The sequence below is a fragment of the Emydura macquarii genome, unplaced genomic scaffold (assembly GCF_026122565.2).
Source record: "Emydura macquarii macquarii isolate MOO-44397 ecotype Brisbane River unplaced genomic scaffold, CSIRO-AGI_Emac_v2 contig_3372, whole genome shotgun sequence".
In the NCBI taxonomy this organism is placed as follows: Eukaryota; Metazoa; Chordata; order Testudines; family Chelidae; genus Emydura; species Emydura macquarii.
In genome coordinates this window covers 625,150-696,946 of record NW_027133509.1, presented here as the reverse complement: position 1 = coordinate 696,946, position 71,797 = coordinate 625,150, and the positions used below count along the sequence as shown (strand labels likewise).

The 71,797-nt window shown below is 47.7% G+C and overlaps 1 protein-coding gene across 1 annotated transcript; it reads left to right on the top strand.

The window, feature by feature from the left end:
• The first annotated feature begins 19,011 nt into the window (after positions 1 to 19,011).
• LOC137143945 (nuclear GTPase SLIP-GC-like) lies at positions 19,012 to 70,813 on the top strand. The gene is made up of 20 exons (XM_067534019.1): positions 19,012 to 19,023; positions 20,754 to 20,878; positions 21,823 to 21,918; positions 28,273 to 28,377; positions 29,995 to 30,100; positions 34,253 to 34,475; positions 35,185 to 35,421; positions 36,330 to 36,557; positions 37,423 to 37,598; positions 38,955 to 38,973; positions 42,112 to 42,201; positions 43,092 to 43,197; positions 45,481 to 45,614; positions 46,645 to 46,806; positions 47,735 to 47,892; positions 63,486 to 63,624; positions 64,898 to 65,006; positions 66,064 to 66,200; positions 69,055 to 69,145; positions 70,552 to 70,813. The coding sequence occupies exons 2-20, from the start codon at positions 20,851 to 20,853 to the stop codon at positions 70,608 to 70,610; spliced, it is 2,403 nt and encodes an 800-aa protein (XP_067390120.1). The 5' UTR covers positions 19,012 to 19,023; positions 20,754 to 20,850; the 3' UTR covers positions 70,611 to 70,813.
• Positions 70,814 to 71,797: the final 984 nt, after the last annotated feature.

Genomic DNA, 71,797 nt, shown 5'->3' with positions numbered 1-71,797 from the left:
TTCCAGGGAGGATGGAGCTAGGCTGTTCTCAGTGGTGGCAGATGACAGAACAAGGAGCAACGGTCTCAAGTTGCAGTGGGGGGAAGTCTATGTTGGACATTAGGAAAAAGTTTTTCACTAGGAGGGTGGTGAAGCACTGGAATGGGTTACCTAGGGAGGTGGTGAAATCTCCATCTTTAGAGGTTTTTAAGCTGCAGCTTCACAAAACCCTCGCTGGGATTATTTATCTGAGGTTAGTCCTGCTCTGAGCAGGGGATTGGACTAGATACCTCCTGAGGTCCCTGCCAACTCTATGATTCTATGATCTGTGAATCACGGTTGCATTTTATGGGGAATGCAAGTGATCATCCTGAAATCATTTCAATCTCAGGTTTGGAAGCTCTTCAGGAAGGTCATTTTGGCATTGTATGGATGAATGCTATAGCTCAGAGTCAAATCTGGTGGCTGGGGATCAACAAAGTCATTGAGAGGAAGGCAAAGTCCTATACTACGTGTTAGCAAATTGAGCAACTCCTGGTCCAGCTTGTCTACACAATTGGTTGTAGCCTTAGATTCCTTGGACACATATTCATGTGGATTTTGCTGGATCCTTAGAAAATTATACGGTTTTGGTCATAGTTTCAAACCACTCAAAATGGCCAGAAATTTTCAGAATGACTTCTACTAAAAATACCACGACCATTGGATATCTTTATACCTTGTTTAGCCAGTTTGGTTTACTTTTACAGTTGGTGAGTGACAATGGACTTCAATTCTGTTCTGAAGAATTTCAGAGGTTCCTAGCTTGAAATGGAATTCAGCACATGCACTCAGCTCCTTACCACCCTGCTACAAATGGACTAGCAACATACTTCATGCAAACACTTAAGCATGCCTTAGAAGCTAGTAAGTCTATTCTGAATCACCAGCAAAAACTGGACAATTTCTTGCTTGTCTACAAGAACACACCACGTGCTTCTACCCAGGAATAACCCGCAACTCTTTTCTAGAAATTATCTTTGTGTATCTGTTGGGACCTGCTATGTCCTGATATTGCCTCATGTTCAGCCAAGTCCCAACTATGCAAATTGATTGATGACATGACACTTGGCATCATTCTTTTTGTGTCAGAAACTTAGTGTGGCCTCATAACTATGGTTGTGGAGTGAAAATGGGAAATAAGAACCTGGAGAACTTGTTTGATTTGTGGCAAAGCTTTCTGGTGGTGTTTTATGGAAACTACATATGGACCAATTGCAGCCTTGACTAATTCCTGGGTCTGGGGATGTTCCCGCAGAACTTTCTATTCCTCCAATTGAACCTCCTTTCATCACAACTCCTAATTGTGATGACTTGGTGGAAGAGACTTTGGTACCAGATCCAGCTAGATCCATTCCAGATCCAGATGATTCCTGACCACTGACTCCTATCCCTGTTGTTCAGGACACTGCCGCACCACCATCAGCACATTATCCCAAGAGAGTGGGAAACCAATTGTGCACCTGAACGTATAACGTGTTTAGTTAGTGAGTTGCTATTCCAGGGCAGGTTAATCCCTTGCAATTGATGAGCCTGTGGTGGTCTGCCCCAACTCTTAGACCATGTCTCCACTATAAGTTTTGCCGATGCAAGTTACAGCAGCATACAGCCACCACAGTTAATACGTTGCTTGTGCACGTTCATATTTGGCTTCTTGTCTCAGGGCTGTGCATACTCATCAGGAGTGCTTGTGTCAATGCACAGGGCAGTGCACCGCGGGTAGATATCTCAAAGAGCAGCCCGCCACCCTTCAGCACGCTGTCTTTTGGGTACTTTTGGCAGTGCATGTGTTATACTGATGTTACTTTAAACAGATATCTTAAAACACACGTACTTTAACAACAGCAGCAGTTTCCCAGGATGATCTTTGGTAACTTTACAGACAGGATAATCAATGGCCAGATGTTAGTTTCAAATAAACAGATGGTGGTTTTATACAAACTTATCAATAGTGAACAGATCACGTTACATGGCCAAAATTTAAAGCCCCACAGAGACAGCTGTGGTGGTTTGTCATGTACTAAAAGAATAAGAGTATTTCTCAGAATCAATATAATAGAATCAAGCTTTGGGCCTACACATGGATGACTGGGAGCAAGGTGACTTTCCCAATGCAATGTTCTCCACGCCATAATATCGACTCCACCCCATAATTTTTGTGCCTAGTTTCAGATTTCCACAGTCCCGCACTAGATGTGTTTCTGTTCGCCATCTCTGACTGAAGCCCGGAGCCAAGTGTGAACGCGCACAAGCAATGTATCAAGTGTGGCAGGTGTTTGCCACCATAAGAGAACGCCCAGGGAACATGATGATTTTTTGAAGGACAGGTTGCTGTGGGACACAGCGCAAACCAATTCACCGCTGCTGGCAGCATTCACAGAGCAACTGCCAATGGTGGCGTGCCACTTCCGGGCCCAAGAAAAAAGCACTGACTGGTGGGATCACATCATCAGGCAAGTTTGGGATGATGAGCTGCGGCTGCAGAACTTTTGGGTGCAGAAGGCCACATTCCTGGATCTGTGTGCCATGTTGATTCCAGCAATCCTGCACAGGGACACCGAACTGAGAGCTGCACTGTCGGTCGAGAAGCGTGTGGTGAGTGCCTGGGGGAAACTGGCAACATCAGATTGCTACTAGTCAGTGGAAAGTCATTCCGAAGTTGGAAAATCCACTGTGGAGGGCTGTAGTGTAGAGATGGTCCCTTGGTGCAGTTCGAAAGAGGACAGGCTGCAGCTCGTGGGGCATGTGGGGAGGGAGACCGGGGGGACTTGCAGGGCTGGGGCCCGATAGAGAGCACTGGAGGGCTGGGACTGAGGTGGGGGGAGCACCCTCTTGCAAGACCCACTCGAGGAAAACCTGAGCAGCGGGGGACAAGACTGTCCTCACCTCCTGGATTATGCGCCAGGGGGTTTGAAGGGTGGAGAGCCCCATGCGCCAAGCCAGTGCCTGGGAGTCCACCCAGTCCCGCTGGTCGTAGTCCAGGAGATCTCCGATCCTGGTGACTCCTGCCAGGACCAACCTCCATCGCACCGAGGGGGTCTCCGCCACCTGCACACTGAGCTGGGGGTTGTGTAGCAGGGGCTCCGCAATGAGATCCTCCCCTGGGTGACCGCAAGGGGCCTGAAGGCCGAGACTAGCCTCCAGGCCTGGAGGAGTTCCTGGTAGAAGACCAGCAGCTTGGAGAGGTCTCGTGGAAGACCTCTCGGATGGAGATAAAAGAGCTGCCGGTCATATTGGAGCCCTCGGAGGAAGGCGTGCGCCAAGTGGCTCCATGCCGGACTACCTGCACCATAAAGGAGTCTCTGCAGGGCCTGGAGACAGAAGGTGTGGACCTGGCTGTGGAGACAGCCAAGGCCATGCCCTCCCTCCTCCAGGGGAAGACTCAGGATCCCTGCAGAAACCCAGTGCAGTCCTAGCTAAAAGAACTCCAGAATTGTCTTCTGGAGTTGGGACAGGAAACTTGGGGTCAGGACCAGGGTGTTGAGCCAGTGCCAGAGCATGGACAGGACCAGCTGGTTAAGAACCAGTGCCCTCCCCCGAAGGGAGAGGCACCAGAGCAGTCCTGTCCATCTCCACAGCCGCCCAGACACCCTGCCCTCCAAATCCTGCCAGTTCTCAGCCGGGAAGGGATGGGTGGCAGAAAGGTAAACGCCCAGATAGAGCAGCAGACCCGCACTGCACCGGATGGCTTGAAGCGCAGGTGGGAGGGAGCTTCCCGCCACCCAGACCCTACCATCAAACCAGAGTTCTTGACCCAGTTGACCTGGGCGGAGGAGGCTGCCGAGTAGACGGCCAGACAGGCCTCCAGCTGCACCAGTCGCCTGGGTCCTGGACCGGGAGGAGGATGTCATCGGCGTATGATGACAGGACCAGCCTCAGCTCTGGCTCACGGAGCACCAATCCCGTCAACCTCCAGAGGAGGAGACAGAGGAAGGGCTCGATGATCAGAGCGTACAGCTGGCCCGACAGCGGACAGCCTTGGCGCACTCCTCGCCCGAAGACGACTGGTTCGGTCAGGGTCCAGTTGAGCTTGACCAGGCACTCCGCGGAGGCGTACAGCACCTGTAGAAAACCACGAAACGGGGCCCGAAGCCGAACGCCCAGAGGGTGCCCAGGAAATACCCCTGGTCCATCCTGTTGAACTACTTCTCCTGGCACAGGGATAGGAGGGCGAATGACAGACCAGCCCTACACCCGATCTCCAAGAGATCCCGGACCAAGTAGAGATTATCGAAGATGGTAAGGCCCAGGACGGTGTAGGTCTGGTCGGGATGGACCATGTCCTGCAGCACAGACCCCAGCCTCAGCAAAATGGCCTTGGCCACGATTTTATAGTCCATGCCGAGGAACGAGACGGGACGCCAGTTCCGAAGGTCACAGAGGTCCCCCTTCTTGGGCAGCAGGGCGATCACAGCCTGCCTGCACGAGAGCGGGAGCTCTCCGCTGGCCTCAGACTCAGCCCAGATGGCAGTTAGGTCCGGGCTGAGCACGTCCCAGCACGCACGGTAGAACTCCACGGTCAGCCCATCCATGCCTGGGGATTTGTGGGCATGAGGCGGAGGGCTTCCGAGAACTCAACTAGAGTGAAAGGCAGCTCCAGCTGGTACCAGTCACCGGGGCTGACCATGGGAGTTCGTTCCAGAGCACCCTGCAGGTGGCGACTTCGGTTGGATCTGGGGAGAAGAGGCTAACGTAGAAGGCCCTGGCCCTTCCGCGCATCTCCACCGGATCCGCGAGGGGGGCACTGTCCTCTGCCAGAAGGCAGGTGACGTGCTTCCGGGCCCCTCTCTGTTTCTCCAGGGCGTAGAAGAAGCGGGAGCCGCGATCCATCTCCTGAAGGAGACGGATGCGGGATCGAACAAAGGCGCCCTGAGCCCGATGGTCTTCGAGGGCCCGGAGCTCTTCCTGCTTCTCCCAGCATGCTCTGAAGAGGGATGGATCCTTGGGGCTGGCGGCCAGATGCCTCTCCAGCTCTAAGACCTCCCGCTTCAACTGCCCTATCCCCGCATCCCTGTGCCGGCTGGCCCCCCGAGCGTAGTCACGGCAGAAGAGCCAGGCTCGCACTTTCCCCACGTTCTACCAGCACCGTGCTGAGGGAAAGGAGCGCCTCTGTTCCTGCCAGGCCAGCCAGAACGACGCCACAAAGCCCACGTTCTGCAGCGCGCTGTTGTTAAAGTGCCAGTAGGCCAGCCCCGGCCTATCCACAGTGAGAGAGGCCGTCACAGTCACCAGGTGGTGATCCAAGAACGGGGCCGGCCGGACGCTGGAGGAGTGGGCCTGTGAAAGATGGGTAACAGGAGAAATAGATGGGGTCCAACCGGGAGTGGCATGACCAGTTTTTCCCCACCCAGACAAAGGTGACGGTGACCATGTCGTCCAGGTGGTGGTCGTGCCAGACGTCCACTAGGGAATGATGGTCTATAATCTCCCGGAGGACGTCCGCGGCAGCCTGGCACTGCTCGGTCCCCATGCGGTCTCGTTCCTCGAGGGTGGTGTTAAAGTCCCTGCCCAGGACCAGGCACTCACGAGGATCCAGGATACTGAAGAAGGCAGACGCCTGCTGGAAGAAGCGCACACGCTCCGGGCCTGATGTCAGGGCAGAGATGTTGACAAGGTTCAATGCCAGTCCCTCCATGCAGACCCGGAGGTGCAGCAGGTGGCCTGGCATGACCTCGGTGACCCGGAAGGCCGGTCAGTGGGGGCAGAGCCGGGGGGGCAAAAGCACAGGGGTTGGGGCTCGGGAAAGCGGGGGCAAGGCAGCGGGGGGAGGGGAGGCCTCCTCCCGGGACAAGCCCCCTCCCGTGCCCAACAGTGGTGGCCCTGGCTCCCTCTTCTCCGCCAGACTGCACCGGCCATTGGCGGGGCCTGTTCGCTCACCCTGGCTTCCCGGGGGAGTCACCCCTGGGGCCCAAGTGGAGGTGACGTCCCACAACAGAGGAGGAGGGGTGGCCACAGGGACCGGAAGGCTAGAGTTGCTGCCGCTGGACTGGCTGGTACCTCCTGGGTCTCAGGGGTCCCCGGCCTCCCTCCGTGACGGGCCAGGGGGCAATCCCTCCATATGTGCCCCGTCGCCTGGCAGAGGTAGCAGCGGGCCTCCACTGCAGAGTAATGGACCCGGAACCAGGCCCCTTGATGGGGCACCAGGAACAACCCCTCGAGCACCTCCCTGCCACGTGCTGCTGGCGGCAGCTGAAGCTGCACCTGTCGGCAGGAGAGGATGTGGCGGAGGGCGGGGTCCTTGCAGCCGAGGGGAAGCGGGCTGATGGTGGAGAGGGGCTTCCCCAGGGTGGAGAGGAGAGGCAGAAGGGCAGCGTTGTGGAGGAAGGGCGGGACGGAGGTGAGGACCACCCATATACCCAGGGGCTCCACAGGGACGTGGACGCCCCCCACCGCCAGGCCCGTCGCCACCGCCTCCAGGGCGGAGGCCTTGGCTGCCAGGAAGAAGACCGCCTTCCCGTACATCTTGGAGGCCGCCTCCATGGCCGTGGGCACCACCACCTGCATGTAGGTTTCCATGTGGGGCGAGGTGGGCCAGAAGGCACCGGACCCCGTGCTTCCTGGTAAGAGTGGGAAAGGGGCCCCGGCCCCCAGGGATGGTGCTGGAGGCGGCGGTCGCGGCAGATGATGAGGCAGCGAGTGGGGGTCCTGCGGCCACCAGGGCGTACGCCCTGGGAGCGGCGCCGCCCCCAGAGCTGGTGGAGGGGACAGAGGAGAAGAGGGGAGGAGGAAGGGAAGGGGACCCCGCCACGGGAGACATCGCTATCCAGGCAGAGCCCTTTCTCTTCTTTCGCTCTCCCCCCCAGGCTCTGCTTGCCGGCCAAGGGTGCATCCCCTGAGGCGGGGGGGCAGAAGCCATGGCAGCAGCAGAGTCCCCAGAGTCCCTGCTCGAGTTTGCCTCCGCTGGCACCCCAGGACTGGTGTCTGGTATCCCAGCAACGGCAGCAAGGCCAGGCACCACGGGTGGGGAAGGATCGTCGGGGCGCGAGGGAGGGACAGGAGCATCCAGGGACGGGGTCCCGGCCCCTGGCACGCCCCCATCCTGGGAGTGGGTAGGAGCAGGTTCGTGGGAGGGTGGGGACGGGATGGAAGGAGGAGGGGGGCAACCGCTCTTCCCCGCTAGGCCGAGAGCAGAGGAGGAGGGCACCAACACAAGGTGATCAGGAACAGTCAACATGGATTTACCAAGGGAAAGTCATGCCTGACCAACCTGATTGCTTTCTATGAAGAGGTGACTAGCTCTGTATATGTGGGGAAAGCGGTGGACGTGATATACCTTGACTTTAGCAAAGCTTTTGATACTGTCTCTCACAGTATTCTTATCAGCAAGTTAAAGAAGTATGGGTTGGATGAATGGACTATAAAATGGATAGAGAGCTGGCTAGGTCATTGGGCTCAACGAGTAGTGATCAATGGCTCCATGTCTAGCTGACAGCCGGTCACAAGCGGAGTGCCCCAGGGGTCAGTCCTGGGGCCGCTTTTGTTCAACATCTTCATTAATGATCTGGAGGATGGGGTAGATTGCACCCTCAGCAAGTTGGCAGATGACACTAAGCTGAGGGGAGTGGTAGATACCCTGGAAGGTAGGGATAGGATACAGAAGGACCTAAACAAACTGGAGGATTGGGCCAAAAAATCTGATGAGGTTCAACAAGGACAAGTGCAGACTCCTGCACCTAGGACGGAAGAATCCCATGCACAGCTACAGACTGGGGACCGATGGGCTAGGCAGCAGTTCTGCAGAAAAGGACCTGGGGGTAACAGTGGATAAGAAGCTGGATATGAGTCAGCAGTGTGCCCTGGGTGCCAAGAAGGCTAATAGCACATTGGTCTGCATTAGTAGGAGCATTGCCAGCAGATCACGGGAAGTGATCATTTCCCTCTATTCGGCATTGGTGAGGCCGCATTTGGAGTATTGTGTCCAGTTTTGGGCCCCCCACTACAAAAAGGAGGTGGACAAGTTGGAGAGAGTCCAGCAGAGGGCAACAAAAATGATGAGGGGGCTGGAGCACAAGACTTATGAGGAGAGGCTAAGGTAACTGGGCTTGTTTAGTCTATAGAAGAGAAGAATGAGGGGGGATTTGATAGCAGCCTTTAACTACCTGAAAGGGGGTTCCAGGGAGGATGGGGCTAGGCTGTTCTCGGTGGTGGCAGATGACAGAACAAGGAGCAACGGTCTCAAGTTGCAGTTGGGGAGGTCTAGGTTGGACATTAAGAAAAAGTTTTTCCCTAGGAGGGTGGTGAAGCACTGGAATGGGTTACCTAAGTAGGTGGTGGAATCTCCATCTTTAGAGGTTTTTAAGCTGCGGTTTGACAAAGCCCTGGCTGGGATGATTTAGCTGAGGTTAGTCCTGTTTTGAGCAGGGGGTTGGACTAGATACCTCCTGAGGTCCCTTCCAACACTATGGTTCTATGATTCTATGAATATGGGGAGGCCAGTCGAGTTGGGGAGACAGGGGCGAGGCACTCCCTGGCCCTCAGTGGGACACCGGCTCCTCCGGCTGCACGGGGGGGCAAGGGCTAAACCTGTGTTGGGGGGTGTGGTGTGCAGGGGGGCCAACTAAAGGGGGGCCAAGAGCGCCGGGGAGGGGGCAGTAGCACAGGCGCCAGGGAGGCCGGGGCAGCTAGGAAAAAACCCAACTAACCAACAAACAAACCATGGGGGGCAGGTAGCAAGTGAAAGGAGGGGGCTGGGTAGCTGGGACAGCTACAGGGAAGGGGGGCAGAGAAGGGGAAGGGCAGGGGTACCCACAGGCGGTTAGGATGAAGGGGGAGAGGCAGCAGCAGGGAAGGGGCACTCACAGCCGCAGCAGCAGTGGTAGCAAGGAGCAGGCCAGACGGGCCCTGCCACAGCTGGAGGCAGTTGGGGGCTGCTCACCCCCTGCCTCCTGGCCCATTGGGGGGGGTCCCCAGGCAAGAGGGGCCCACATGCAGCAGCAGCAAGGGGAGGGTGTGTGGGGGGGTCTGGGCCCTGCAGGAGAGTGGGAGCCCCGCTGACTCACTGGCAAACGGCTTTGTCACTGCTGGGCCTGGGCTGGGACGCAGGGAGTCGGGTGGGCCTGCGGCCCCCTGCCCCCTGCCCTAGCCACCCCGGCAGGGAGCGCTACCCTCTGCGTTTGGCAGACAGAGGATCCCCAGCTCTACTGGCCCTGCCTGCCTGCCAGGCCGGGGGCACCAGACTATTTTACTAGCCCCGCCTGTGGGTGGATTTTGGTGGCTGTTGAAAGTACCTGGCTGGGTAGCGCCAGCTACAGCTGTGCACGGCGTGGACGTGCGTCGTGTGCGTTACCCTCACACACAACTCTGCTGATTTACCACATGGCATCCTCCTGCTATCCCTGTCCTGGGCTCCCTACACGGCTTGTCCAGGCCTCTCAGTCCTGACCTGCCTCCAACCCCCCGTTATTCCAGTCTGGGGCTCCCCACACGGCCCTGTCCAGGCCCCTCAATCCTGACCTGCAGCCCCCCCCGATATCCCTGTCCTGGGCTGTCACCGCGCTGTACAGACTGTCAGAGCCCCTCCCGACTGGTAACTGTGGTGGCCCCTCGTGGCGTCAGCCCCACCTGGGATCATCCTGCGCCCCGCTGCTGCGGTGGGGGAAATTCCCCATTGGCTCAGACAGCAGCAGCCTGGCTCAGGGGAGCAGTGGGTCTGCTAACTGTGATCTGCGCTGCCACAGCACCTGGCTTATCCTGGCACCGGGAGCGAGGGGGACTGAGGGGTTGATGACTCCTGCCCTGTTCAGCTAGTCTAGGTTTTCTAGCCTGCCTGTCCCAATCACAGCCAGGTTCAGTCCTGTGCTGACACACGTTTGGTGCTCAGACCCCAGTGTGAGCCTCTCCCCACCGTTAGCCCCTTGGCCACGTGGCCCAGCCTATCGTGGTTAGCGTGACCTCCCTGGGGACATCCCTGCTCTTTGAGGAGCCCTGACTGCGTGGCTGGGGCTGGCCAGGAGATGGCTGAGTTTTAAAGAGGGGTTTCCGTGGAGAGAGGCCAGGTTCCTGCAGAGGGCAGGGAGCTTCCCTCCAGCGGAACACAGAGGAGTCAGGCATTGCCCCGCGGCCTCACCGGCCATTGTAGCCTAGGACAAGCCATTGGGCTTTGAAGCACTTGTGGTTTCCAAAGGGGAGCTAGAGGGGAGACAGGCCGGTGGCCCCAGGGCCCTCTGTGATCTCCAAACCTGGAGGAGCAAAGAGCAGTTTAGCGAACTCTCCTCCTGCTGGGCTGTGAATAGGTCGCCGTGGCTCTGGGCCCCTGGGCTTCCCCTGAGACTGACACAAGGGGATGGGGTCTGAGCGACATTGTAGGAAGGCGCTGTGGCCTCCCCCGGAGTCTGGACCCGAGGAAGGGCCGCAGCGGCGCAGGTGGACCGAAACAGACTCAGCAGGCATGTCCGCACGGCAACGGAAAGGCCGGGCCGTGATAGGACCACCCGGCCAGCCCACTCAGCACCCGCGGGGCAGAGTCTCTACAGAAAGGGGCAGTATAAAAGACAGGCCCAAAGCTCAGTAGGGAGAAGACCGCCGTTGGAGGCAGACGTGCTGCCCCACCAGCTGAGGCCTAGGCCAGATTGGAACCGAGCTAATGCCAGGGCCTCTCACCTCCCAGAGCGGAGGCCCCAACCGTTCCCCGATCCTGCCTCAGGGCCCAGAGACTGGGTAGGGCCTCTGGGCCCCGGCTGGTCCGGGCTCCCAGACCCCAATGACTGGACCGGGGTCCCAGATCCCAGTGACTGGGCCGAGCCCCCCGAGCAACCCGGATGGAAGTTACCTCCTGAGGCCGGACGGGACCTGGAGGAGCTGCCCGAAGCCGAGCCCCCAGGAGCCGGACAGGACCTGGAAGAAGCATCCCAGGAGCCCTGTGACCTAGAGGAGCTGCCCTCCGCCAAGGAGCTCCCTGCCTTGCCACCTGTGGACGAGGAGGGACTGACGGGTCTGCCATGAGCTGAGGACCCCTGCGACCCCGAGGACATGGAGGCTGCAGGTACCTGGGGATACGGGGAGGAAGTGGCCCGGGGACAGCCAGGGACAGCCAGACCCCGTCGACTTGTTGCGGCGGGAGCCCTGCCAACTCAGTGGCAACGCCTTTGTCACTGCTAGGGCCCTGGCCTGGGACACAGTGGAGACGGGAAGGCGTGCGTCCCTCTTCTCCCTTCCCTAGCCACCCTGGGAGAGCCTCTTCCTCCCGACCACTACAGAAAGCAGATCCACTGCCCGCCCGCCCTGCCTCAGGCCCGGGGCCACTGAACTGCTGGCTTGCCTCACATCTCGGGGGGTTGGAAGGCAAAAGACCATCGGCCTGCCTGAGGGCCAGGGCTAAGACCCGGGCACAAGAGCTAAGTGTTCCCCATTTAGGAAGGCGCTGTGGCCTCCCCCCAGAGTCTGGACCCGAGGAAGGGCCGCAGAGACCCAGCCGGATAAGAAGGCTGTTCTACAGACATGGAGGGTTGATGGGCTCATCTGTGGATCAGGATTGAGGCACCTCTGAGGGGACTGGGGTAGCAGGGGGTGCTGCGGGCTAGGATTGAGGAGCTTCAGCCGGGGGTGCATCCCAGGACTGGGCTAGTGGGGGTTTGCGGGAGGTTGTGGGTCAGAGCTGTGTGAGAGAAGCCCAGGACTGGGATAGTGGGGGGCGGTGATACCCGAGAAACTCCATTTTGAAGTCCCCAGACTCCATTTTGTGTTCCCGGCTTCCATTTTAAACACGCAAGAGTCACTCCACCGTTGCCTGGCAGCTGCAGGCCAGGCAGCACTCGAAATTGGCGGGAAAGAGGAGGTGGCAGAGAACACTGCAGCAGACCTGCCACGGTGAGGTACATCACGGTCACAAGGCTAAACATGGAATTGGCCATTCAGAATAACGCTGCTGGTGGGGAGCGGGCTGGAGCCAGGCCCCACCGATCACTGCAGCTCGAAGGGGAGGGCAGAGCCGGGCTGAGCGGGCTATCCAGGGTCTGTGATAGGTGCAAAGCCCGGCCCCAGGCCCCAGCTGGTGGGGAACCCCTAGAGCTGGGACCCCAACTCTGCCATGGCTACATGGGAGACAGTCCAGGGCTGGTTTTTCTTTTCTCCTGAGGATGATTTTAGTAGTTTCCCCTCTATCAATGTATACAGTTCTGGGGAGCAACACCCCCCCCCCCCCATGCTGCCCTAATCTCTGCCCATGCATCACCCCTCTCCTAAGTGACCACGACAAGACGGGGGTTCAGCCTTTCAGGAATCCTGGCTCAGCCTCGTCGGGGTTACAAGGATTCTGCCCCACGAGTCAGGCAGGGCTCCGGGGGAAGGGTGCTGGAGCAAAGACTCAGATCCTGTCGCTGTCTGATTCCACAGGGTGACGCGAAAGCCAGGAAAGGTCCCCACCACCACGGGACTGTTGCACCACTTACACCTGCCCTTCTCCCAAAAGCTCCTAGTGTTTGTCAGTGCGGAGGCCTGAGCCCAGCACATCCAGAGCTAAAAGCATAAGTCTCTGCAGCTCGAGCAAAAGGATGGCATCTTCCTGGTTGGGAGCTGTATCAGATGGTGTCCTCTGCATCAGACACGCAGGGCCTGTGTAGCACGAACACGTTACACTGGAATCAGGGCTTTGGTTGGGCCTGACTATTTTATTTAGCAGAAAATATTTTTACATTGTTGCCTGCTCTTGTGGTTTTATCATGAGTAGCCTGATAGATGGTATTTTTCTTACAGCCCCAGTGCCTGCAGTCCTGTGATATCATGGACTCTCGGGCTTGGTCTACATGTGAAAGTTACGTATGTATAGCAACAGTCGTCAGCGATGTGAAAAAGCAGCACTCTGCTGACTGGCATAGTATGCGGCCCTAACCCCCAGTGTGGACACAGCTAGAGGGATGGAAAACCTACCTTATAAGCAGAAAAACAAGTTTGGCTTTTTTAGCTGAACCAACCAAAGGCTGAGAGGAGATATGATCGCTCTCTGTAAATACATCTGAGGGATAAATACCAGGGAGGGGAGAGGTGGTGTTTAAGTTAAGCACCAATATTGACACAAGAACAAATGACCATCAGCAAGTTTAGGCTGGAAATTAGACAAAGATTGGTAGAAGTAACTAAACAGGTTGTCTCTGGGGCGGATTGGGGAGATGGAACCCTTTATTGCCTGCTCGTTCCACCTCGACGCTGTGAGTGAGCAACAAAGGGTTATTTTACAATTCTTTTATTTATAACGGTATGTAAATGTATACAGTTCCAGCAACTCCCCATAAACCTTATTTGGTTACATTGACACCTATAAAATGAATATTAATAATTACATAATGAATACAATTATACCCGCCCTGTTTGTTGTTTACAGGATCACTATACAGAGGGCAGGCACATCACCTCAAAACCTATACATTTTACACTAACATTCTTTGAAGTAAAGGCATGCCAGGGGGAGAAGGAAGATAATGCTTTTTCCTACCAAGGCCTTACTTAGAAGTGGTGATAATGATTTAATTATCTTATTTCCAGCATAGATGGCCAGGAAGGGAGGAAAAGAAGAAAAAAATTACAACTCTAACTAAAATTCATACCAATTAACAGAAACAATGTTTGCCTGTGCCATGACCCCGTTTCCTGGAATTAGGCCTGACTACTTGTCCAGCTTTTAACTCTTTACTCTCCTACAACAATATTTGGGGGCTGGAATGAATTTTCCCTCGGATCAGATTGGCAGAGAGACCATGGGGGAGGTTAACCTTCCTCTGCAGCATGTCTCATGAGTCACTTGCAGGTTTAACCTAGTTTAAATGGTGGAGTCTCTGTAACTTGAAGTCCTTCATTCATGAATTGAGGACTTCAGTAACTCAGCCAGAGCTTAGAGGTCTATTACATGAGTGGGTGGGTGAGGTCCTGTGGCCTGCAATGTGCAGGTCAGACAAGATGATCATGATGATCCCTTCTGGCCTCAATGTCTATGAGTCTAAGAGGACTTTGTTATTATGCCAACAGAAAAACTCCTTCTGTGCCTGTAGGCTGCATCTAAGCTAGGAGGCTGTGCTGGCACAGCTGTGTCAACATGGACTCTGTAGTGCAGACGTTCCCTCAGCTCTCCCTTAAAAAGTAAGTTTCAAGCCTTCAGATTAGCAAAGAAAAGGCTGAAAACATGACCTGGGTGTGTCCTAAAGGCTCAGAAAGCAAAAGCTGAATAAAAAGACCCAAATGTTGTCATCTCGTGATCTTATTTGACTCATGACGTTGGGATGCCTGCAGTTGGCAATGAGCCCAGGAAGAAGAAATTGGCACAGATGTGACGTCTGATCTTAGTTAAGTTTCATTTCTGCTGTTCCAGGAAATTAAGGCGTAGGCAGCAGCCAGCCGGAGGGTACGGAGTTAGAAGGAGGTTGTATAAATTCATGTTTTAACTATATTTGTATTTCTTTTGGGAAGCGGTGGTAACTTTTAGGCTGCTTCTGGGTGATACAAGTGGGATGCAGATACCCACGAGCAAAAATATTGTAAGTGACAGGTTTTTTTACTAGTAAAGGTGTCTAGATTCGGTCGGGCTTTGAGGCAGATGTTGGTAAGACAAGCTGCTCATTATCTACCCTAGAGGGAGTTGCTGTGTGAGTTGCTTTACTGTGTGTGGTGCATTGTCTCTGGTGTGTTCAGGTGGTTTGGTCTGGTGCTCTCAGTGGGCTATTTTCGGTTTTATGTACGCAGACGTTTGATGGCATTGTTTGAAATTCTGTTTGGGCAAGTTTGGTCACTTCAATAGTTGTGAAAAATTCCTGGTTCCTTGCAATCTGTGGGAGCGCCACACCTCTTCTGGCCCCTTTAATTTAGGCGCCTTAATATGGATTTAGGTACCTAATTTAGGGACACTGGAATTGACAGCCTGGATCAGATCAGGGTCCACATAGCCATTCTCTCATCTCGGACAATGGCCAGCACTAGCTGCTGCAGACAGGGCCGGCCCTAGACCAAACGGTGCCCCACGCGAGGAGTACCTTCGGTGCCCCCGCTTCATTTATTAAACTTTTGAATACCTAATTTTTATTGCATTTGTAGCCCGTTTCTAGACTTTGAGGCACAATTTGCATGCATGATTTACCCTTATCATATAAGATCAATTTACATGTTAGAATCTGTAAATCTGTATTTATTCATGCCATAGATAAGCCAATAGACACGCGAGGGCTTGGCTGACAACATTGTAGGAGGTTCGAGGAAAATGTAATTCTCAGAAAGTCTGGAAGGTTCCCCAAGATTCTACAAAGGTCCAGAACATTCTAGGTGATCAGGGAAAAATGAATCCACATACAGAATACCTGACACATTTGACTTCAGACATTCTATTTTCCCTTTTGTCGCTAACCATAAAATCAGCACCCAGGTCCCAACACCTCCCAAGCCCGGCATCCCAGGCGGTCCCTTGGGTTGCCTGACCTTAAATCTGGACCTGGATGCAGAAGAAGGTGTCTGTCACGCTGTCTGAATGAGGGGGGCCCTTGGGGTGTATTCAGGAGCTCTGATTACTCCTTTCTACACCAGTCTCGCGTTGGGGGTGTCATGCTGGGTAGATGTGGGGGAGAGCATTTGTTATATTGTTTGACATTAATATGTCAAAATCATAATAATCCATGTGGGATAGGCCATGTTAGGTACTGTTAGAATGGCAATAAAGTGCTACGTAAGATGATGATGTTTATATCCATGTGTTAGGTGTGTAGTAGAAGTTTATGAATATATTTGATATATCTGTGTTTCAAATTGTGCTGGCTGGGACACACCCCAGGCAGAGAGGCGGCAGGACAATAACCTGGTTAATGGCCCATCAGAACCTTTACAGAAGCAAAGGGCCCAGGAAGAAACTAAAGGCATACCTGAAGAGTTACCAGGATTGGCCCATGTGATTCTGGACTCCATTTTAGTTCTTGTAACATTCCACAAGACAGCATGGCCAGGGACAGAGGGAATATAAGATCAAACCCCAGAAACCATTTTGTCTTTGTTCCTGTCCAGTTATTGACATATACCTGCCTCTGGATCAATTCACTTGCAACTGAACCAAAGGACTAAGGCCCATCCAGGTGTTGGATGTACACCAGAGGAACTGTACAAGCCTGCAACGCCACAATTCTTCTAGAAACCTGATGTATCTGGACTTTCAATCATTTGTATGTATCTGATTTGCTCTGACCCTTTAACATTTCTCTTATGGTTTCTTTCTTTTACAATAAACCTTTAGTTTTAGTTACTAAAGGATTGGCTGACAGCATGGTATTTTAGGTAAGATCCAAATTTATATTGAACAGGTGCTGTGGCTGACCCCTTTGGGCCAGAGGGAACCTTTTTAGTAAAGAGCATAGAGTTTAAATAACTTGTCTCTTTACTGGACCTAGTGGCTGACTGGGAGCCGGAGGAACTGGAATGCAGAAAAAGGGACTGTGTGTATTTGTGTACTGGCTTCTGTGGGGATTCAGAAGCGCAGTTTGTAGCTAGTTGGGAAGTCTGGCTTCAGTGTCACCCACCAGCGCTGGGGGAATCTGCTCTTCGTTTGCAGCCTGCCCTGACCTTGGCATTATCAGTTGGCTACCCTGGGCACGGATGGATCAGTGTCCACTTCAGAATTTGTTGCAATTGTAGAATAACCTGTCCACAGGGAACATTATTCCTGATCCCGGTCAATCAGAGGCCAGACTATGCCCTGAAACATGAGGGTTTATATCCCTTCCAAAATTTCTGGTTGATCTTTTTTAATCCTTACTTGTGTCACCCTGGAGGTTACCCTTCTGTATATAAAGGTCCAATCCTTTTTTGTATGTTGCTAAGGTCTGGCTCCCAGTGATATCTTGTGGCAATGAGTTCCACAGGCCTATTGTGTGTTATGTGGAAAAAAATTGGATTTCCTTCTTTATCTGGTTTAAATCAGCTGTGATTCAAAGTCCTTGAATGTCGCCTTGCTGTTGTATCTGAAAGATGAAAAGAAGTTCCTGATCCTCTGATCCAGAAGATCACCTATGATTTAGTATACTGTTATTGTGTCCCTTCTTATTTGTCTACTCTCTAAAGTAAAAAGTCCAGGTCTCTTTCAGCACTGTAGGCTCTGACCCTGCAAACACACACACATAAATTTAAGCACATGCATAAGTATCTGCAGGGTTGATGTAGTGAATGTGGGTCTGGGGACATGACCCAAGTTTGAAAAGATTGGCCCTAAAATCATAAAATCCTAACTTGTATTGCTACCGAGTTATATTATTCTGACCGCAAGGGGAGTGCAAATTTGGGAATTAAACAATGATTCTGGGAAGGATCCTGCAATAATTTATATAGAGATGAAATTGCCCAAGATAAGATGAGGTTCAAGAGGCTTGTTTAAGGGTGTTTCTGTTGCAGAGAAACTGAAACCAAGGTAGCTGCAAATTCTCCCGTCATGACCGGTATAAAAAAGGCCTTTCCCCATTTCCGCACTGCTTTTTGCACTCCATCTTTCTGTTGAAGAGACACTGTTACCTCGAATTCTGGGCCTAAATCTTCAAGCCTGACTAGTGACTTTGGGTGTCTCAATTTGAAACACTGCAAAGGGTCCTGATGGTCAGGGAGTAGGTTTTTAAAAATCAGGTCCCGTTAAGATGCATCAGGTTAGCTTCCCCAGAATCACAGAGCACTTCTGAAAATTCTGTCTTTGTAATGACGTAAAAAGAGTTAAAAATTACAACTCTGATGAAATCCATTGGAGCAGACCCAGGCTGGCAAAGGAGCTAACAAGTGTATTTGCAGCATGCAACCCTGGTGTGACTGGGCTCGTTCTAGACCATCCTCAAGTAGCTCCTGTGATGTGAGCCGGATGTGCTAGTGTTGAGGCAGAGGCACAGAGACCAGCAGAGCTGTGAGCCGCATAGACAGATTCCGTGCCTCGCTCCAAACAGCTTGTAAAGAATTCAAAGCTGACTGTAAGTCACACAGGAAAGGTTTAGAACTTGAGGGCTTTGAACTAAAGACGTTCAATTTTCAGTGCATTTGACTGGATTGTTTCTGGGGCGTTTCTCCTTACTTAGCTGTACACATTAATTATTAAACACTGAAATATAGTGGAAAAAGCCAGAAACCTATGAACTTCATTGACAACAGAAAATTCTCTGAATGTTCAGTTTCTAGGAGGTTTAAGGGAAATCCTTTAGATGCGCTCTGATTCAGTGGCAAGTTATTGGGCTGGAGAACTTAGTTTAAGATTTTAATGATGAAACCATTTTTAAGACCCCGATCCTGCAATTTGCATGGGCAAAGCCCAGCCCCATTGGCTTTGAACTGATATTGATTATTGGGTTTTGCGTTTGGGTGCCAGATAGCGTTGATGGCCTGTGCTATACAGGAGGTCGGATTAGATGACCTGGTGATACTTTCTGGCCCTAAACTCTATGACTATGACTTGAATTCTATGACTATGACTTGAATTCCGCTCTGCACTGGCTTGGGATCTGCATATGCCGAATATTTTGTAGGGTATGGGCCTTTAACATTTCATTACCTTGACACCAGTTACGTTTTTATTAATATTGAGCTTTGTATTTGAACAATTTTATTTATCTTTTTAATTAAAAGGGCTATTTTGATCTGAAATTACCACCCAGTGTCTCTTTAAACTTAAATCTCCTTTTTAGGGGATGGGGATCATAAGACATTTCAGCCCCAAAGCATGTTTCTGGTGAAATTCAGAAGTAGGCAAAATAGATCACATCTGGAAAAGGACATGGCAGAATTAGCCAGGGTTCAGAGAAGGGTGATGAGAATTACTAGGGGCATGGCAAAGCTCTCACATGAGGTGAGGTTGAAATGATTTGGATTGTTTATTGTGGTCATTGTATAGCTGGTACCTCGTTTTCCACCTGGACTCTCAGACCCTTTCCCTGCCTCATCCCTGATTGGCCCACACTCTCTTCACTTTCCACCCTACTTGAGGGGAGAGGTACAGCACACTGGGAAAGGCAGCCAAGCAGTATCCAGAAGAAGCGGGATGCACACCGGGGTCATCATGAGAAGGGGAGCCAATGAGAGGTGGGTCTTGGGATTGAGCAGCAGCGTGATTGGCCAGCTGGCCTGCAGGGCCTGGGTGGGGTGAGTGAGTGGCAAGCAGCCCGGCCAATCAGAAGTCAAGTGAGGGTTTCACTGTAAGTGCTGGCTTGAGTGGCCAACCAGCAAGAGATGCAGAGCTAAGTTTTGTAATAGTTTTATTAGTACAGTCAGCAGTCACCAACCCTCCAACCCAGCACGGTGGACAGATCATACAGAATGTTAATCATTATCTTCCTCATCACCATCACCTTCCTCATCGCCATCGCCAGTGGCTGTCATCCTGGCACCTCTCAAGGGCCACGTCCCTCCCTCCCCAAGCCACAGGCTGGGATACAATTTATTATAATATGTTTTGCTGTCACCACTATGCCTAATGAATATTCAGTAGGGGTTTCTCCCTTTCTTTCTTATTGTATTTCCTCACCCTACTAATATCGGGGTTCCCTTTCCCTATAGGTTACTAGGCCTTTTACCTCAAGCTTATTAGAATAAACATCAATTAGTTACCATGGCTCTCTTGTGGTCAGATATATGGGGATATTCCTATCCTAAACTATCCAAAAGCTAGTTCAGTTCATATCGCGGTGTACTTGATACCGATCTATACAAAAATCACCTTCATGTAAGGTGACCGGATGTAGCTAAGATAGTCCACCTGAAAATATGAAGGTCAGGGCAGATTGCAAAAGGAGATCAGATTCTCTCAAACTGGTGGCTAACACTGTGACTAGTTGATTAATCTAACTTCAAACAGTGCTCCTGATTCCCCGGACTGATTATCAAGAAGCCCAAAAAGAAATCAGACAGCCACCTTTATTGCATTTCAGTCTCTGGCTCCCAATCAGCAACTAGGGCCAGTAAAGAGAGACGTCATTGAAAACTTGAATCCTCTTTACAAAATATTCTTCTGATCCTTAGGGATCATCCACACTACCAGATTAATATATGTTTAGATCTTACCCAAAGTACTGAAGGGTTGGCTGGCAGTGTATCTAAAACTAAAGGTTTATTTTAAAAGAAAAGAAACAAACAAGAAGAGATGTTAAAGGATCAAAGCAATCAGATATATGCATATGACTTTATAGTCCATATATCAGGTTCTTAGCAGCATTGGTTAGTTTGCTGGCTTGTAAATTTCCTCTGTAGCGCATCCAGTACCTGGATGGGTCTGTCAGTCCTTTGTTCAAAGCTTCAGATGTAGAGAAGTTGATCCAGAGGTAAGAAGCAGGAATGAAGACAAAATGGAGATGGTGAAGCTGCCTTTTATGTCCTTTGCCATATGGCTTGTCCCAAACACAAGCACACAGCAGCTGGGCATGGAAAAGCACTTGGAGTCCCCTGTCCCCAGGCATGTCCTGCTGACTCATGGCTTTTCCCCATGTGCCATACTATAGCTGATTGCCCTTGATGGGCCATCAAGCAGTCTGGACAATGCTCTTTGGGTAGGTGTGGGTAGGGTTAAGTCTGTCTGTAACTGTAGTTGCTGTGAAAGACATTGGTGCAGTTACACTGCTGGCTGGAATTGGTACAAATTCCCAGTGTAAACATGGTCCAAGCATCCCATGTAATAAGACAATTGCTGTGGAAATGCTGAGGGGGTGGAAATGCCACAAGCTAATGATGCAGCTGATTAAACACAAAGCAAATCAGTTAAGAATGTGACTCATTTTTTCTCCTCCTAAGGTAGCTTTTTTCATACCTACGCCTTGCAGAGTCATCCTCAATCTTCTTGAAATCTGAACACATCCTGGTTTTGAAAAGCACTAACAACCCAGAGTCAGCTCATAACTTTGGAACTGGTCTACTAGAATGGCGAGCAGCAGACCTGAATTCCCAGGTAAGATGATGCACCCTACAATCGTACTCTTACTGTGAACACTGTTACACGTATAGGAACAGATCCCCAGTTGGTGTAGATCTGCACACACTGATTTACAGCCACTGGAGATCTGGCCCAGGATCTCAGTGTTAACCCCTTGCTCTCACTTGCTTATAACTTTCTGAAATGGGAGACTTTTCCCTGCTTGGTCAGAGCGCAGGGGGGAAGCTGGAAGTGTGAGGACAATCTGTTCAGCCATTCTGGAATAAAAGACCTCACCCAGGTCAGCTGACGCAGGCTGAGGGGCTAAAAATTGCCATGTAGATGTTCGGGCATGAGCTCGCTCTCAGGGACTCTCCCTCCTCACGGAGGCCCAGAACACAGGCTCCCGCTCGAGCCTAAATGTCGACCGAGGAAATTCATAGCCCTGCAGCCTGAAGCAGCAGACTCGGGCCAGCCGCTTGTATTTAATCGTGGTGTAGAAGTACCTTTTGAGGCTTAAAGAGCCCACTAGGGGCCTTGCTATGTTAATGTAATTAACCTGGGAGCCGGGCACCATTTCAGATTGGAGGGGGGAGGGCAACTTTAACCATGATTCCAGGGGCAATTTAGGCACCTGAAAACTCTCGGTCTTTTTGCAGATAACTTAGAAACTAGCTGACAGGAGCCCAGTATCTAATTCCTGTGTAAAGAAAGAAAAATATATACTAACAACAATTCGTGCCATAGTTTACGTTTATACATAAGTTTAGAACAATCAGGAGATAATACAGTACGTTGTTCCCTATCCCAAGCCTTTAGATATCGGTTTTGGAGCCTTAACTCGGATATCAGATACACAAGTTTGCTGTTTTGTGCGCTGTCTTTAATAGAGAAATATACAAATAAATCAAAGCTGCATAAAATCTGCTTGCCACTGCAACTGTTGTAGTTTTTTAAATGTTCTGTTCCAAATTGTGCAGAGGCGAATGAGACAATTGTCCCTGAAGCTGCAACTACCAGTGGACATAACGGCTCTGGACCAGAAGCGTCTGTCCCCTGCGTCTTCCCAGGGAGAGGTAAGGGGGTTTCTTGCTTCTCTAAGGGCAAACAGACCCCAAGACCCACTTATCTGCTCCTACCCCCCAACCTTATTCTGCTCCCCCTCCCTCAAGGTCCTTGCCCAAGGGATTGTTCCCCCTCAGCTGCTCCTCCCACACTCACTGCCTGCTCCCTCAGGGCACAACCCTATGCCCTCGCCTGTCCCTTCCCCCGGAGATTGACTCCCCTTTCCCACCCCACTGCCCTACCCAGCTCCAACACCCCCCCACTGGGAGCCCTCCCCCTCTCATTCCCTCCACCATCATGGAGGACCCTGGGAGGACCCTCTGCTTCTTCCCTCCCACCCACCCTGACTGACCCATTCCTTGCCTGCCCCACCCCCAGAGGCCCTGCTCACTGCCCCCCCAGGGGCTGACCCCCTTCTCCTTGCTCCAGGCTGGTTAAGTCACCTGCATCAGCCTGCTGCCGTTAGACCCCAGTGGGCTCAGCTGTGCAAGTCCCCTTCCTCACTTCCTATTGGAAGAGAATAGAAACAACCCTTGTGCCCGATTGCAGAGATCGGGGCAAGATCCACTTCTCAGAGTGGCTAGGACACACCCCTTCATCTCCTAATTGGAGGAGCCAGCCCTCTCCTCCTAGTTTTCTCATGGGGTCCTGCCTCTGTTGCTCCCAATTGGCCCATGGTGGGAGTATATTTGCATCTATCCCCACAACCCATAAGTTACGGCCCACTGTACTGAGGCCCTAACCTCTGGAGTGTTCTGAATGGTCCCTTCCAGCCTTGATGGGCGGTGCTTATATGGAGAAGAGACAGGACAGGGAGGACAGTAGAATGTTATTGGTTAGGAGGATTGTCACTCCATATCAACTCAGCTGCTGATTGGTGGAGGCAGATGTGGGTGATGTGTAGGTGAGGTAAATCAGTGGTGGAAACTGACCACGGGAGGCAGGGCTCATAGAGGAGGGGACCTTGCTTCACGGTGCTGCAGGTAAGAGCTCCATCTAGGACTAGGACGTGGTCACAAGCAGACCTCTGGTATGAAACTCGTAGGGGGCATGTGTCCCCCCGCCTTCACTAAATGGCATCCCTGCCTGAGAGGGTCTGAGATACCACAGTGATGGGTGCCAGGACAAAACCTCTAAGCCCAGAAGTGAAAAGCAAAGATGCACCAGGAAGAGCAACTGAGTCATTCCATGCCTCTCCCTCTAGGTCCCTGGGCTGGGACTCAGTGGAGAGGGAGGGCCCGGTACCCACTACCTTCCCTCCACCTCAGTCCAGGAGAACCCCCTGCACGGGGAATTGATGGGCTGCAGTTTCACTGTTAGGCCTGCTGATTTCCAGGCAGGTTTCCCCCGTGGCATTCCAAGTACAGTCATTCTCCCACACACACATTGTGTGTCGACCAGTGACCACACATGCACCCGGGACTAAAGGGGTGAAAGGACTGTCGGGTCACGGCCTACCAGCCTGTGAGTGAAACCTGTTACAGGTGCATTATGAGGTAGCTTTGTGGATGCTTAGAACTTTTCCCAAGCACAAGGGGCTGCACGGGTGTACGGTGCTTGTTTGGAAATGTAACAAGTCGGCGATGGAGGCTGGTCACACGGGCCGATCAAAAACTGGAGTCAACTTTTCAATCCTGAATTAGGACCCAAGGAATTCTAGACCAGTCAGCCTACCTTCAATACCTGGAGAGATGCTGGAACAACTCATTAAGTGATTAGTTTGTAAGCAATAGGGTTATAAGTAATAACCAGCATGGATTTGTCAAGACGTGGTCATGCCAAACCAATCAAATTTTCTTCTTTGATGGGGTTATTGGCATAGAGGATGAGGGGAAGCTGTACACATGATACGTCTTGATTTTAGTAAGGCTACTGATGCAGTCCCATGTGACATTCTCTTAAGCAAACTAGGGAAATGTGGTCTAGATGAAATTGCTCTAAGGTGGGTGCAAACTAGCGGCCTTTAACTACCTGAAAGGGGGTTCCAGGGAGGATGGGGCTAGGCTGTTCTCGGTGGTGGCAGATGACAGAACAAGGAGCAACGGTCTCAAGTTGCAGTGGGGGAGGTCTAGGTTGGACATTAGGAAAAACTTTTTCACTACGAGGCTGGTGAAGCACTGGAATGGGTTACCTCGGGAGGTGGTGGAATCTCCATCCTTAGAGGTTTTGAAGCTGAGGCTTGACAAAGCCCTGGCTGGGATGATATAGCTGAGGTTAGTCCTGCTTTGAGCAGGGGGTTGGACTAGATGACCTCCTGAGGTCCCTTCCAACTCTAATATTCTATGATTCTATGAAAACTGGTTGAAGGACCAACTCAAAGAATAGTTATCAATAGTTTACCCGTAGCTGTTAAAATGAGAGAATGTTTGAGTGAGGTCCCACAACGGTTAGTTATTAGTCAGCATTTTTATTAATGACTTGGATAATGGAGTGGAGAGCGTGCTTATAAAATTTGCAGATGATGCAAAGCTGGGATGGTTTGCTAGCACCTGGAGGATAGCATTAGAATTAATAACAATCCCGACACATTGGAAAATTGGTCTACATTCAACAAGATGATATTCAATAAAGACAGTTACAGAGTACTTAGCTTATAAAGAAGTAAATGAAATGCACAACTACAAAATGGGACATCACACATGAGACAGTAGTACTGCAGAAAAAGATCTGGGGGTTATAGTAGATCAGAAATTGAATATGAGCCAAGAGTATGATGCAGTTGTGAAAAAGGCTAGTATCGTTCTGGGATGTATTAACAGGAGTGTCATATGTAAGAGACCGGAGGTAATTGTCTTGCTCTGCTCTGCACTCATGAGGCCTCAGATGTTGACAAACTGTAGAGAGTTCAGACAAGAACAATAAAAAAGATTTTGAACATCTGACCTGTGAGGAGAGGTTGCATTTGGGATGTGTTTTCAAACTTCTCTTTGCTATCATGAAGGCATTGCAGTTGAGGCCCTGAGAGGCCCCCTGGAATTAATTCCCAGCTCAGGCAGGCTCCTTGGGCAAGTCACTCAGGCTGAGGATTTTAAAGCTGTATAAGGCATTTGGACACCAAATTCTCATTGCAGTTAATCTTTGGCAGTTTTGAAGATCTCAGCCTGAATCTCTCTGTACTTCAGTCCCCATCTGTAAAGAGAGATAACACTTCTTCTTTCCTACTTCTTGCCATTCATTTCTATTCAGACTGAAAGCTCTTCGACCCAGACTTTCTTGTATTCTATTCCATATAGATGCATTATACCATGCTCGTCACTATAGTATATGAGCATCTTCCAGTGGTGCATTAAGCAACATAACTGTACATCTGTCACATGATGATTGTTCTCTCATCATCTCCCCAGAGGGAGAAGTGTATGGAATGGAATGACTTGCTTTGGTAGGGGTTTTTATTATTATTATTTGTTCAATATACCTATTGCTGCGGAGACGGCAGAGCCAAGGAAGTGTGCTTTGCACTTGAAACAGAAAGTGGTGAAATTTGTTATGGTCGTCCGTTCTCTTGGGGGAGTTCATTCCACAACCTCGGACCACCCCTGGAGAAAGTTCTGTTTCCTGCACAGACAAACTTTGCTTGTGTTGTCGAGCGTTCCATTGTGCCAGAGGAGCGAAGTTACCAACCACGGTCTTCGTCACACAGCTTTAGATGCTCTTTTAGGTATCCTGGGCCCAGGTCATGGAGTGCCTTGAAGACAAGGACTGAGACCTTAAACCTGACACTGGCTTCTATGGGAACACAGTGTAGGGAACAGAGGACAGGTGTGATGACGTGCTGCAGCATTTTGTACTAGTTGGAGTGTCCGAAGTGCTGAAGGTTTCATGGCCTGGTTTATTGCATTCCTTTGTCCAGCCAAGAAGGGATGAAGGCATGGAGTCAAATTAAGTAAAGATCTTAAATGAACCAAACTGTGCTGTAGAATCTCTATGGATAGTAATTGCATGCTTGAATAATAAGAATATAGCAGTAGGGATATACTACCGACCACCTGACCAGATTGGTGATAGTGACTGTGAAATGCTAAGGGAGATTAGAGAGGCTATAAAAATAAAAAACTCAGTGATAATGGGGGATTTCAACTCGTCGCATATTGAGTGGGTGCGTGTCACATCAGGACTGGATGCAGAGAGAAAGTTTCTTTACACTTTCAATGACTGTTTCTTGGAGTAGCTAATCCTGGATCCCACAAGAGGAGAGGCAATTCTTGATTTAGTTCTAAGTGGAGCACAGGATCTGGTCCAAGAGGTGAATATAGCTGAACCGCTTGGTAATAGTGACCATAACATAATAAAGTTTAACATCCCTGAGGGTGGAAAGGAGACATCAAAGCAGCCCTCCATGGTAGCATTTAATTTCAGAAAAGGGAACTACACAAAAATGTAGTATATGAAAAGGAGGAAGCCTGGTAAAGAATCAGTGGGGTCAATGGGAGATTGAGATGCTAAAGGAGCACTCCAGGACGATAAAACCACTGCAGAAAAATTAAATTAATTCTTTGCATCAGTCTTCATGGCTGAGGATGTGAGGGAGGAACTCTGAAGGAACTCAAATTTGAAATTGCAGATCTACTAACTGTGGTATGTAACCTATCATTAAATCAGCTTCTGCACCAGATGACTGAAGGATCGCTGATGTTACGCCAATTTTTTAAAAAGGTTCCAGAGGCGACCCCAGTAACTATAGGCCAGTAAGCCTAATTTCAGTACTGGGCCAATTGGTTGAAACTACAGTAAAGAACAGAATTATCAGACACACAGAGATGAACACAATTTGTTGGGAAAAGTCAACATGGTTTTTGTTAAGGGAAATCATGCCTCACCAATCTACTAGAATTCTTTGAGCGAGTCAACAAGCATGTGGACAAGGGTGATCCAATGGATATAGTGTACTTAGATTTTCAGAAAGCCTTTGACAAGGTCACTCTCCAAAGGCCCTTAAGTAAAGTAAGTAGTCGTGGGTTAAGAGGGAAGGTCCTCTCATGGATCAGTAACTGGTTAAAAGATAGGAAACAAAAGGTAGGAATAAATGTTCAGTTCACAGGGCAAGAGGTAAGTAATTGTGTCCCCCAGGGACTGTAATGGGACCAGCACTGCTCAACATATTTATAAATGATCTGGAAAAAGAGGTAAACAGTGAGGTGACAAAATTTGCAGATGATACAAAACTACTCAAGATAGGTAAGTCCAAAGCGGACTGCGAAGAGTTACAAAGGGATCTCACAAAACTGGGTGACTGAACAAAATGGCAGATGAAATTGCCCAATGTTGATAAATGCAAAGTAATGCACATTGGAAAACATAATCCCAACTGTACATATAAAATGATGGGGTCTAAATTAGCTGTTACCACTCAAGAGAAAGATCTTGGAGTCATTGTAGATAGTTCTCTGAAAACATCCACTCAATGTGGAGCGGCAGTCGAAAAAGCTAACCGAATGTTGGAAATCATGAAGAAAGAGATAGATAATAAGACAGAAAATATCATATTGCCTCTATATAAATCCATAGCACACTCGCATCTTAAATACTGCAAACAGCTGTGGTTGCCTCATCTCAAAAAAGATAATTGGAAAAGGTAAAGGAAATGGCAACAAAAATGACTGGGGTATGGAACAGTTTCCATATAAGGAGAGATGAATAAGACTGGGACTTCTCAGCTTGGAAAGGAGATGGCTAAAGGGGGATATGATAGATGTCTCTAAAATCATGACTGGTGTGGAGAAAGTGAATAGGGAAGTGTTATTTACTCCTCATAACACAAGAACTATGGGTCACCAAATGCAATTAATAGACAGCAGGTTCAAAACAAGCAAAAAGTAGTATTTCGTCTTCATCAACCTGTGAACTCCTTGCCAGAGGATGTTGTGAAGGCCCAGACTATAAGAGGGTTCAAAAAAGAATTGGATAAGTTTATGGAACATAGGTCCATCGATGGCTATTAGCCAGGATGGGCAGGGATACAAAGCCATGCTCTCAAGTGTCGCTAGCCTGTTTGCCAGAAGCTGGGAATGGGTGATAGGGGATGGATTATTTGATGATTACCAGTTCTGTTCATTCCCTCTGAAGTACCTGGCATTGGCCACTGTTGGAAGACAGGATACTGGGCTAGATGGAACATTAGTCTGACACAGTATGGCTGTTCTTATGAATAACTGTGGCCAGGTCTTAGTGTCTATATAGCACCTAGCACAGTCCTGGCCTCTACCAGTACTGTAATGCAAATAACAGTGATGGGTTTATACCCATAAATGGATCAGTTTTCTCATGCCATCTGTACTAAACCTCACGTCATTTATTAGTGAGCCTTGTAACCTACGTCCATCTCTAGTGTGATTGTGCTAATGAGGATGCCTCTTTAATCTGAAAAGGTGCCGAGGGGGAAGATATAAATGTATCATCACCTGCCAAGAAGAAGAGGAAGTTGGACAAATATCCAGCATTCGAGTTGGAGGAGCAAGAGTCCCTGAAAACCTGTAAGTATGAAAAACTGCCAGCCCCTGCTGACACTAGGAGCTGTGCCTGCAATACTCAGGGCTTTGGGGAGAGGGCAAAACTGGACCCAACCCTGGCTGTGCTGGAGGCACAGAAGCTATTTTCCCTCCCCAGGGGTCGGGTGCAAGGCTGCACAGCCCATATTCATGGGGCTGCTCTGTGTCACTTGCAGCAGGGGGCATCAGGGCCGAGGCATTCCATCGAAGGTGTGATGCTTCTCGGGTCACCCAGGGCTGTGAGCTGGGCGTTGGCCCTGGAATACAACCAGCCTGTCAGCTGCTCAAGCACCCCCCTCTGGGCTACACCAGTCTGCCCTGCCCTGCAGACTGACCATATACGCATGCCAGCCCCCGAATGCCTTCAAAGTGTCCCCACCCTGGTATCCAGCCCCTGGTCACTGGACCCCCACAGAAATCCCAGATCCTCTGTTCCCAGCCCAGTTTTACCTTAGCCCAGCTCTGCATCTCCTCACACAGCACTTCAGTTCAATCCTAGCAAAACAAAAGGGAATTAGTGTAAGAAAGCCTGGAGATTCCACTGGACACAAGTGTGAGGGATGAAAACAAATGGTGACATAAAACAAAGTCGTAAGACACGAACTAGGGCCCGTAGTCAGTTGTTGGCTGCGTGTGTGTGTTCTTTGTGCTACATTGGCTCGCACAGATAGCCAGCCCAGCAAACCTTGCTCGAACTGCCCAGAGGCGACAGATCCGTTTCATTAACAAATGCACATTGGCAGGTTAATTATCAATGAAGCAGAATCCTAGTATCCCGTAGACTCAACAGGACCATTGACACACGTATGCCCATAACAATGGGCCAGCTCAGTGAATGGCAGGACTTTCCATTCCCCCCTCGGCCGGACAAAGATATCCCCTTTGAGATTCCGCTTATATACATTGTTACAAATAAATTATGTATTGCCCCCCTGACGTGGTGAGTGACCACCTTGTACCTGTCGATTTGATCAAAACATCTCTATCCATCCCCCTGTCATCCTGACCTTATCTTTAAGAGGGGTCAGTGTGTCCTTGTGTCACCTTCGGGGAGTGTGTTCACACCATAGCCGTATATTGGAGTGTTCTGGTACCACCCTTCTGAAACGTGTTTCTGTGAATATTTAGTGCCCAGAAGTACTTGTGTTTTTGCAACACCAGCCCTGTTCTTGCCAAGTTCATGTAGTGGGTAGTGAATCTGACAGCAGGCATCTGCTTCGTAACAGGGCAGGGCCTGACTTTTGCTAACTCTTCTTTGTATTAGCAGGGCTTGACTCGAGTTCAGGACTTAGGGCTCATACGAAGCCCTATACTGCCTGTATGGCCCTGAGGATCTCATATGGGCCACAGCGATGCGCTGGTTGGGCCTCAAGCAGCCCGCAGGCGGCAGGTTGAGAACCACTGCACTAGCAAAACAGCACCCGCTAGCACCATGCTGGGACATTGGCTCAGGGGGATGAAGGACCATCTATTGAATCACCACTGCCATCTCACCCTGGGTTTTCCCGGGAGGTCTCCCCTCCTTGCTCTGAGTTGGTACAATGCAGCTTAGCTGGTGAGAGCTAATTCTAACCCTAGCATGTAATTGTATTCTCCTTCCAGATGAAAATATGGAATCCAGGATCAGGGAAGTTGTGAACATCATGTACGAGAAGCTGACCGCCTCTCTGCCCCAGGAAAATATGTCGGATGAGATTAAATATCTCAAGTGAGTCTGCAGCCCAGTTTCTCACTTAAAGTCTAATGATTTAGACACCACAGCCTGTGCTCACACAGACCTCTGCTTACCTGCTCTATGGACAGACCCACCTCACAATGTGCAGATCTAGGTCTGAACTCCTCGTGCATTCGAAGGGTTTGGATGCAAACCTGTCTCTCGATAGCACCATAGGAAATGACACACAGACTGGATCACGGTCCCTCTTCAGGAAGGACAGGCAGGGGCGAAAGGGTGGAGGAGTTGCACTGTATGTAAGAGAGCGCTATGATTGCTCTGATCTCCAGTATGAAACTGGAGATAAGCCAGTTGAGAGTCTCTGGGTTAAGCTTAGAAACAAAAACAATAAGGGGGATGTCTGTTACAGATCACAAGACCAGGAGGACGAGGTAGATGAGGCTTTCTTCAGTCAGCTAGGGAAAGTTTCCAGTTCACAGGACCTGATTCTCATGGGGGACTTCAATCACCCTGACATCTGCTGGAAGAGCAATTCAGCAGAGCACAGACAATCCAGGAAGCTTTTGGAGAGTGTTGGAGACAATTTCCTGGTGCAAGTGCTGGAGCAACCAACTAGAGGCTGTGCTTCTCTTGACCTTCTACTCACAAACAGGGAAGATTTGGTAGGGGAAACAGAAGTGGGTGGCAACCTAGGCAGCAGTGACCATGAGATGTTCAAGTTCAGGATCCTGACAAAAGGAAGAAAGGAGAACAGCTGGGTATGGAGAATGGACTTCAGAAAAGCAGACTTTTACTCCCTCAGGGAACTGATGGGCAGGATGCCCTGGGAGGCTAATGTGAGGGGGAAAGGAATCCAAGAGAGCATCCCGATGTGCGGAAAGAATGGCAAATATGGTAGGAGCCCAGCTTGGCTTAACAAAGAACTCTTTGGTGAGCTTAAACACAAAAAAGAAGCTTACAAGAAGTGGAAGCTTGGTCAGATGACTAGGGAGGAGTATAAAAATAATTCTCGAACATGCAGGAATGAAATCAGGAAGGCCAAAGCACAATTGGAGTTGCAGATAGCAAGGGATGTGAAGGGGAACAAGAAGGGTTTTTACAGGTATGTTACCAACAAGAGGAAGCTTAGGGAAAGTGTGGGCCCCTTACAGAATGGGGGAGGCAACCTAGTGACAGAGGATGTGGAGAAAGCTGAGGTACTCAATGTCTTTTTTGCCTCTGTCTTCACAGACAAAGTCAGCTCCCAGATTACTGCACTGGGCAGCACAGAATGGGGAGGAGGTGAACATCCCTGAGTGATGAAGAAACACGGTCAGGACTATTTAGAAAGATTGGACATACACAAGTACATGGGGCCGGATGCAATGCATCCGAGGGTGCTGAGGCAGTTGGTTGATGTGATTTCAGAGCCATTGGCTATTATCTTTGAAAGCTCATGGTAATTGAGGGACGTTCCTGATGATTGGAAAATGGCAAATCTAGTGCCCATCTTCAAGAAAGGGAAGAAAGAGGATCCAGGGAACTACAGACCAGTAAGCCTCACCTCAATCCCTGGAAAAATCATGGAACAGGTTCTCAAGGAATCCATTTTAAGGCAGTTGGAAGAAAGGAAGGTGACCAGGAACAGTCAGAATGGATTTCCCAAGGGCAAGTCATGTCTGTCCAACCTCATTGCCTTCTATGAAGAGGTGACTGGCTCTGTGGTTGTGGGGAAAGCGGTGGATGTGATATACCTTGAATTTAGCAAAGCTTTTGATATAGTCTCTTGCAGTATTCTTATCAGCAGGAAGAAGTATGGGTTGGATGAATGGACAATAAAATGGATAGAGAGCTGGCTAGGTCATCAGGTTCAACAGGTAGTGATCAATGGCTCCATGTCTAGCTGACAGCCGGTCACAAGCGGAGTGCCCAGGGGTTGGTCCTGGGGCCGGTTTTATTCAACATCTTCATTAATGATCTGGAGGATGGGTTAGATTGCACCCTCAGCAAGTTTGCAGATGCCATTAAGCTATGGGGAGTGGTAGATACCCTGAAAGGTAGGGATAGGATACAGAGTGGCCTAGACAAATTTGGGGATTCGGCGAAAAGAAATCTGATGAAGTTTAACAAGGACAAGTGTGGAGTACTCCACTTAGGACGGAAGAATCCCATGCACAACTATAGAGTGGGGACCGATGGGCTAGGCGGCAGTTCTGCAGAAAAGTACCTGGGGATTACAGTGGATAAGAAGCTGGATATGCGTCAGCAGTGTGCCCTGGTTGTCAAGAAGGCTAATAGCATATTGGGCTGCATTAGTAGAAGCATTGCTAACAGATCGCAGGAAGTGATTATTCCCCTCTATTAGGCATTATTAAGGCCGCATTTGGAGTATTGTGTCCAGTTTTGGGCCCCCCACTACAATAAGGATGTGGACAAGTTGGAGAGAGTCCAGCCGAGGGCAACAAAAATGATGAGGGGGCTGGAGCACAGGTCTTATGAGGAGAGGCTGAGGAAACTGGACTTGTTTAGTCTGCAAAAGAGAAGAATGAGGGGGGATTTGATAGCAGCCTTTAACTACCTGAAAGGGGGTTCCAGGGAGGATGGAGCTAGTCTGTTCTCAGTGGTAGTAGATGACAGAACAAGGAGCAACAGTCTCAAGTTGCAGTAGGGGAGGTCAAGGTTGGACATTAGGAAAAAGTTTTTCACTAGGAGGGTGGTGAAGCACTGGAATAGGTTACCTAGAGAGGTGGTGGGATCTCCATCTTTAGAGGTTTTTAAGCTGAGGCTTGACAAAGCCCTGGCTGGGATGATTTAGCTGAGGTTGGTCGTGCTGTGAGCAGGGTGTTGGACTAGATACCTTCTGAGGTCCCTTCCAACTCTAATCTTCTATGATTCTATGATTCCCGCTAGCCCAGTGTCCTGTCTCTGAGAGAGGCAGCACCAGCTGCTTCAGAGGAAAGTATAAGGACCCTGCAGTTATGGGATATCCCTGCTGCATGGCCCGTTCATTCCCCCAGCTGTGTACAGCTGCTGGAAAAGATAACACCACTGCAGGTATCTTCTCAACACAGGGCTCCGCGCAGGGCTCCAAGAAAAAATTGCTGACGGGGGGACATCCCCAATGGTACAAGTTCTATAGACTCTTGCTGCTCAGGAACCAAGTAGGAGCAAAGAGCTGGTGTGATGGCGCAAGACCTTTGTGCAGGCTGCTGTGAACTTACACAGGCCCCCCTGCCTTTTCCAGCCAGGGTGAACCCTGCCCCCTGAACAGGATGATGTGGGGAGATCAAGGCCATTAGGGGTATGTCTGCAATGTAGTAAACCTGACCCATGCCTAGAGACTAGGGGTTTCCAAGCCTGCGCTTGTGCATCCACATGATGTTGTAAACCCAGGCTTACGATGGTTGGACCCAGGACTCACAACCATTACACATACCGGAGTCAGATTGGGAGGTGGTGCGTCAGTGCAAAGATGCCCCGCACCGGCCAAACGGGGGAGGGAGCCATGAATCTGGCTCACTCAGCTCAGCGGGGCTCTCAGTCCACTCCTGGTGTGCAGGAACCTGGAACCCCTCTCTGCTCTCAGGTCTGGCGGGGAGCTGACAGGGAAATCCAGGTCCACCCGGTCCTCTGGGTTCCAGCTCAGAGCCCTCAAGCTAGACAAGGAGAGTCAGGGTTTGCTGACTCTGACAGAGCCCTGAGATCCTTCCTTCCTACCTTCCCTTGGGTGTCTGCAGCTCGTCACTCTGTTGGCCGGCTGCCCCTTTCTGGGGTGGTGTCTCTGGGCAGCTCTGTAGCAGTCTGATGATGGGAGTTCCTTTCTCCAACATGCTCACTCTGCTGGTCTGCCAAGCAGCAGCGGCTGGCAGTGCCTGGATTAACCCTTTGGTTGTTGGGCTAGCGTGGGGTACACACAGCCATGACACAGACCTTCTGCTTCTGGGGGCGTAACCCAGGGTTCCTCACACCTTCGCTGCTGTAGCCGCTCTCGGCCTTGGTTCATGGCGTATGGTGCTAACATTTGTCTGTCCATCCCGCCAAACCTTCACGATGGCGGAGCCTGATCTAGTGTTCATTGAGGGAGAAGGTGGGGGAGGGTCTTTCCATTAACTGCCATGGGGCTCTGTTTGTGAGGCAGGGAGCTGCCTGGCCTTTCCCAAATACATGAGTCTGTCTAACCCTTCCTCCGTTTCCCCTCCTCCTCAGGAAGCGTCTGTTCACCTTGAAGACCAAGTCTTCCTTGGATCCCATTTACATCGGGCTCTTTGGCAGTACTGGGACCGGGAAGAGCTCACTGTTGAATGCCATCATCGAGCACCAGTTCTTCCTGCCAGTGTCAGGGAGTGAAGCCTGCACCTCATGCATAGTGCAAGTCAACAGCAACCAGGGCAAAAACTACGAGGCAAAAATTCACCTTCTCTCACTAGAGGCAAGGCTGATTCCTCTGCATGACACAGGGCATGGGGTGGATGTGTTCTTTGGGACAGTATCCTGGCTGCTCGGTGTGTAGCCCTGCCCCCTCCACAGTGAATCTCTGTCTTATGGAGAGGGCGGCTGGCTGCCTGGCCCACATGGCCCCTGCTGGCTGCTTCTTACACTGAGGCTCATTCCTGCCTGATGATGGCTGTGGGCTCCAGGAAGGAAGTCATGTGCTCTAAGGACAGGGCTGGGGCTGGTTCTCTGCTGCTTAGGAGGCCCAGAGTGGACAGGTGAAAGCAACAGCACTTCCCTCCCTGCTTTGCTTGCAGTTGGCCAGAGGGGATTCCCGCTGCTGGAACCACAGCTGGTTTGTCTGCTGCACAATCCAGGGAATCACTTGTGCTGCTTCTGCACTATTGCTCCCCACACCTTCTCCTGCAGCACTGAGCCACTTCTCAGCTCCCCTACCACACCCTCTGCTCAGCATTCAAACAGCTCTTCAGTCACTTTAGTTGGACTGCTGTTACATCACTCCCACCCAGCCCGAGCTCCAGGCACCCCCATAGCTACTGACATCCACGACCGCTGCCTGTACAACCCTAATCAAATCCAGCCCCAGCACCTGCATTATCCCATAATAACAACCTGGCCCAGCTCCCAGCCCATTATTCAAATGCCCAAGATAATAATGGCCTGTTTGCCCTGCTCTGCCCTGGCAGGAATGGAAGGAGGAACTGAAGAATCTGGTGGAGCTTGTGAAGAAACCTGAGGAGGAGGAGAAAGAAGGGGAAGAGGAAGGGGAGGAGGAGAAGGAGAGTGATGTAGGTGAAGCTGTCCGAAAGCTTCGAGCGCTCTATGGGAAAGATGCTGAAGCCAGATCTTACGGAGATCTGTTGAGAGCAAAGCTACTAGTAAATATCCCTGCCTCAAAATGTATTCAACTCAAAGCAGCGCAGGTGAGTGAGTGTCTGTTCATAAATTCCAAATCCAGAAGACCATTGTGGGTTCAAAAAAGAATTAGATACATTCATGGGGGACAGGTCAATCAATGGCTGTTAGCCAAGGTGATCAGGGACAAACCCCATGCTCTGGGTTTCCCTAAACCTCTCACTGCCAGAAATTGGGAGTGGACAACAGGGGATGAATCACTAGATAAAGAGCCTTGTTCCATTCACTCCCTCTGAAGCACCTGGCCCTGGCCACTGTCAGAAGACAGGATACTGGGCTAGATGGACCATTGGTTTGACCCAGTATGGCAGTTCTTATGTGGGCAGAATGGGTAAAGAGGGTGGGGCCAGAGTGGGAGGAGGCTGGGGAGGGGAGGAGATAGGTGGGGTCCAGACCAGGGGTAAGGTGGGGAAGGAGGTGCTAGAGCAGGGGGAGGCCTGGGTGAGAAGGCGGGTCCTGGAGCAGCAGGACTAAGTGAGTACGGCCCAGTTTCAGACAGTGAAGGTAGGTGAGGGGCAGGCAGGGAGGAGAAGCAAGGGAATATTGCTTCTTGTCATCGGCTAAATCAATTCCACATTGTTTTTCCTGTGACATCACTTATATGAAGTCAACAATGCTGAATATTCTACAAGTTCTATGTGCGAGTGTATATCATGCTGCATGAATTAGGACAGTGGCTCTCAAACTGTTTACCATCCAGTCGTTCTTTTATCAGAGAACCAAAAGTAGGAGGGGAGAGATTCAAGACAGTGATAGGAAATGTGTGATTGTGCAGTGGGGGATGAATAGTGCGGGATGAAACTTGGTCTCACAACGCCCCCCCGTGGAAGGTCGTTCAATTCATTGCTGTTCACAGAGGACTTCAAGGTCCTGTCACCATAGAGGGGCAGAGTTTGATTTATTTATTGTGTCCCAGGCAAAAGAACTCTCTGACAAACTGGACCCTTATATCCGGTGTCACAATGACAAGGATGTGGAGGAACCAGCACAGGATGACGTGGGAACCAAGATGCGACTCTGGCCACTAATCAAATACGTGGAAGTGACGATTCCGAAGTCAGATGTGATTCCGGAAGGTGTTGTGTTTATGGATATTCCTGGGACAGGAGATTATAACAGCAAAAGGGATGAAATGTGGAAAGAGGTGACTTGCCGGCTCTGCGCTGTGTGGGAGGAAATGCTGAGACATGATTTGGCTGGAGAGTGTTTAAACATTGATTGTAACATCACTATTCCAGTGTAACAAAGGGAGCAAAGCTCTGGAGAGGGCAATGTGCTCTGGGGTCTGGGGAAGGCTTTAGTGGAATGGACAGAATCAGCACCTGAGGGTGCACCCCTGATATTAGCTAACGCTGCTTCCCAGCTTGGATCACTGCTGCTGCTGGATTCCCATAGCATCACAGGCCCATAGCACCTCCGCACGTCCCTGGGAGACTGATGGTTTTCTTCTGAAGTGCAGACCCTGCAAAGATCACATGCTCCTTTATCTTCTCTCACCTACGGCTATCCCACTGAATGTCTGCACAGCAATTAAACACCCAGAGCTGGCCCAGGTCAGTTGACTCCAGCTCGGGACATGGGGCTGTAAATTGCCGTGTAGACATTCACTGCAGCCCAGGCTTCGGGACCCCACCCTCCTCCTGTGGGGTCTTGAGCTCAGGCTCCAGTCCAAAAGCAAATGTCTATACAGCAATTTTACAGCCCCACAGCCCAAACCAGCTGACTCAGGCCAGCCATGGGTCTCTAATTGATGTGTAGACATATCCCTAGAGGTCAACTCTAAACCTCCAGCTAGTGCTGTCCTGAATGGTACAGATGCATCATAGCTGGGGGCTTGAACAAGGGGCTCAAATTGCTCACAGAATCCTGCAGAGACTGAGCGCTCTACATTGCCATGGCCGTCAGTGGGGAATCGAGGGTGCTCCGCGTGTTGCAGGACGGAGCCTGGCTGCCTTTTCCCTTCCAGATATAATTCTCTCTCTCTCTCTCTCTCTCTCATTCTTCTTAAGAGCATCAATAAATGTTCAGTCATCTGGGTTATCAGCAACATCGAACGAGTTGTGGGGGACAAAGTTCATGAAGTGCTGCTGACTGAGAGCATCAAAGCTTACCAAGGCGGGATGTGCAGAGATATCACCCTGGTGGTCACCAAGTCTGATAATCTGCAGCTGGATGAATACCTGAGGTAGTGGAATAGTCTATCCCCAGGCTTCAGGAAGTGCGAAAGTCCTTCCTTCAGAGATGTACAGTCTGTCTGCCCGTCTTCCTCCTGCAGCCCCTCCTTCTATCTCCCAGCCAGTCCATGTTCACCCATCGGCTTCTGAAGCATCTGGCATTTGTTCTGGCTGGTGTTTTCAGTATCCAACAACAGTCTTGGTCTAGACCGGTGGTTCTCAAACGTATTTGATCATGCCTCTCTTCTTTCCGTCTAGTAATAGTTTACACCCACCCTTCTGCCATGCACGTACATATACAGGGAAAAAATAAATCAACATGCAAATCTCACTAAATATGACATTCAGTAAGGCATTGATTCAGCCAGACCCAACGATCCATTGTAATAAGAGCAAAGGCAAAACTGCGAGGATGCTTACAATTAAATGTGCACACTGCATTGTAGCAAATGGATTAACGGACAGATGCCAACGACTTTGTATAACATTATCCAAGCTTAACAAAAATCCACCAGAATGCACAGCGCCATCTAGAGTCAGATGCACAGCACCATCTGAGGACTTTATATGTCTGGAGGAATCAGCCTTGCAGTTATTCATCACTGTGGGTGAAATGTGCGCAGGAAGTTTCTTTTTTCCTAAAGGTTCTCATGGCCTCACTAGAATATATTCCACACCCCCAGTTCAGGGGGACCCTCCCCCGGTTTGAGAACCTCTGGTCTAGACAGGATGAAAGTGTAGGTATCTGTGTGTATAACACTGTGCCCCTGGGAGAGTCGGCAGCAGGAACTGAACGTGAGAGCTGAGGATTGAAAAGCATCCTCTATTTTGCAATTAAACTACGTGAAATCTGCCATAGCAGTCTTTTCATTTGAATGTATCCAATCTCTCACCACCCAACACTTCACCAATGTCACCTGCCCAGCTGCAGTAACCACCCAGAACCTCACAGCAGTAGCGGGGATAGAACTCTGATCCTCCTCTTCCAAAAGTAACACTGGAGCTATAGTATAATCAGTGTATCAGAGGGAGCCAGTATGTCAGGTCTGACGAGAGCTGTGAACCACCAATTCACCTCTGTGTCACAGGCATTGGGAAGAAACAGGTCAGTGTATAATTGTCCTCTACAGGGATTCTTGCACCTTCCACTGAAGCACCTCGTGCTGGTCGCTGCTAGGGACCAGATGCTGGGCTAGGTGGACTTTGGGTCTGATCCAGGCTGGCAATGTCTATGAACACACTAAAGCCCAATTTCCAGACTGTGTATTTTCACCTTCCATAAAACCCCTGCACATATTTATGTGCAAGGGGCATAACAGGATTTTTGTCAAACCTGGTTAAATGTGTCCTTTTCATTTTTTTTCCAGGGAAAGAAAACAGAATAATGTGAGTATTTGAAGACTTAAAAAAAAAAAAAAAAAAAGTTATAGTTTTAAAATTGAAGGTGCTCCATGAACAAAACTGAGAAGTAACTGATTTGTGTTGTGAAGATGGTGTTATCCCCTAGGCTCCTAAATACAAAGGGTTGCACCAGCAAGACTCCTGCTTACTGTAAGAGGAGCTGCAGGGCTAATTTTTTTAAAAATTAGGCATTTATAGCATCCATGGGGCCCAGTCTAGGTATCGCCTGCTCATGCTCCACACATGAGCACCCCCATTCGCCTTGTGTGGCTAAGAAAAATGCAGTTTAGCCCACAGTCAGGATAAAATTACAAGAGCTATCAGCATCTGTAATTCAGAAAGGAAGTAGATCATCAGCTGGAATCAGGTAAATATCCTAAGAGAGGCCTGGTCCAGTTGTGTGAAAGCCAGGAAGTCCCTTGTTCTTATCCCATCTCAGAGATTCGTAGTGTATTCCTTGGCAGTTCTCTGTGCCTTAGCTTCTCCATCTGTTAAATGGGAACAATAGGTTTGTCCCCAAACATGGGAGCCCTGAGGAATGCAAAATGTTAGAATTTAGGCAGCGTTGATAACAAAGTTGAGTGAACTCAGCCATATGGGTTAATTTATTTATGGCCATAATCCTAGTAGTATCTGAGCATGTCACAAACATTATTCAATTTATCCCCTCACCCCTGTGAGGCAGGGATGTTATTCCCATTTTACAGGTGGGGAACTGAGGCCCAGAGAGACTCAGTTACTTCTGCAAGGTCACACACGGAGTCTGTGGCAGAGCTGGAAATCCAGTCTGGATCTCCTTAGTCCCAGTCTAGTTTCGTAACCACTAGACCTTCTTGTCTAGCCTTCTATGGTTTATTTCTGAATCATAAACAAGGGTTCAAAGAACTAAAATCAGTTCACAGACAAAACAAGCCTTGATCAAATGTTGCCCAATGTAAAATGGCAGAACAAGACCAAATTAGGAGCTGAAGATATGCTTCCGATTATAATACAGATTAATTCCACTAGAGCTGGTTTTTGTGTTTCATGTAGCAATGTCTGCCTCACTAACTAACCTGGGAGAAGCAGCTTATGAAAAGATAGTTTTAAATTACATGAACCAAAAACAAAATGAATGTTGTTGAAAGCAATAATGCTGTTTAATTCTTTTGATAGTTTGCAGTTAGCTGAACGATGTAATTTAGCCAAGAGAAGGTTAAGAGGTGACTTGATCACAAACTACAAATGCCTACATGGGAAAGAGATTTCCAAGAGCAGATGACTCTTCAATCTAGCAAAAAAAGACCTAACAAGATCCAGTGGCTGGAATCTGAAACTGGATAAATTCAGACTATGAATAAGGCAAAAAATGTTAACAGTGTGGGTAATTAATCATTGAACCAATTTACCTAGGGTGGGATGGTCACTTGGAGTCTTTACATCAAGACTGACTATCTTTCAAAGGGCTTGTCTACACAGAGCAGTAATGTGGACTATGGGGGTGTGTGTGATTTCTAAAGTGCACTAACCTGCTACTCATTAATTGGTCCATGTGCATCCTTCCAGCATGCACTGGAAGTTCCCTATAGGCTTTAACATAGAATCCTATAAGTGTAGGACAAGCAGGGACCTCAAGAGGTCATCGAGTCCAGTCCCTGCACTCAAGACAGGACTGAGTAATAGCTAGATCATCCTCGACAGGTGTTTGTCTAACCTGTTCTTAAAAACCTCCAGTGATGGAGACTCCACAACCTCTCTAGGCAATTTGTTCCAGTGCTTAGCTACCCTATAGGAAGTTTTTCCTAATGTCCATCCTAAGCCTCCCTTGCTGCAATTTAAGCCATTGCTACTTTTCCTGTCCTCAGACGTTAAGGAGAACAATTTTTCTCCTTCTTCCTTGTAACAACTTTTTATGCACTTGAACTGTTATGTTCTTCCTCAGTCTTCTATTTTCTAGACTAAACAAACCCAATTTTTTCACTCTTTCCTCAAAAGTCATGTTTTCTAGACCTTGAATCACTTCTGTTGCTTTTCTCTGGACTTTCTCCAATTTGTCCACATCTTTCCTGAAATGTGGCACCGAATATTGGACACAATACTGCAGTTGAGTCATTATCAGTGCTGAGTAGAGCAGAATTACTTCTCGCGTCTTGCTTACAGTACTCCTGCTAATACATCCTAGAATGATGTTTGCCTTTTTTGCAACACTGTTGATTCAAATTTAGCTTGTGATCCACGACAACCCCAGATCCCTTTCTGCAGCACTCCTTCCTAGACAGTCATTTCCCATTTTGTACGTGTGCAATTGATTGTTCCTTCCTAAGTGGAGTGCTTTGCATTTCTCCTTATTGAATTTCATCCAGTTTTTCCAGATCATTTTGACTTTTAATCCTATTCTCCAAAGCACTGGCAACCCCACCCAGCTTGGTATCGTCTGCAGACTTTAAGTGTACTTACTCTCTATACCATTATCTTAATCATTTATGAATATATTATACAGAACAGGATCAAGGACCCTGCAGGACCCCACTCGATATGCCCTTCCAGCTTGACTGTGAACCGCTGATAACCATTCTCTGGGAACAGTTTTCCAACCAGTTATGCACCCACCTTATAGTAGCACCATCTAGGCTGTTTTTCTAGTTTGTTTATGAAAAGGTCATGTGCGACAGAATCAAAACCATACTAAAGTCAAGATAAACCACATCTACCACTTCTCCCCATCCACAAGGCTTCTTCCCCGTCAGAGAAAGCTATTAAATTCCACTGACATGACTTGTTTTTGACAAATTCATGCTGACTCTCACTAACGTAGTGCTGTTTCAAACAGCATTATGTTAAAAGCACACTAGGGAACTTCTAGTCCATGCTGGCAGGGTCCACAAGGACTAATTCATGTGCAACATGTTAGTAGGCTGTAGAACTCACATCCCTTTAGTTGACATTACTGCTTCATGTAGACAAAGCCCTAAAAGATCTGCTCTAGCTCGAACAGAAGTTCTGGGCTTGATGTAGAAATTCGTGGGTAAAGTTTGCCCTGTGTTATGTTGGAAACCAGATTAGATGGGGTCATCTGGCTTCAAAAACTGTGGGAGCATTTTGGGGTACTACCTATAGTAACTTTCATTACCTTTCCAAATATAGAAACCTATAGAAACCACACATGATGCCATTTTAGAGAGGAACACAACCGTGAAAGTGAAGAAAAGCAGTGGAATGAAGACAAAACTCAAGGTAAAATATATAACAGTGGGTTTTCCAGTTACTGGAAACCTATTCCTGTTATATTTGAATAGCAAATGTGATCGTCCTTGGACTAATATTTATTATCAGGTGTTTTCCCATGAGATGTGATGACTTCTAGCTTGCCTCAATTATAGTATAAAACCCTCAATGTTAACATACAAAGTTCCAAGTCCTGATGAATTCTGGGGCCAGATCTATCTCGGTCTTCACCGCCTAATTCCCACAAACTTTCAATGGGATTTAGTTGCCTAACCTTGTTAGGCACTTCTGAAAACTCCATTAGGGAGCTCTCCTTTACCTCAGGTGTTTGGAACTGACCATCCTCTCTGATTTGATTCTGAGTCATAAACAAAGAATCGAGGCGCTAAAGTCAATGCATAGACAAAGATGAGCCTCAATTCGGTGTTTGATCAATGAAAAATTGACAACCCACATCAAATCGCTCCATAGTAATACAGAATTAGGAATTGAAGATGCACTGTTTGTCTGCAGCACAAAGCATTCCTTAAACAAAGCCGGTAACGTAGGGAGAGAGTAAACAAGGCCTCAGAATGGAAGAGAGATGAGCTGGGACATTGATGAGGGAGAGAGGTTCACGAAGCTGTTCTTAGTGGCAGAAGATGCAGAGGAAGAGGCTCATGCACCAACAATGGTGAGATGAGACAGAGGAATATGCTGCTAAAGAGAGTGAGGGAGTTCAGTTTTGAACTGGACCCTGATGTGAATGGGGTAGGTTGAGGATGCACAACTGATTATATTAACAATCATTGCATCACTTATTGCGCTAACTGGGGTGGAATTAGGCAGCGACAATAGGGTTTTTCTAAAGCTGCTTCAATAACCCCACTTTTTAAATAGTCTCTGTCTGGTTTATTTAGAGAACACTTCCGAGTGATTCAGAAATTCTGCAGAAGCCTGATCTAATTTACACAGTCAGTGCCAAAGAATACTGGCAGAAGATGTTTCTCACTAAGGAAGAGACAGGTAACATGCAATCATTCTTTCAACATGAATTGCTAAGATTTCATTGTGCAAGACACTTACTCTGCATCTCCTGTGTGCATCTCTTACTGGTGATGGGTGAACTTCACAGGTGCAGGAATTTGGTTCCAAGCAGCATGTAAACATGCAGAAGCATTTTCCCCAAACTGTGGGGATTACATTTATTATTATTATTTGTATTACAATTGCACCTGGCGGCCACAACCACAGTCAGGGCTCTGTGCTGCTAGGTGCTCTACATGCACAAAAGAGACAGTCCCTGCCATGTTGTCCCTGCCCTTACAGAATGGGGGAGGCAACCTAGTGACAGAGGATGTGGAAAAAGCTGAAGTATTCAATTCTTTTTTGCCTCTGTCTTTTCAGACAAGGTCAGCTCCCAGACTTCTGCACTGGGCAGCATTGAATGGGGCAGAGGTGAGCAGCTCTCAGTGCTGAAAGAACAGGTTCAAGACTATTTAGAAAGGCTGAATATGCACAGGTCCATGGGGATGGATGCAATGCATCCAAGGGTGCTGAGGGAATTGGCTGATGTGATTGCAGAGCCATTGGCCATTATCTTTGAAACCTTGTGGCGATTGGGGAAGGTCCCAGGTGATTGGAAAAAGGCAAATATAGTGCCCATCTTCAAAATAGGGAAGGAGGAGGATCCAGGAAACTACAGGCCAATTAGCCTCACCTCAGTCCCTGGAAAAATCATGGAACAGGTCCTCAAGGAATCCATTTTGAAGCACTTGGAAGAGAGGAAGGTGATCAGGAACAGTCAGCATGGATTCACCAAGGACAAGTCATGTCTGACCAACCTCATTGCCTTCTATGATGAGATGACTGGCTCTGTGGATGTGGGGAAAGCGGTGGACGTGATGTTCCTTGACTTTAGCAAAGCTTTTGATATGGTTTCCCACAGTATTCTTATCAGCAAGTTAAAGAACTGTGGATTGGATGAATGGACTATAAGATGGATAGGGAGCTGGCTAGGTCATCTGGCTCAATGGGAGTGATCCAAGGCTCCATGTCTAGCTGGCAGCTGGTCACAAGCTGAGTGCCCCAGGGGTCAGTCCTGGGGCCGGTTTTGTTCAACATCTTCATTAATGATCTGGAGGATGGGGTAGATTGTACCGTCAGCACATTTGCGGATGACACTAAGCTGGGGGGAGTGGTAGATACCCTGGAAGGTAGGGATAGGATACAGAAGGACCTAAACAAACTGGAGGATTGGGCCAAAAGTAATCTAATGAGGTTCAACAAGGACAAGTGCAGAGTCCTGCACTTAGGACGGAAGAATCCCATGCACAGCTACAGACTGGAGACCAACAAGCTAGCAAGCAGTTCTGCAGAAAAGGACCTGGGGGTTACAGTGGATAAGAAGCTGGATATGAGTCAGCAATGTGCCCTGGTTGCCAGGAAGGCTAATAGCATATTGGGCTGCATTAGTAGGAGCATTGCTAACAGATCACAGGAAGTGATTATTCCCCTCTATTCAGCATTGGTGAGGCCGCATTTGGCGTATTGTGTCCAGTTTTGGGCCCCCCACTACAAAAAGGATTTAGACAAGTTGGGGAGAGTCCAGCAGAGAGTAACAAAAATGATTAAGGAGCTGGAGTACAAGACTTATGAGGAGAGGCTGAAGGAACGAGGCTTGTTTAGTCTGCAGAAGAGAAGAATGAGGGGGGATTTGATATTAGCTAGGCTGTTCTCGGTGGTGGCAGATGACAGAACAAGGAGCAACAGTATCAAGTTGCAGTGGGGGAGATCTAGGTTGGACATTAGGAAAAAGTTTTTTACTAGGAGGGTGGTGAAGCACTGGAATGGGTTACCTAGGGAGGTGGTGGAATCTCCATCTTTAGAGGTTTTTAAGCTGCGGCTTGACAAAACCCTCATTGAGATTATTTAGCTGAGGTTAGTCCTGCTTTGAGCAGGAGGTTGGACTAAATACCTCCTGAGGTCCTTTCCAACTCTATGATTCAATGATTCTATGACTCAGGCCATCTGGGGCGGGGCTTCTCTGGCCACCGCAGGGCCCTGGGCAGAGTCCAGCGGGAAGAGAGCGGGGTCTCTGTCAGAAGGGGTGAGACCGTGGGCTAGCCTCCCCGAATGGGCAGTTCACATGTCCCACCCAGGGCTGTCAACCTAGCTGTGTCTACAGTGAGGGTTAGGTCGACCTTACTACATCACACAAAGTGTGAAAACGTTCACAGCCCTTAGTGCCGTATCTAGGTCATCCTAGGTATAAACCAGGCCTAACTCTGCCTATCTGTGCTATTCCAGAGATCCCCAAGCTGAGAGAGTACGTCAGGAATATTTATCTGAAAGAGAAGAAGCAGCTGCTAATGGATTATGTGACGGAGGCTCTCGGCATTGTCCTGCTGGCTGAGAATTTCAACTCCACACAAGACATGGTGGTATGGCTGGGACAACTTTCGGTGCTGCGATCTGCCTTACTGCTAGCATAGCGATGGTCCAGTGAATATTTCCCTCGCTTCCCACAGCAGCAGTTTCTCTGCACGCTGCTTTCTCCCCCTTCCATCCCTGATCCTTTGAACCAGGCCACATACCCCATGGTTCCTAGCAGGAAACAAACGCAAATCTGCTCCAGAAATCTAGCAATAAGCTGGTTAGAGTATAAATACACTATAGCCTCCTGGAGCTTCTCAACTGTGTGTCATAGATCCCATACTCTTCACCACTAATGGGGTTAGTTCTGTACTCAAACTAGGGAGAGGAACTATAGTTTGTGATACAGGAGAATATGAGTTCTAGCCCCAGAGCAGGACTAGATGATGAGGTGGTAGAAATCCCAGCATCCTTTCTAAACTACAGCTTATTCTGTGGGAAGCACCAGTGAAGCTGTGTCAGAGCTGAAACTTGCAGTTTTCCCTAGTGTAGACATGCCCATGTTGTCCAAAGCCATGTTCTCATTGGCCGGTTGGGTTTTTTAATATCACACCATGTGCTACCACCCAATTGCTCACTGCTGGACCCGTATCGCTGGAGGATAAGACGTATCACTGTGCCCATTGTGTTCTGTGCGGGGTTAAAGCAGTGAAAGGAGGAAAAAAATACAGAGATTCTCTTCTTTTCTCCTTATCTGTAATTGACATTTAAAAGCATGACTGGCTTTACCTGCAAAGGAAGCCACACCCTGGAACCGATCCTGTAGCCCAGCTGTCACTTACTCCCCTCCTTCCCGCAGCCTCCAGCATCATGCCACGCTAGGGCTTTGGTTCAGTACTGACTCAGAGCACCACCAGCTGGACTGGTGACACCGCCTCTTCCAGCACATTGTGTTCTTTAGATGCCGCCTGTCCAGGTGCTGACCTAGCTACAAAATGCAGCGCAGGCTTGGGTCAGAAGAAATCTTGGCGTGTATATATATTTTGCCTGCAGCATCAGCTGAGCAGTGAGGTGTCCTGTGCTCTTCTGCCATTCCAGAATCACTATCAGCAGAGTGGCTTGGAGACCTTTGTGGAGGAGAAGATCAAGGCTTTGGAGAAGGAGATTGAGAAATGTTTTGCCCATCTGGAACAACCACTTAATGAAGGCGTGAAGCAAGCAAAATCATCTTACCGGAACGTGTACAATCGGTTCCTCACAGTGAGTAGCAAGCTTTCGATTTAGACCTAATGTGTAGCTTTCACACTCTGGCCAGCAACTGTCTCCACCTTTGCTTCCCTGTTGCTTATTAACTTTTGAAAAGTGTTTTGAGATCTGTGGGGGAAAGTCCTTACCATCTAAGACTTTAAGGCTCCTGAAGTGTTAAGTTTAGTTTAGAATGTGATTTGCTTTTACTTCTTCTAGATCAAATCTGATTTACAGTCTTCTGGCTTATAAACACTTAAAATCTTTCTGTACTTAAGAAATTTATTTCTTTGTTTTATCTAAAGCAGTGCATGTGGTTTGAGTGTGTGCAAGGAGCTCATTTGGAGTGACAGAACTGGTGCATATCAATTTATTTGATAAATTGACTAACCAATGAGCTTGCAGAGTCCAGTGGGCAGCACTGAACTCTGTAAGATGGCAGTTCCTTGGGTTGCATCTGGGACTGGGGATGGTGACTGGGGGTCACACCACTGCATAATCCCAGGAGTGGCTGACCAGAAGCATTCATTCACTAGGTCAGAAACCGCTTGCTTGCAGGTGGCTGGGTGTTGGCTACCACAGGAGTGGGGGGGTTCACACAGCATGGCAAGTGCAAGATGGGCCCCAGGAGTGAGGGTGTTGGGGTGACACAGCAATATACCAGTCTAGATTGCAAAGGGAAAAGTCACAGGCAGCACCGGTGGAGTGGGGAGTTAGCTGCCCGAAGTACATACCATGGGTCTCAAACATGTCAGAGTTAGTGTGGGTATGTCTGCTTGAGCGGAAATTACACCTTCCAGCTCCAGTGTAGACATATGTTTGTACAGATCACAGCACAATGGGGCCCTAGGCTCAGCTGAGGCCTATAGGTTCTCCTGCAGTACAAATCATAAGTGATGTATCCCATACCCACTTCATTACAACTGTGTTTCCAATTATCCAGCGAGACAATGGCTACCAAGGCTTCTACGGGACCCTGAAAGCTGTATGCCAGAACAATGGCGTATACGCGTCCCCGACCTTCGCCCGCATAGACCTCAACAGTGCCCTCGCTCAGCCCATCTATGACAAAATCGACCACATATTCGCAAACATATTCAGGTGAGAGGAACCCTGCTCCACGCAGGCTGCATAGATGCTGAGCCTTCTTTGGTAGGGCAGTCCGGGCTCCCCACTGGCCCCACATTCCTGTAGAACCCTGTTCGCTGGCACTCCTGGGTAACCCAGTCTGTTAGAGTCCCCCACCAGCTCCCCTAGCTCCATTGCAGCTGGAGCATGATGTGAAGTTCTGTGGGAACTAGAATGCTATGAGGCAGCAATGGTAGGGCTGCATGTGTTATTACATAGATCCTGGGGAGATAAACACCACAGGAAGTACCACCTTGCAAGTCCAGACCGACAGTTTCCATCGTGGTCCCTGCTTGGTGCAGGTGCTCTATTTAAGCCCGGGAATTTGTGCCTGGAAGTGTCTGTGTCTATGCAACAAGATGAGCTCCACAGCTGTAGTGATAGTCCTGCCTCTTGGCTCACTCTTGGACTCTGACCCAGGCTCTGATCTTGGCTCTGACTCCTGGTTCCTGACCCTTGGCTCTGAATCCTGGCCTCTGACTGCCACTGCTCTGACCGGTAGGCATGACCACCCACGCCCCAGCTGGCACACTTTATTATGACTGTAGAAAAGGATATTGGCCCTGATTCTCATCTAGTTTACCCCACTTGTCATTATTATGGTAGAACTTTGGAAGTCTAGTGAAGTATCCTGGCTCCCACTGCTAGGCACTGTGCGGACATGTTAAGAAGACAGGCCCTGTCTAGAGTCTGGGCGTCACACAAATAGTGGGAATGGTTAGGAAGAAGAGTAAAAAAATGAACAAGGCTGAGCAAAAAGCAGAAGTCTGAACCACCACTAACCTAGCCCATGCCAGAGGGGTGATGTGCAGGTACCAGCAGAGGTGGGTTTATGGACGGATTAAAAAGAGAATAAGGTAACACCTTGATGAATTTTGCAGCCCCAATTTTTTTCAGTGGGGCTGCTCCCACCTGCCATTCACCTGGAGGATCAGGCCCGTTGCGCTTCCATTGATTGCACTGTGCCTAAGTAACTTAGAGAAAGGCCACCTTGTGCCCCTTTGGGGTTTAAATGGCTTTGGATACTGGCACACAAGGAAATGAAGAGAGCCTGGCTCAGTTCGGGGCTGACTGGCAAAGCGGCAGGAGCTAGCTGTCTCCCTGCCTGAAAGGAAGGAGCACTAGCCTGCCAGGCAGGGCAGCCACCTGGAAGTCAGCACTGGCTCCCCAGCCAAGAGAAACTGTGAAAGAATCTCTAGCACTGGAGGTAATTGACTGAGCAAATCCCAGAGACATTGTGGGGTTTGTACTCATCATCTTGTGGATGCCCTGCCTGAAGGAGCCTGGGACCACAGCAAGGTGCCACCCAGGACCCAACAGGGCATCCTACGAGAAACAAACCGCCCAGCAAATTGGACTAGAGTCATCATGCCCAAACTGAACAGACTGATAGGAAGTAGCCTAGGGCAGCAGATTCTGACTCTCTGCTGGGAGGAACCCCCTGTTCAGGGGTTGACATACCCAGGGCCCTGGGCTGGGACCCGGTGGAGAGGGAGGACCCAGGTCCCCCTACCCATCCAGCCTTAAAGACTGAGTCTACTCAACCCAGCAAGGGGCTGAGAGCAAGGCTTTATAATCACTAGGCCTCCTGGCCATCCAAGCTGCCTGTTACATATTGGTGGAGGCTGTGGGCAGATGCCGTAGTTCCTGCATAAGGGAATGAAAAAACAAACAAAAAAAGACAGAGAGGAAGAAACTCTCAAGCAATTAGTGCTTGAACTCTGTGGAAGAACCCAAACTCGGGGGTCCTTACTGATATGTCCGTTGCCTAGGCAGGGGTTCAGAATTAGCCAACAACAGATTAGCAAAATCAAAGTTTATTCTTTACGTAAAGAAGGTGATCCCTTCAAACATAAGGAATCCCCCTTGCTTCCAAAAAACAGACCGTATTTATAGAATCGTATAAACAAGTTTTAACACGTCACAGTTTCCATGGTGATACATACTAAAAATATTATCTAGGAATTTTCTAACTAAATACTAACAACTTTCCTTATTTAAATTACAAGGTCTTTCTCTGCATTCCTTCTCTACTAGTGTCTAGACCTCTTAACTATATTATTATAACAAAACATTTTAAAATTAAACAACTGCTAACAAAACATTTTCTATCTCAAACTTTTTACAGTGAATTCTAAAATCAGTTCTCAGCAAAAACAGAAACCCCATCTTGTTTTCCCTTCACAGTTCCCCCCTTTGATTCTAATAGATTTACTACTAGAATCACAATTATGATATATTCATTCATTTTCGTTGCCATTATACCAATACCGTATTGACCTTTGCACCATCTGTTTCTTAGGGGGCTTAAACCTTTTTTGCTGGAAAAATGAACAACAACACTGTCTAAAACAAAATATTAACAGTAATATTATCGTAAATACTATTATAATCACAAACAATTTTTTAAGCCACAATAAGTCTGGTAACCAAAAAGTCAAAGCATTCCAGATGGATGACCATGAAATATCAATGCCAAACGGTGGCATTGGAGGGTTAGCAAATTCATGGAAAAATCTACTGACATTCCAAATTTTGTGTACATCCATCTCAATTTGACCTGATTCATTTTTATAAAAACAACAGATTTGATTCAGCATTACACAAACTCCTCCTTGCTGAGCTAACAATTGGTCTAGGGCTAATCTATTTTGAATACTCATTTGTGCCAATGATTCAATTTCAGCCTGTAATTTTAAAATAGCATCTCCAGTGACATTGGCAAATATCTCAAATTCTGCTGAAAAATTTCTTAGTGCATACTCCAAATCACCCACTCCTTGCCAGGGCAAAAACATTCTCCATCCTCTCCAGAATGCTGAAGCGTGTTCAATTAATGGGTTATAATGGTGAGCATCCAGGGTGGGCATAAAACTTCTTTTTGGTTGGTGATTATACACAACGTCATGTAAAGGAATTGGATGCACACCTCCAGGCCAGAGATATACTAAGGTACATCTTCCTTTCCACCTTGGTGGTAAAGTTTTTCCTGCCCAATTTCCACATGCCCACCATACACCTTCTTCAATTGGAGTAACTCCTCTGCAACTATTGGAATGGGCTTGGTATAACACATGTAACATGATGTTAGCCCATTCAAACCAGGTATCATTTACATATTGATTAATGGTAGTAGCCTTGTGAATTTTCCAAACCTCTTCTCTAAACTGGTTATTTTTATATAAATTCATATTCTCTAACTTCTTCCACCATTTATGGGTATTGTTACACTTAATTCCTCGGGTAGCATCTAACGTACAATTATAAACTCTCTTCTGGTTCAAATTAGTAGCATTGGATCCTCGTTTCTGTATCAAAGTTTTACTGATTTTTTTTCCTTCCTTTGTAGGTAGATAGACAATGTATTTGCATTTTGAATATTTCCCTACATTCTTTACCTCACAAATAACATTTAACCAGGGTTTATCTGAATCTGTTACCGGTACAGAATGTGTCTGTTGCACACATAGTGGTGCAGCTGGCTTCCTTCCAGAGAGAATTAAGTCTCTAGGATCAACTCTCATTCCCAACCGATGTTCTTTCCCTATTACTGTTCCCATGGGATTAGTCCAGGCCAAACCTTCCCATTCATTAACTGGCACAGGAATAGGTATTAGAGGTATTCCTTCCCAATGATGGGTTGCCATAAAAGAGCACACCCAACAATCTTTTACCTCCCAAGATGCAGTTAAATTCTTTATCAACGTATAAAATGAATTGGCTTTAAAATCTGCATTATCTATATTTAAATTAATTAAAAACATCATCAAAAACAATATATCCATCTTCCACACTAATTCTAAAACAATTTATCCCCTTAATATAACAAACACACCAAATAATAAATAAATAATATAGTCCATTAATCTTTTCTTTCCTGCTGCACTTTTGACTTCGTTGATCGTCTTCTTCAAAGCAACCACAAGGGGATTGCCTGTGGTTCTTCACCTTTCCACGTCTACTTCAGAGCAATCACAAGGGGATTGCCCTTAGTTCTTCACCTTCCACGTCTGCTTCTGGGACCTCGGTCCAGCGAAGCTCCCTCGTTGCACTTAGAAATCTTCTCCTTCTAAGAATCAGCATCAGGTGATCGTACTTTCTTTAGATGGGTGCAGTGGTACCAAGCTTCTTTTCCCTGTAGCTTTGCAGCAGTGTATGTTGTTAACAACACCTGGTAAGGACCATCCCACCTTGGTTCTAAGCAATTCTTGCGTGAAAACTTCTTTAGCAGTACCCAATCTCCCGGCTGGATGTCATGCACGGCCACATCTAAAGGAATTCTCTGAGCGTCTCTGGAAAACTTAAAAATAGCAGTAAGTGTCTTTTGTAATTTTATAACGTATGCAACCAACTCCTCATCTCCACACATAAGACTGGCGTGTGCAGGTGTCAGGCTTCCCCACAGTTGAAATGGTCTCCCAAAAATAACTTCATAGGGAGATAAATTCGTCTTTCTAATAGGCATAGTTCTTAGATGCATTAAAGCTAATGGTAACGCATCCACCCAACGTAATCCGGTATCATCCATAACTTTAGATAGTTGATTCTTCAATTTTGCATTTGATCTTTCAACTATTCCTGATGACTGAGGTCTATATGGAGTGTGTAATTTTTGAATTATACCCAATGCTTTCATTAAAGACTGCATAACTTGATTAGCAAAATGACTTCCTCTATCAGATTCTATCACTAAAGGGCAGCCAAATCTTGGAATTACATCTTTCACTAATGCCTTAACAACAGCTGCTGTGTCAGCTTTTCTAGTTGGAAAAGCTTCAATCCATTTTGAAAACACACATACTATTACTAGCACATGTTTAAAACCCTTACAAGGAGGCAAGTCCATATAATCTATCTGCAAACGCTGGAATGGGCCATAAACCCATTCTGGTGCCCCCAGTTGTTGTGGCTGATGACGTCCCACGTTATACTTTTGACAGATAACACAACCTTGAGATACTTGTTTAGCCACTTGATGAATACCTGGTGCACACCAAAATCGCAAAACCTGATCAGCTATCCCCCCTTTGCACGCATGGCCACCTTGGTGAACATAGCTGGCAAGTTTAAACAAAAGATTTTTCGGAGCCATTGGGCGGCCATCAGGTGACCACCATATATTGTCAGAAAAATTTGCCCCAATTGTCTTCCAATTGTCCAACTCCGAAGATGGAACTGAATCATAAATCTCCAAAGGAGAGACAGAAAATTGAGCTGGCCAGGAAGCACAGACTGCCTGTACATCCGGAGGAGGAAAGGCATTCCTGGCTGCAGCCCTTGCAGCTTTATTTGCAAATGCATTTCCACGGGAGACTTCATCCAAAGCAGAAGTATGAGCTTTACAAAAAATAACAGCAATAGAAGAAGGTAACATAATAGAAACAAGCAAATTATTCACAGCCTGAGCATGTGCTATGGGCTGTCCTGAAGAAGTAAGAAAACCTCTTTGTTTCCAAATTTGTCCTGAAGCATGACAAACTCCAAATGCATAGCGAGAATCAGTATAAATATTAACAGAACAATTTACACTTAAACAACAAGCACGTGTAAGAGCAATCAATTCAGCCAATTGAGCAGAATATACATTAGGTAAAGAATGAGCTTCCCAGACCTCATGTGACGTACACACCGCATACCCTGCTCTACGCATTCCTGTCTCATCAACAAAGCAAGAACCATCAATATACAAAATATAATCTGGATCAATCAAAGGAGTATCCTGAAGATCAGGGCGAGGTGTAGTGCTCTGAGAAATAACATAATCACAATTATGAGGTTCCCCTTCAGTGGGAATCGGTAACAGTGTAACTGAATTTAAAGATGCACAACGTTTAATAATAATATTATCAGCTGCTAAAAGCACAATTTCATATTGAGTAAGGCGTTGTGCTGAAATATGCTGAGTTTTTCCTTTAATTAACAGGGCTTCTACAGCATGTGGCACATAAAGAGTTAAAGGATGTCCAAGCATCAAATCTTGTACCTTTTGAACTAATAAAGCAGCTGCTGCCACAGCTCTAAGACAGGCTGGATAACCCTGTATCACAGAATCAAGCTGACATGAAAAATAAGCAATTGGCCTTTGAGAACCTCCCATTGGTTGTGTAAGCACTCCAGATGCAGTACCTTTATACTCATGACAAAAAAGATTAAACTGTTTCTTATAATCTGGGAGCCCTAATGCTGGGGCTATTGACAGGGCTTGCTTTAAAAAAATAAAAGAAGCCTCAGCTTCTTCTGACCAAAGAGGTGGATCAGTCTCCGAAATTTTAGTAAGTGCAACCAGAGGCTTAGCCATAGCAGCAAAATTAGGAATCCACTGCCTGCAATAACCAACCATTCCCAAAAATCCACGAATTTGTTTTTTAGTTTTAGGTCGAGGGATTTTTAAAACAGCTTCTATATGCTCTGGTGAAAGTAAGCGTGTTTGATAAGAAATAAGATACCCTAGATATTGAACCTCTAATTTACAAAACTGCAATTTGATCAAAGAAACACGATGCCCTTTCTCATATAGTGCTTTCAACAGAAACACAGAATCAGCAATGCATGCTTTTTCAGAATAAGAACACAAAAGCAAATCATCAATATATTGAATCAAAACAGAACCTTCAGAAAATGTTATAGACTGTAAATCTTTAGTAAGAGCTTGAGAAAAAATCGTAGCGCTGTCCACAAAACCTTGTGGCAAACATTTCCAACAGAATTGGGCCCCTTCCCATGTAAAACTAAACAAATATTGAGAATCTTTATGAATAGGTATAGAAAAAAACACAGCACAAAGATCAATACATGTAAAATAAGTGGAAAAAGGTGGAATTGAAGTTAGAATAGTTGCTGGGTTTGGAACCACTGAATGTCATGGGATCACATAAGAATTATTAATACGAAGATCTTGTACAAATCTATACACAGGTTTTCCATCTGGACCTGGTCTAGGTTTCTTAACAGGTAATATAGGAGTATTACAAGGAGATTGACAAGGTACTAAAATACCCTGCTTTAAAAACTCTTGAATCACTGGGCGAATTCCTTCTATTGCTTCCCGAGATAAAGGATACTGAGGCACCGAAGGCGGTGGATCTGGACGAACAGTAATTTTAACTGGGTCTACAGATTTTAATAATCCCACTTCGGTAGAAGTATGAGCCCACAACCCTTCAGGTACTTCACTTAATGCAGGATGAGGAAGAGAAGGTTTAACTACATCTTCAGTAATTAAAGCTTGAAATAAAGGAACCAGTGAACCAGGAAAAGATAAAGAAATTCCTTCTGGTGTAAAAATCATAGTGGCATTCAATTTACATAACAAGTCTCTCCCAAACAAATGATGAGGACAATCCGGAGAAATCAAAAAAGCATGTTGTTCTGTAAGAGGACCTATATGAACAAGTGTAGGTTTAGTTTGGGAAACACGGTGTATTTTTCCTGACACTCCCACAACTGGAATAGAATGCTTAGGGTCGAGAGGAACCTCAGAATTTTTGAGTAAACTTGATTCCGCTCCAGAATCAACTAAACAACTATAAATTTGTTCTCCTACTTGAATTTTTAATTGTGGATCAGAAGAATCTAAATGAAATGAAACAGCAAGCGAAGCTAACAGAGTAAAGTCTCCCTCTTCATCCTAGTCTATATCTTCTAAATCATTCTCCCTTCGAATGGCTGGAACATTTTCACTTTGGGGTCGTTGATTTAAATGCGGTTGAAACCCTCTAAATCTTACTGGACATTCACGTTTCCAGTGACCAAATTCCCCACAATAATTACAAGTATCTACATTTTTTCTCCCTTGCCTTTGATAAATTACATTAGGCTGTCTCCGGTCAGTCTGTCTTGTACTTTGCAGGCGGCGTTCTTGAGGGAGGGCTCCCCTATTAGGATACCGAGAAAGAGCTAGTAAGCTGGCAGTTTCTTTCTGCTTTTTCTTTTCCCTCCCATTAAACACATATGTAGCAATGGAAATAACCTCAGACAATGATTTCCCTTGCCAACCTGGAGCATTGCGATAAAAATAAGATCTAATATCCCCAGCTGATTGTCTCACAAAAAAAACTGCAACCATAGATTGATTTTCCTGTAAATCAGGATTTAATCCTCCATGCTGTCTGAGGGCTTTCTTCAATCGCTCAAAAAAATCTCCTGGATGTTCATCAGGACCCTGTGTACACAATTCTACCTTAGTCCAATTAATTCCGGCTTTTGCTGCTCTTCTAATTGCTTCCAATAAAGCCAAACGATGATTGATTAAATTATTCCTTCCTGCATCACTATTATAATTCCATAAGGGATCTTCCATAGGCCATGGGCGAGTAACTTGTCCTCCCTCTTGCTTAGTAGTTTCCTGAATAATTTTCAATTTTTCCTCCTATGTCAAAAGAGCATCTAATAACTGAGTAACATCTGCCCATGATGGATTATATATAGAAAAAATAATTTTAAACTTTATACACTGTCTCTGGATCATCACGTAAACGTGGCATACTCTGTTGCCATAAAAGCAGATCATGTGGAGCAAAGGGAATGTGAACAAAAGATTCCTGAATACTTCCATCTCCAATAGGGACAGGATAAGTTCTTAATGGAGCTTGAACAATAGGAATAGAAGAATTAGGATATAAATCAGAAGAGGAAGGCTCTTCATTTAGTCTACGACGAACCTGAGCTCTAGTTCCCTTACTGACAGGCTTATCTGACAGTCTGGAAGTAGTAGCAGGGGGTGCGGTAGGGGAAAAATGAAGATTCCTGTCCAGTCCTATACTCTCCTTCTCCCTCAAACACACAGCAAGGAGGTGGTGGCCAATCCTCCTCCTCTGCTTTCCCTGCTTGTAAATTCTTTTTATTGTAAGGCAGAGGATTAGTAAGAGAAGGGTAAATTTTTTAAATAAATTCACCAGTGTTAGAAATCGGCGGTGCAGATGACGGCGCAACAGTTGCCAATTTCCTTTCTAAATTCTTCACAGTTGATTTATAGCTAGCTAGCTGACTCTCCGTACGGCGTTTAAAGACTACATTATCCCATAAATACCAATATTCCATTTGCTTAGGGTGTGAATCTTCTATTAACCCCTTCAAACATTGCAATTTATCTTGATCAAAGGTACCTTCCTCTGGCCATTGTTTACTGGAATCTCCAGAAAAACAACCTGGCCATATCATTTTACATAACAAAATTAAACGCTTTACAGACAAACCCTTAGAACCTGGAATAGACTTAAAATTTTTAACCATATAGTCCAAAGGACTCCCAGGGATGGGAGAAAATTGCCCCGCACCCATAACTGGGTTTTCTGATTAGAAATTGCTCACCAACTCTCACCCACACCAGGGCATTACAGAATGAAATTATAACATTACACACCAACTCTCACCCACACCAGGGCATTACAGAATGAAATTATAAAATTGCTCACCAACTCTCACCCACACAGGGAATTACAGATTGGAATTATACCCGTAGACTTTGCTAATAAAATAAACAAGGGACTTTACCTTATCGCCTCCCCACCGTCTCAGCTCCGCAGAAGTTATCCCAATAGGTGAATTCACCTGGTGCCGGCTGGGTAGGTTCAGTGGAGCCGAGACGAGGAGGATGTGCTCTGGGCCTGTCCCATCTGGGGTGCCAATTTGTGGAAGAACCCAAACTCGGGGGTCCTTACTGATATGTCCGTTGCCTAGGCAGGGGTTCAGAATTAGCCAACAACAGATTAGCAAAATCAAAGTTTATTCTTTACGTAAAGAAGGTGATCCCTTCAAACATAAGGAATCCCCCTTGCTTCCAAAAAACAGACCGTATTTATAGAATCGTATAAACAAGTTTTAACACGTCACAGTTTCCATGGTGATACATACTAAAAAATATTATCTAGGAATTTTCTAACTAAATACTAACAACTTTCCTTATCTAAATTACAAGGTCTTTCTCTGCATTCCTTCTCCACTAGTGTCTAGACCTCTTAACTATATTATTACAACAAAACATTTTAAAATTAAACAACTGCTAACAAAAGATTTTCTATCTCAAACTTTTTACAGTGAATTCTAAAATCAGTTCTCAGCAAAAACAGAAACCCCATCTTGTTTTCCCTTCACAACCCCACCCGCTAAATAGAGATGGGACAGCTACTAAAATGGATGGCCGAACAAAACACCCATCAGCAGCAGCAACAACTGCTTCAGCAAATGACCAACCCGCAGCAGCAGCCGATCCTGAGCAAGTGGCCCAGCAGCAACAACAACAGCAACAGCTGGTCCAACAGGTGTCATGATATTAGGGCCACACACTCCAGCGGAGCCAGTAATACCTGCCCCAGCTGTGGCTGTCTCCCCATGAGGCTTACCACGATTGGGCCCAATGATAATCCTGAGACCTTCCTTGAAAACTTCCTTGAAACCATAGCCCTCTGTCCCTGAGCCCAATAGGCCATGGTGTGGGCCCCATTCTTAACCAGAGTAGCACAAACCGTATATTGTGCATTAGAACTCAGTGAGGCCCAAGATGATACACGTGTCAAGGCAGCCATTCTCAATACTTTGGACATCTCAGAAGAGACATTCTGTAACGAGCAGTACCCAATGGGGACAAGACCCTGCCTCGTCACCCAGAAGTTACAGGACAGACGCTGGAGGTGGCTCAAACCTGAAACAAAAATGGGGGTGCAGGTAGCTGAGCTGGTCTTACTTGAGCAGTTCACCAAGATACTGCCCCCTGGAAAAAAGAAGTGGGTATTACAGCACAATCCCAATACAATAGCTGACACCATTTGAATCATTGAAAACTACCTGGCTGCCTAGATCCCGATAATGACACCACACCAGGAATCTGGGAGGATTAAGAGCTGCACACACCAAAGGTGGGAATGACCCATGGAAACCAGGATCTTCATAGGCTCAAATCTACTCCCACTTCACCAGGACACTGGAGGGCCTGGGATCAGGGAGCCCCAGGGTCTTCTTACACGGAAACCTGGGGTTATCGACTCACAACCCAGTTTCAGAGACCACTGATCCACCAGAAGTGAAGAGGGGGGTATTGCTAGAGCCTGAATTCGGGGGATCCATAGGAGATGGAAATGCTCAAATATTTGGGGGTGGTGCTGTTTACCACAGCCAAGACCAAGACCGCTGTTTCACCTGTGGCCATCCTGGGCACTGGCTCCAAGATGGCCCCTACATGTCGTACAGCTTTGGGAAAATCTAGACCTGAGGGGCAGGAGCTCAACAAGGCAGACATGCAAAGTTGACTATCCCTCTACGAATGAATGGGGTAGAAATGGTGGGACTTGTTGACTCAGGGTGTGCCCAGACCACCATCCAGACCTCGGTGATTCCTAACCCAGGACCTACCCTGAGCTCCATCCCTGTTACAATATGTGAGTGGGAACATGAAACCATATCCATACATCCAAGTAACTCTAACAGTGGGGGAGCACACAGTCCCAGATGGTCGGCCTTGTACCGATGCTCGCCTATCCCGTTATTGTCAGCTGAAAGTGGAACTATTTTGGGGAGCTGATAAAGGAGCTTGTGGGACCCCCCTCCAGACAGCGGGACCTCCCTGCCTCCAGCCACAGGTTCATCTAAGCCAAAGATCCTTGTGGGCATGGGGGAGAGCCCCAGTCTGGAGGAGGGGACATCACACGCATCTGGACCAACCCAGCAAAACCAGGCCCTGTCCCAGCCGCTCCATTACCTGAGTCAGAGGTTCTGACCCAGTTCTCCATCTTTGTAGTGGAACAACAGGCGGACAAGAAGTGTACACCCAAGTGGTGGTAATAAATAGGGAGATCATCAAGCCCCATCAAGCAGGAGGGTCCTCACACTTCAGAATTCTGGGAGATTGCCTATACTGCATTGAGTAGTACCAGCAGACTGGAGAAGTTCAGAATCAGCTTCTGATACCTCGCCTCTGTCGGAGGGAGATGATATGGCTCGTCCATGCTATGACTTTCATGGGGCACCTAGACAAGGAGAAGACATTAGCCTGGATTCTAGCTTGTTTTTCTTGACCTGTGGTCTACAATGATGTTCCTGTTTTCTGTGCCTCATGCCCAGAGTGTCATCTCATAGCCCCTCGGCCCACAAAGAGAGCTCCCTTGATTCCTCTCCCACCAGGAGGTATACTCTTCGAGCGGATTGGAATGAACATACTTAGCCCCATGGAGAAGAGTGCCTTAGGCTACTGGTTCATTTTACTTATAGTAGATTATGCAATCAAGTACCTTGAAGTGGTATCATTACATTGTATGAATGTGAAAACGTTGGGCACTGAACTCATGAAAATCTTCGCTTGGGTTGAGGTGCCATAGGAGATCTTAATGGATAAGGGAACGAACATTATGTCCCAGACAATCAAGCAACCGTGCCAATTGCTGAAAATCAAGGCTCTCAGGATATTTATTCACCACCCCCTATCAGACAGTCTGGTGGAAAGATTCAACAGAACACTAAAGAAGATGCTCTGGAAGTTTGTCCTTACGGATCAGTTACTTCCTCCTCTACTGTTCGCCATGCGAGTAGTCCACCAGTCCTCCACTAGCATCTCAGCATTAGAGCTGTTATATGGGAGACAACCCCAAGAGATTTTAGATCTTGTTTGAGAAATGTGTGAGGAACAACCATCTGAGGCCAGTAATGTAGTACAATACATCCTGGATCTATGGGAGAAGCTTGACGCCTTGGGCTCATTCACCAGAGAGAATCTCCTACACGCCTGCAGTGCACAGGAAACAGCTTATAATAAAAGTGCTCGCCTCCGGGAGTTCCAGCCTGGTAATTGGGTTCTGCTGTTATTACCTAGTTCAGAATCAAAACTTCTAGCCCGCTGGCAAGGGCCCTTTAAGGTGGTGTGATGAGTGGGGCCAGTAAACTATGAAATCCGACAACCAGACAAACGAAAGGTACACCAAATCTACCATGTGAACTTGTTAAAGTCTCCTAATATCTCCCTAACCCACCTGATCCTGAATTAGGCTCACAGGTTGCTGAGGCCTCAGAGCCAGCGATGGCCAAGACTGCAAACAATCTCACCTCAGACCAGAGAGCCCAGGCTCAACTGATGCTCATCACCTTCTCTTCCATGTTTTCTACTCAACCTGGACAGACCCATTTAATAACCCATAACATCCAGACAGATGATGCATATTGTTGACAAATGCAAAATGGCTCAGCTTCCTGGAGGTCTTCATGCCTTGAATACCATTGATAAGAATGCTGTGGATTGGCTTGACTGGATTGCATAGGCCAAATAAATCTAGACAGAACCGGGGCTCAAAGTCAGAAAAAATCGTCGACTCCTTCCCCAGAACTTGAAGGAAACCATGAAGCGAGAACTCCAATGAATGCTAGAAAGAGGAGGAAATGAGGAATCATTCAGCAATTGGAATAGCCCCATAGTCTTGATCAGCACACCTGCTGGGATTACCCAGTTTTGTATTGACTTCCAAAAGGTCAACATAGTCTCAAAATCTGATGTGTATCTCATGCCTCACGTTGATGAACTACTTGACCAGCTAGGGGAAGCAGAATACATCACCACCCTGGATCTAATGGAGAAATATTGGCAGATCCTTCTCACACTAGAATCCAGGGACAAGACAGCTTTCTCTACTCCCTTTGGGCTCTTCAATTCTGGACAATGCCCTTTGGGTAGTAAGGGGCCCCACCCATGTTCCAGCGACTAATGGACCAGATCCTCCAACCCCATAGACAATATGCTGTCACATACCTAGATGATGTCGTAATCTACAGTCAAAACTGACAGAACCACCTAAGACATGTGATGGCTATGTTACAATCCCTCCAGGAAGGTGGCCCGACTGCAAATCCTGTAAATGTCACCTAGGCAAGGATGAAACAACCTACACAGTGTGACCCATAGTCAATAAGGTCTAGGACCTCCAGACTTGCCCCACGCCTTCGTGAAGGACACAAGAAACCAGTTTTTAGGACTGGCTGAGTACTACTGCCAATTTATTCTGGGTTTCTCAACCATCGTGGCACCTCTCACTGATCTTCTCAAGAATGGCAGCCCCCAAAAATTCTAGTGGACCAAAGATTGTGAGGAGGCTTTTCAAGCCCTGAAGACATAGCTCTGCCAAGAACACAATTTCTACAACCCTTGACTTCATCAAGGAGTTCCTGCTAAAGATGGATGCATCGCACGTGGGTCTAGGAGCTGTTTTCTCCCACGTATCATAGAATCATAAAAGATTAGGGTTGGAAGGGACCTCAGAAGGTATCTAGTCCAACCACCTGCTCAAAGCAGGACCAATCCCAACTAAGCCATCCCAGCCAGAGCTTTGTCAAGCTGCACCTTAAAAACCTCTAAGGATGGAGATTCCACCACCTCCCTAGGTAACCCATTCCAGTGCTTCACCACCCTCCTAGTGAAAAAGTGTTTCCTAATATCCAACCTAGACCTCCCCCACTGCAACTTGAGACCATTGCTCCTAGTTCTGCCATCTATTACCAGTAAAACAGCCTAGTTCCATCCTCCCTGGAACCCCCTTTCAGGTAGTTAAAGGCCACTATCAAATCACCCCTCACTCTTCTCTTTTGCAGACTAAACAAGCCCGATTCCCTCAGCCTCTCCTCATAAGTCTTGTGCCCCAGCCCCCTAATCATTTTTGTTGCCCTCTACTGGACTCTCTCCAATTTGTCCATATCCTTTCTCTAGTGGGGGGCCCAAAACTGGACACAGAACTTCAAATACAGCCTCGTCATTACCGAAGAGAGGGGAATAATCACTTCCCTCAATCTGCTGGCAATGCTCCTACTAATGCAGCCCAATGTGCCGTTAGCCTTCTTGGCAATAAGGGTGCAATGTTGAATTGCAGCCGAATCAGTCGGTCCCCAGTCTGCAGCAGTGCATGGGATTCTTCTGTCCTAAGTGTAGGAGTCTGCACTTTTCCATGTTGAACCTCATCATATTTCTTTTGGACCAGTCCTCTAATTTGTCCAGGTCACTCTGTATCCTATCCCTATCCTCCAGCTTATCTACCACTCCCCCCAGCTTAGTGTTATCTGTAAAGTTGCTGAGGGTGCAATCCACCCCATCCTCCAGATCATTAATGAAGATGTTGAACAAAACCGGCCCCAGTACCGACCCCTGGGGCACTCTGCTTAGGACTTGTAGCTCGAACAGGTGAGGATGTTGTATCTGCACGGCCCACGGCCCCCAACCCACCCAGCCTTAAAGCCTGAAGCTACACAACCCATCAACGGGCTGAGAGCCAGGCACTCTAAATACTAGGCTGCCTGACCATCCAAACCGCCTGTTGCTGAGAGGTGTTAAGCACCTTTGTGCACTGGGGTAATGTGATCTGAGCTGACAGAACAGTTCTTCAGGGATCAGTCCAGATAGCATATTTTAGAGAAGCTCTGTGACTGCTCTAGCTTATGCCAGGGTCAGTGTGGCACCTGTCCAGCCCTGGCATTTGGGGGCGAAATACAAATGGCTTAAAGCTACCTTTGTCTCTCCTCCTACCTCCCCCTAAGCTGTTTCAAGTACAGGGGGATTGAGCCCATTTGTTTTTTTAATGGTTCATATTTTATTATCCAACTAGGATCCAAAAGGGCACCAGAGCCTCGCTGAAACCCTGCCTCGACATGTTCAAAGACTTGGTACAGGAGAAAATCCATGATGTTGGGAAGAGGAGCACGGTGACCAATCACAACTGCAAGCTCAAGTTCTTCATTGCGGAAGTAAGTTGAAGTTAAGCTAAGAGTGAGTGCTCTGCCCTGCCAGCCAGCGCGTCTGGGGTGAGAGTCATCCGGCTATGCTGCCCCTCTGCCTGGCAGGGCCGAGGAGGGCTGTGGAATAAGGATAACAATGGGTGAAGCCTGAAGGGGACTCTCAGGGAGAGCAGGATTGGCTCTGTGATGAACTCTGCCTTCTGGCCCACTGATAAGAGACGTGAAGAGCTGTACATTATAGGCAACATACATTATAGGCAACAGCACCCTAAAGGTCTTCAGCGACACTGGAAGTAATGATTCCCCTAGGGACCGCTCTGACTGCCAAGGATGGCCAAAACACAAGGCAAGGTGCTCCAACAACCCCTCCTCCCATTCTAACATGCCTCCTGTGCTGGGCTGGCCAGGACAGTGCAGTGTGTACAGCCAGCAATGTCAGCCGGGGATTCCCATGTGCCAGGGATATTCCCAGCATCCTTGCACTGCCGGAGAAGTCCCATGGGAGGACCAAGGATCAAGCCCCCAGTCTGTAAGATAATCAGACCTCAAATCTCTGTGCACCCCAGAGAAGCCTGGTTAGGCTTGAAATAAATAGGATGGATTGAAAATGATCCTGGTCCAAGGCTTGGGATAGTTACACTCCACTCAGCACCAGTTTCACCATAGCACCATAGCTAGACTGATGATATATTTAAGATCCGATCTCTTGTGAATTACCATGGCTAGAACCCCAAAAGCATTATACCATTGGAAAGCAATTGGGAGTCCCAAAGTACATAACAGATTAGGTTCCCATCCCTGTAGCTAACAAGAGAACCTACCGCCTTAACTGGCTGGTGATTGTAGTGAGCTGGAGACACTGGGGCAGAGATTGGGCTCTGTTGACTGGACCAGGTTGCAGAGGATGAAAAGACGTCAGAGACTCAAAGTCTGCACCCCCAACCAGGGAATCTTTAGATACCACATAGAACCTGTGGGCTCTGTGCACAAGGCCGAGGAGTGATGAAGCTAGGAATGAGTTAGAAGTACCAGGCGCTATGTAGTCTTTAAGCTGGGAAAAGGTTTGTGGAGCTCACAGACTGTTTGAATTCACATATTTGTATCTAAACTCTGACCTTAAAAATCCCACCCTGCATATTCCACCTGGATTCTGGGTGTAACCAATAAGCAGTCCACACAAACCCTGATCAGCTCCAATGTTCCAAACCATTTATTTAGATTGTTTTTTTACAAACAAGGAATTGGAAAGATCATGGCAAATGCTTTAAATTGACTCTTGCAGACAAACATCATCCTGAGCACGCTGGAAAGAGAGATCCTTAAGAAGAAGCTGGATATCTACCAGTCCCTTCCGCTGTCCATCCAGAGTGACCTACAGCCTTATTATAAAGGTAGGACCCTTCAACTGGGTGATCCTACGTTTTGTGATGTTGGCATCAGGCCATGAAGGAGCGATGAGGATGACAAACCTTTTTTAATTTCATCCTCCAAACTGGAAAAATGCCAAAGGAAGAGCACATTGGTCTCTGTCTTCATACATAAAGGGGATGTGCAAGCATGTAGCAATTACTGACCCATCCAGTAAATGAGTCACATGATGAAATGTCTGGAAAGAATTATCGAGAAGAGACTTCATAAGGGATTGGGGCGTCAAGTAAGCAAGAACCAATGTGGTTTATGCCAGGAAGGTCAAAAATAGGTTCAGTGTCTGCAGCCCAAATACTGTGGGAGAAACTCAGTGAATTGCATTTAGTGTTTGTGGACTTAGAGTGGCCCTAGAACTGGAAACTCACCTGAAAAGTGGGGAGCGGGGTGGTGAGTCTCAGTGTGTCTGGGATCGGGGCTGGTCTGAGGAATACCTATGAAACGGGATGGATGCTTGTCGATGGTCATTGTGGGAGGGACGACAGGGCATGGGGTGACAGGGTGGGTCCTTGTTGGTCTCTGGCTAGAAGAAGTGGCAGTAGGGAATCAGCCTGGGATCCTTGTGGATGGTTGGATGAGTTCCAGGAGGATGAAAGAGGAGTGGAAGAAGGGACCAGGATGCTACGTCTTGGCAGAGGAGTGGGGTGGGGAAAAGTCTGGGAACAGGGGTCGGGATCTGGCACAAATCAATTCCTGCTCAGCGTTTCACTGGCATCTCTGCAGCGCCCTGCAGCAGTGGGGCCCCTCCCACTCAGAGCTGTGATATGTGTGGGCATGGGGTGGGGGGGTCATTTGCATTGAGGAATATGAGAGAACTTCATTCTCTGGGGCAGCCAGACGGGCTCTTTCCTCCAGCACGATGGCTATTGTCACTGGAAGAGCCAGACGGACGTGCCTTTGCGTGCTGCTGACACTACCCTTGGCTGCCATTGTTTTTCTCACCTAAACCCCACCCCCAGCATCTCCTCTGCGAAATCTTTCCTGGTCTTGTCCAGCATTGTGACCGCTCTCATCTTTCAACAGAGGCAGCTAAGATCCAGGGGCTGCAAGCCTGCAAAAAGATGAAAAATATTCTCAAGGAGAACATTGAAAGAGAGACGCAGGGGGGGATGTTTGAGCAGGCAAAGGAGAAGATGAAGATGCAGCTCCTGGATCTGAAGGTGAGGGACGTTTCCCCCTGTTCTGTAGGGCTGTATTTATGGGTTTGGATGGTGCTATCTGGGAACAGCACAGTATCCAAAGAGGGACTGCCCCAGAGCAAGCTACCCAGCTAGAATTTAGCCAAAGATATTGGAGCAAACCCCCTGCTCCATGGGATGTTTAATTTCCGCCCAGAGCAGAAACAACATGACCTTGAATTTCAAGGTGTCCCTTAAGGCCCTGATCTTGCAAACACATTTGTCTAACTGAACAGGACCATTGACTCCAGTGGAACCACACATGGATTAAAGGTCAGTGTATGCATGTTTGCAGAGTCGTTATTATGTTTATTATTGGTGTTACCCTAACGCTACGGAGCCCTGGTTCTGGGCCAGGCCCCACCGGCCACTGTATAAATAAAGAACAAAAGGAGATACTCTGCCCCTGAGAGCTTATGATCCAAGTACAAGACAAGAGACAACAGGTGATTAGGGCATAAATGATCTCTCTGCAGTGAGCTGCTTGGAACCCAAAGGCTGTTGTAAGAAACACTAGTGATTGCACCATTTTCCTGAGAACAGGCGAATGTTCTAGCAACTCGTACCTTCTTTGTATAGAACAGCAAGCGTTTTTTAACACCTGGTACAGTGGAATGAACAACACTTTCCTCAAGCCCCTTAAAATTATCTGCCCCTGGTAACTGTGAGCACATCTGTTTGTAGATGAATCCAAGTATTTTTTGGCAGGATGCTGGAAGATGCCAGCAAGCATTTTGATGCTGCTCTCTATCTGTACACATGCAATGTGATGGGGTCTGCAGTGAGTGTAAAGGCTGGTTGAACCGGCTCTAGGTGCCTCTGTGGATTGTACTGACCTTAGCTACTGCCTAGATATTACAAGAAGCAATTGTGAGATGCAAGCGGTTCTGGTGACACTGTAAATGTTATTCACTGATATAGACAAGGTGGGTGAGAATCTTCTGTTGGATCAGCTCCTGTTGGTGGAAGAGACAAGCTTTCGAGCTTCACAGAGCTTTTCTTCAGGGCTGGGAAAGGTAACCAGAGTGTCACAGCTAAATAGAAGTGAGAAGGATGGTTAAGCATAAGGGTTAAACATGTGGCAGTCGACCACTTTAGATGAAGTGGGTAGGTAATAGAACCAAGGAGGATTAGTAGGTTACAGATTGTGGTAATAAGGCATAAATCCAGTGTCTCCAATCTAGTCGTGATTTTTGGTGTCTAGCAGAGTTTTGTGTTTAAGGTTCCTGGCTTGTCTTTTGAATGTGTTGTGCAGGTTTCCTGAGGAAGAGGACTAAGAGAGCAGATGTGGAATGATTGGGTGATTTTGGCTTTTACCATTTTTCTATGTGAGTTCATTCAAGGGTGTAGTGATTGTCTGGTGTCACCCATGTGGTTGTTGTTGGGGCATTTGATGCACTGAATGAGGTACACCGCATGTTGTGATAGGCATGGGTAGGACCCATCGATCTTGAAAAGGGAATTGGGTGGGGTGCTGATCATTGTAGCAGTGGAGACATGTCTGGAAGTTTTGCATCTGTTGTTCTGGTGGGGTTTATTGCTGCACCCTGAAGTGTGGGGAATTTGTTTCCGATTATGAGGTTAGCAAGTTTGGGGGTTGTTTGGAAGCCAGAAGAGAGAATTGGGAAACATTTCTTTTAGGATGTGGTCCCCACCAAATATGGGCTGTAGTTGTCTGATGTTTATGGATTGATTGTATCAGCCACTCCATTTTCTTGCACAGGATCAATGTCAGATAGACAGACCCATCATTACCAGGTTGGCTGTCACAGAGAATGAACATTAAATTTCTTCCATTCTTCTGAAACTTCCCCAGTGTGCCAAGACTTATTGAAAATCAATGTTAATTGTCCAGTGAGCTTCTCAGCCAGTTCTTTTAATATTCTTGGATTCAAGTTATTTGGACCGGCTGATTTACAAATGTCTGACTTTAGAAGCTGCTGTTTAACATCCTCCTGAGATACTAGTGGACTGGAAAGAATGTTCTTATCATTGTATGTTATGTTGTGTGTTTTCCACCAAATACACAACAGAAATATTACTGCCTTTTCTGCATTAATATCCATAGTTTTATCATTTCCATCTAGTAACAGTCCAATACCGTACCTCCATTCAATGATAGATAATAATGAATAATATCATTGTCAGGATTCTTTTGTCCCTAATATATTTTAAAAACTCCTTCTTATTGTCCTTATCCCTGCTGACCATAGATTTCTCCTTGTGTCCTTTTGCTTTTCTTATCCATTTTCTACAACTCCTAGCTTCTGATTTATATTCATTATTATCAACTTCCCCTTTCTTAGGTAGATATACATATCTAACTAAACATATGTATAGATATATTCAGTTTCATGCAGTTCACTATATTTGGCTTTCTTAGATGAGACCTTAACAGATGGTTCTTCTCTGAAAAGTGACTATAAAATGAGATTCTTAGCATCATTTGTACTGTCGCTCCAGATGAAACATGCTCTGTTTACAAGCCACCTGCCAGCTCTGTAAATTCCCTTTGGAATCTGGGGATCATGTTGGGCTCTTTCCTCCCTGCCTGTCATAACCAGCAATAAAAGCTCTCCAAGACGACCAAGACCCATCGTTACACCTGTGCAGCTCCACAGCCTTCACATGATGGCCTTGGTGGTACCTGCATGACCTGTTGGTGGGACTGCACAGGTGTAGTTGATTGTGATTAGAACGTCACTGACAGTTCAGCTGGTGCTGCTCCAGATGGCGCAGACTCCGGCTCCCTCTCCCCTCTCTGAGCTAGTTCCCAGGAGCACAAAGCTGGTTGATCACTTCCATGCTTATGTGCTCGGCAATGTTCTTCCTGCAGAACAAGATCATGACGAAGCTGCGGACGGACATTTCCACTATGCTCAAACTTGCCTTATCTCACCGGGAAGAACTCAGCGAGAGGCTGCCAGGTAACACTCTGAAATCTTCTCCTAGGTATAGTCGGAATCAGAACCCCTCTGCCCCTTGATGGTATGAAATGATCTGACTAGGGGCTCATTGGTCCATGTGCTGGCTTCTCTACAGGGGCAGACAGTTGGGCTGTGTGTATGGGGAGAATTCCATCACCTTAGTACATGGAGCTGCAGGGTGGGGGATGCAGTGTGTTCTCCCAGCAAGGGCTGGATGGCTCCGTGGGGCTGGGGGAATGAACTTTGGAACACGGCTACTCCACCCTCCCTCTGTGAGGGCAGAGGCTGCGTTTGATACAGATTCCATGGCCCCAGTACATGCCCCATACAACCATCATGGAGGGGCTGTAGATGGAGCAGGGAGGGCTGCATGGCAACCTTGCACCCTGAGGGCCTACCCTACCTCCACACATACAGCCAAAATACTCAGGGAGCTTTCTGTTGACTTCACCGGCTGTGGGGTTGGGATAAGTGACTTGCCCAAGGGCTCAGAAGGATGCTAGCAGATCTGGGAATCACACTGACATCTCCTGAGTGCCAGTGCAGTGCCTTAACCACAAGGCCATCTGTTCCATTGATGGCTCTGCTGCATACTTCTGTGTGGCCTTGGGTAAATCACTTAATTGCTCTGTGTCTCGGTTTCCCCATCTGTACAATGGTAATAATGACACTTTACCAACCTTTCCAAAGTACTTTGAACTCTATGGATGAAAAGTTGTAGGTGAATGCTAAGTACGATTAACTCAAGAGTAAACAGATTAATAAGAGTGAAGGTTGTCTACAGAGACACATGGCCCATCCACAACTGTAACTGGCAAATGTCTCCAACAGCCAGAGATGGGACACCAGATGGGAAGGGCTCTGAATCACTACAGAGAATTCTTTCCCACACATCTGGCTGGTGGGTCTTGCCCACATGCTCAGGGTCTAACTGATCGCTGTATTTGGGGTTGGGTAGGAATTTTCCCCCAGGTCAGATTGGCAGAAACTCTGGAGGTTTTTGCTTTCCTCTGGAGCGTGGGGCACAGGTCACTCGCTGGTTTGAACTAGAGTAATTGGTGGATTCTCTGTCATTTGAAGGCTTTAGATCAAGATTTAAAGACTTCAGTAACTCAGCCAGAGGTTCTGGGCCTACTACAGCAGCAAGTGAGTGATGTTCTGTAGCCTGCAATGTGCAGGAAGTCAGACTAGATGATCATGATGATCCCTTCTGGTCTTGAAGTCTGAGTCTTTGTGGTATTAAGACCCTAGCAAAGAACTTAAATATATAAAATGGCAACCCTTGTTTCCCTTCATTTGCCTGGAGGATTAGAACACTTTCCTTGCTACAAAATACAGGGAAATGGACACTTGTTTTTCAAAAGAAAGACAACTAACCATGTTTTAATCTGCTGTTCTTTTTGCAGACTTCCAGGATGAATACAGCAAAATTGATAGGATTCATGTAATGCTGCAAGGAATGTGACGTTCATAAAAGAGACAACAACAATCAAAACTGCTCAGGACATGATTTTTTTCTGCATTTTTTAAAAAAAATGTTCAGGGTTTGTTTTTTAGGGGGGAATCTGCAAATTTTCTTAGTTACTAAAACCAAAAAAGCTAGTTTGGACTTTTTTTCTGTCTTTCAATGAAATGGACTTTATTTGCTAAAATTTCTATTTCATCAATAAAACGTTTTGATAGAAACTTTTCTCCCTGCTCTTGTGGTGTCCTGTCCCTTGACATGTTCAGGGAGTTTCACTTTACCCTCTCCAAAGCCTCCCTGTCCGGTTAATTGCAGCTTTGCAGCCAGAGCAATAAAAGCTAGCACAGCAAACTGTTGTGTGTCTATCAGCTCCATCTGTGTCTGTCTGTCTACCGAAATATAACACTTGACAACGAATGCGATGGGGTTCCTGGGGTACAACCTGGACTCTGGGACCACTAAGCCTTTTGTTCCACTAACCCTATCCCTCTCACACTCCGGCCGGTACTTCACTTATACAGATATCCATAGGCAGGGACATACCCATGAATGCTTCTCCGAGCCATGCATGAACCAACAAGAGAGAGGCCCCAGTCAATTGCCCCCAGTTCCCAGCCTTGCATCCCAGAACTGTACCGTCTTGCACTGGTTCATTACCCAGTCCGCCTCTCTCTCAATGTGGGGAGGACAAGCACCAGCCTTTGTAAACTGAGCTGAGGTTTCCCAAGCTCTTCAACCAAAACACACTGTTTTAGGTAAAATATTAAACAGATTTATTAACTACAGAAAGATAGATTTAAGGGATTATAAGTACCAAGCATAGAGATCAGAGTTGGTTACTTAAGAAATAAAAATAAGTTTTCAATCTGAGTTCTCCAAACTAAACCGGATTTGAATTACGCAATGTCTCACCCTGACAGATGGTACGAACAGGATTCTCTGTTCCTTAATACACAGGCTGGAATTGCCTTCGGCCTGGGGCCATCTTTCCCCAGTTCAAAGGGTTTGTCCTCCAGACGTTTCTTCCAGGTGTTGAGCTGTGGGAAGAGAGAGAACAATTAATGATGTCACTTTCCCCCTTTTATAGTTTCTTCCAGCTTGCTGGAGATATCTATGCTTGTGAGCTGGGGTCTGCTCTGCCCCACTGATAAAGCAGTGTCCATTGTGTACATGCTCTCTCTGTGAAG

What these genes read in the sequence shown, in the direction of transcription:
- LOC137143945 (XM_067534019.1), top strand. Translation starts at nt 20,851, where the DNA reads ATGGCGAGCAGCAGACCTGAATTCCCAG. An exon ending in GGGATGAAATGTGGAAAGAG is followed by an intron (nt 36,558 to 37,422) that starts GTGACTTGCCGG and finishes ATTCTTCTTAAG; the next exon opens with AGCATCAATAAATGTTCAGT. An exon ending in TGCAGCTCCTGGATCTGAAG is followed by an intron (nt 66,201 to 69,054) that starts GTGAGGGACGTT and finishes TTCTTCCTGCAG; the next exon opens with AACAAGATCATGACGAAGCT.